Source organism: Saccopteryx bilineata, chromosome 6 (assembly GCF_036850765.1).
Source record: "Saccopteryx bilineata isolate mSacBil1 chromosome 6, mSacBil1_pri_phased_curated, whole genome shotgun sequence".
NCBI lineage: Eukaryota > Metazoa > Chordata > Mammalia > Chiroptera > Emballonuridae > Saccopteryx > Saccopteryx bilineata.
The window spans coordinates 21,075,302-21,139,290 of record NC_089495.1 but is presented as its reverse complement, the minus strand read 5'-3'; the positions used below and the strand labels follow the sequence as shown (position 1 = coordinate 21,139,290).

Below are 63,989 nucleotides of genomic sequence, written 5' to 3'. Positions count from 1 at the left end.
CTCCCCCGCGGAGACCTCAGAGTCCCCGATTTCTCACATGCTGGCTGACGGCTCTCAGGGTGCAGAGCCCCAGAGAAACCGACAGACATCCCATATCCATTTCTACCCGCCTGGAAATCACACAGAATCACTTTGGCCACTTTTAAAGGTCCTTGCAGGTTCAAGGGGAGGGGCTACAGGCAGCCCCTCGATGTGAGTGACAAGGGGTTTGTGGGGATGTTTAGAACCATCACAAAGCCCCTTCCTCTAAGAGCAGCATGTGTGCACGAGCTCCTTTTCTCTTCCTCATCTTCCCTCCATCCTGCTGCCTGGATGGACGATGACTTTGACCACCCTGGGCCCTGAGGTCCAGGCCACGTGCTGGAGCAACCGGACAGAAGCATTCTGCATCACTGTGGGCCACCCACCAGACCTGTACCACCTGCGTGGACTCTTCTATCTTAAGAGAATCTTATTTTATAAGTTTTCCGTTACTCACTGCCAAACCTAATCCATACCAATCAGCAAGGTCAGCAGGAGTAGGCAATGAAAACCCTAGAGGACCAGACAGTGAGAGTAATTCTATCAGAATGCAGGAAAAATAACATCCCACTAGACTGCCAGTCTTGAAAATGTAGTTATTTTTATGATGTAGTAGGAAGAAATCCTATATTCTACTTTCTATAGACAGCCAGGGAGTCAGCCCTAAAGACTGTGGGTACATCTGCTGGATTTGAATTATACTGTGTCTAGTGCATGTACATTGCAGAAGGGAACCTAGGTACCTGGTAAACATGCTTATCTGTCTTATTTCATCAGATTCTTTCATCAAAACTCTCACAAATGCTCAAATCAGAACTCTCCCATCAAAGCCCCAAATCACCTCTTAACCCATAGCAGTGTTGAGCATCATAAATGAGAATTGAGGCAGATTCTAGAGGGACTGCTTTAATGTAAAGAATTATTCAAGCCCTGGCCGGTTGGCTCAGCGGTAGAGCATCGGCCTGGCGTGTGGGGGACCGGGGTTCGATTCCCAGCCAGGGCACATAGGAGAGGCACCCATTTGCTTCTCCACCCCCACCCCCTCCTTCCTCTCTGTCTCTCTTCCCCTCCCACAGCCAAGGCTCCATTGGAGCAAAGATGGCCCGGGCGCTGGGGATGGCTCCTTGGCCTCTGCCCCAGGCACTGGAATGGCTCTGGTCGTGGCAGAGCGACGCCCCAGAGGGGCAGAGCATCGCCCCCTGGTGGGCAGAGCATGGCCCCTCTGGGCGTGCCGGGTGGATCCCGGTCGGGCACATGCGGGAGTCTGTCTGACTGTCTCTCCCCGTTTCCAGCTTCAGAAAAGTATAAAAAAAAAAAAAAAAAGAATTATTCAAGTGAGAGAATTCTATGGTAAGAGGTTACATAGCACACCTATATAAGTAACACAGTGTGGCCCACTCCCGCCAAGACTGACACTTTCCTACATAAAATATTCATGCAGCCACTTCTTTAAAGAAAAACTTGACAAAGCTCCTGTGAAGTTATTTTGCGATTTTGTGATTTGTCTCTCCTTTGTTCGTTTATCATTTGGGGCTTACCTGGTTTATATCCTTCAGTGATTAATTCTAAATTCTAAATTAAGAATTCTAGCAGAATTAAGTCGGATGTATTTTAATGTCATTCTTTACTGTTAGTTGTTCTCAGAAAATTTTCATGTTGCGTATTGCCAAATGTTAGGCATCATGGTTCTACATGAATAATCTTCTGATAATTGCTAGTGAAGCTTCTGGTTTACTGGCTTGCTGGGGTTCGTGGAGATTTATTGACTTAGAGCCAATTAAATTGTTGCCTGCTGCGTTTAAAATTCCACCACAGAAACGCGCCTGTCTCTGGGGCAGCTTTTGTGCCAGAGATCCAAGCTGGACTGAGACACAGATTTCTCCTCCAAGGGCTTGCTGGGGCTGAGGGCGGGGAAATGGGACAGAGGTTAAGGTTGTATGCACATTTGGATTTCTGAGATATTGGCTCTGTATGTTTAAACTTGCTACATTGACCTTCCAGAATCTCTCTCTGAACAAGAAGGCTATGGAGCAGTGATTCTGATTTCTTTTATATATCTACATTGATTTTAGGGAAAATTCTAAAACCATATGTTTTCATGCATGATTGTGAATACATGAATCATTTGGGATTTTCTAAATAGGTTTTAGAGTTCAGAAAATGGCCGAAGAAGCTTGAAGAGTAGAACTACCCATCAGTGGAGGCCACATTAAATCTATAATGTCCCTTCACATCCCTTTTTAAAAATTAGAGCTGACCCAGGAGGCAAGCTGTGGCCTGGAGCTTCCCGCCTTCCGTCCAACCTTCCTCTTCGTCAGTTGTGCCATTTCATGTTCTCTGCCTCAGTTTCTCCCACAGGGTTGTTGTGATGATGAAGAGACCACATAGTCACAGGCTTTAAAATAATAAGAATTGCTTGGTACTGTTTATTTTTACTTCCGTTGTCATAATTCTAGTGATGAGACATGTAGGCTGAGTTTGGAGTATACAAACTTTCCACGTCGGTCATCTCATTTGACCCTAACTGGACATAATGAAGTCGTGCATTGCTTTTATAAATCCATTTTAGAGACGAGAAATCTGAGATTAGAAAGGTTAAGAATTTTTCGCTGTTGGGCAGATAAAATACATTATGCTCACTTCGTTAAAGATGGCGCTGCCCATGAGGAGGCCGTCGCCCAGATGATATTAATGTGTGTTGGGGTGGGCTAAAGGCAGGCAGAATCCTTGTAGCCTGGGGCTTGGTTTTGGGATTAAGCCTTTCTCACCTTTTTTTTTTTTAATTTTTTTTATTTATTCATTTTTAGAGAGGAGAGAGAGACAGAGAGGGAGAGAAAGGAGAGAGAGACAGAAAGAGAGAAGGGGGGAGGAGCTGGAAGCATCAACTCCCATATGTGCCTTGACCAGGCAAGCCAGGGTTTCGAACCGGCGACCTCAGCATTCCAGGTCGACACTTTATCCACTGCGCCACCACAGGTCAGGCCCTTTCCCACCCTTTTTGATGTGGGGTGGTACAATCCCATCTTGACTCAGATAGGTGACTTTGTATTAGAGACTTCCCTATTGTGTATATTAGATTAAAAGTTTGGATTTCTACACTATAAAATAGGGGCAGAATAGGAGCTTGCGCTCTTGGTTCCTGAGATTATCATTAGAAGAGAGAGCAGAGCAGATAGCAGAAGGAGGCCAGGAGAAGCAGCCAAGATGGCGGAGTGCTGAGTGAGATGCCAGTTTGTGTAGAGTTTGTATCTGGGATAAGGAAGGAGATGGGGAACAGAGGTGAATAAGTCTGGTGAGCTAGAAACCTTTGATTCTAGGAAACTCGGATAAGTCAGTAGCTTTGTGAGCACTGAATGTGACTGGGTTTTGGAGCCCAGTGTGTGTTTTTACTTGCCCGCCAGGTACAAGCTAGAATTAAAGACTATGGCCCACCAGTTTTGGGCTCTGTTGTTGCTTTACTGACTGTCCGAATCCAATGCGAACCTGCATGGGCCGGGCTGCTGTGATAGTGGCCCTGGCCTTGGCTTCTGGCTTTACATCAGGGGTCCCCAAACTTTTTACACAGGGGGCCAGTTCACTGTCCCTCAGACCGTTGGAGGGCCAGTCTATAAAAAAAACCTATGAACAAATCCCTATGCACACTGCACATATCTTATTTTAAAGTAAAAAAACAAAATGGGAACAAATACAATATTTAAAATAAAGAACAAGTAAATTTAAATCAACAAACTGACCAGTATTTCAATGGGAACTATGCTCCTCTCACTGACCACCAATGAAAGAGGTGCCCCTTCCGGAAGTGCAGCGGGGGCCGGATAAATGGCCTCAGGGGGCCGCATGTGGCCCGCGGGCCGTAGTTTAGGGACCCCTGCTTTACATTCTCCAAATTAAATAACGGTGAAGTGATCAAGCTGAAACTCAAACCAAGTTCCGCTGAATCCAATCTTCCCTGTTTACTTACTGTTCACACTATGTCCTCTAGAGCAGGGGTCCCCAAACTATGGCCCGTGGGCCACATGCAGCCCCCTGAGGCCATTTATCTGGCCCCTGCTGCACTTCCGGAAGGGGCACCTCTTTCATTGGTGGTCAGTGAGAGGAGCATAGTTCCCATTGAAATACTGGTCAGTTTGTTGATTTAAATTTACTTGTTCTTATCTGGCCCCTGCTGCACTTCCGGAAGGGGCACCTCTTTCATTGGTGGTCAGTGAGAGGAGCATAGTTCCCATTGAAATACTGGTCAGTTTGTTGATTTAAATTTACTTGTTCTTTATTTTAAATATTGTATTTCTTCCCGTTTTGTTTTTTTTCTTTAAAATAAGATATGTGCAGTGTGCATAGGGATTTGTTCATAGTTGTTTTGTTTTGTTTTTATATAGTTCAGCCCTTCAATGGTCTGAGGGACAGTGAACTGGCCCCCTGTGTAAAAAGTTTGGGGACCCCTGCTCTAGAGCGTCACCACGTTCAGAACTGGCGCAGATCACAGAGAAGTCAGTCTGAGTCCTTACTTGTATGGGTGGGAAAACAAGGCCCCCACAGAAGAACATCTCCCTGAGACTGTGTACCACTTTGGAGAAGACCCATATTTCCTGATTACCATCTGAAATCCTTTTGCTACTGTCATTCATCAGATAACAGAAATTCCAGTAAAGCCCTCAGGACGCGGGGATAACATTCCCGACATGAAGAATAAGGTTTCATTTTGGTCATTTGAGAACTTTCATATCATTACTTTTCTGCAAGTCAACTGTGGTGGCATTGTGATAAAAGTTAAATAATATCCTCTGCACCAGTGAGTTATTGTCATAGCCAGGGGTCTCCCTTAATTTCTTCCTTGTAGCCGATTTAGGCTTCTCTGGCTTCGTCTCCTGGTAATTTCCCCCTTTCTCATGGGAAGCAAAGCTTTGCGCAGCAGCTGTCCCGCCCCCTGTGACCTTCCGCAGGTTCAGCGAGGCCAGGAGCCAGGAGGTGCGGCTGCACACAACGGGGTCAGCTTTCACAGCAGCTCCTGGGGGCAAAGAAGCGCGGGTGGGTGCAGCACATTTCTCCTCAGGTGGCCCGGTGGGGTAGGGGCGTGTGTGTTAGTGGCCGCGGTTGTCTTGCACATTTCACAACACAGCCAAAGAAGAGCCTGCTTGATGCAAAGACACACCACCACATTCTGTGTGGCGCCAGCTCTCCAAGCCTGGGCCTGAGTTATGGGAAACCCGAGGAGGAAGTGACGGCAAGATGGGAAGTACATCTATCACCGTGCCTTCAGGAGTGAGCACATTGCTCATCGGAGGAGAAACGTTTCTGGAAAAGTCTTCCTCTCCCAGCTCCACCCCGGACCACCCTCTCCTCCTGGCGCAGGGAAACACAGTTCCCAAAGGCTCCTCCTGGCTCTCAAACACGGCAGGTCTTCCCCACCTCGGAGCCTTTGCATATTGATCTTTTCACCTGTCACGCTCCCTTGACCACTGTCTCTAAAATAGATCACCAGGCCAGTGCTTTCTATCCACATTCTATTTGATTCTCTGACTGCACCAGTCACAATTTTAAATTACTTTTTGGTTGCACAGTAAGTATTCTCTCTCTCCAGCTGGACGTTAGGATCCATGAATCTATACAACGATCGACTCTCGAAATCAGTGCCCAGCATGTGCTCAGTGTGCTGAATACGTGTGCGCACAGTGCTGAATGAACACATTTGGCTTGGCCAATTAGATGGATAATTAAGATCACTACTAAGGAGTTCAATTTGAGTGAAAAATTTGGGGGAGGGGGGATGTAACAAGATGAAATTAAGGTGTGACAATAACAACTCAATGGTTTTAAGCCAGAAAATTCATTTATTAACAGTTTTGTCATTCCTAGGGCAGAAGTAGCCTTTGAAATTAAAGAACTGATTTAAGTCCAGTCCGGGCGCATGCGTGCTCCGAATTGTCACGATTATGGGTGTCTGCATGTGCTCGCTCGTCCTCCCCCCCCCCCCACCAAGTTATGGCCTAGGAATTTTATCATAAATTCTAACCTATTTTTCGAGGTATTTTTTTCTCAGAGAAAAACAGTTCTACCCCTAAGAGAGATTCTGGTGCTGTGAAAACTGCATTATTTCACCTTGCTGCATTTGTTAGGGCTCACTTGGTTATTGTTAGGTCAAAATGTATCCTCAGGGCTCAAAACTGCCCCCTCCCAACCCTTCCTCAGTCAGTAGCGGTGAACTGTACTTAACCTTTAAGTTGACCAAACAGGAGCCCGTTGCCACAGGAGCCCGTTACCAATGGAGACGAGGCGAAACTGCAGAAGGAGCCTGTTACCAAACAGAAGGCCAGAACCGAAACAGAAGAATACCGCAAGCCCAGGCTAGAAGTCTGGTAACCAGCATCAACAGAAAGTTCCAGAAGGAGGCAGCAGAGTATAACACTAACCCTCTCACCCGGCTCGGGGCTGACTCTGACGGGACTCAGCCCATCTGCACCCAGGTGTTTGCAATAAACCCTCTTTTCCACACATGGGCCTCTGCCTAGTTGATGCGACTGCTGCGGGTCCGGACCTTTCAGTTATGAGTAATAGACTCCAAGCAGGGGTCCCCAAACTTTTTACACAGGGAGCCAGTTCACTGTCCCTCAAATCGTTGGAGGGCCGCCACATACAATGCTCCTCTCACTGACCACCAATGAAAGAGGTGCCCCTTCCGGAAGTGTGGCAGGGGGCCGGATAAATGGCCTCAAAGGGCCGCATGCGGCCCGTGGGCCGTAGTTTGGGGACACTTGCTCCAAGAGAAGCTGAGGGAAGCAGGTTAAGGGATGTATTACAGGGACGCTGTTGGTTTCTGATGGAACTCACGAAAAACTGAATAACCGGGCCTCGGGGCAGCCTCTCACAGTGAAAGCACTCACCTCTGAGGGTCGCAGACGGTTTCCACAGGAGGGCCAGCCCACAGGAGCTGGCCAGACCCTCCCAGAAATGTCTATGATGTGACCTGCTGAGTGCACACGATCAGGGCCATTTCCTCAAAGAGATAACAGTTCAAGTGGGTCGTGGACTACTCATAGAACACTTCACATTATGCAGAACACCTCCACATATAACTATTTTCAAACTAAAAAAAAAAAAAGTCATTGCTTCACTTACAAAACCAAACACACTTCTACTCTGTTACTATGCAAGTGAGATATGGATGGGAATGAGAACTCATTAAAATTCACTTTTAAATTAATGATGCCAGAAATTATGTTGACCTTTGAAGTGGTCATCTTAAAAACCTATTTATTCTAATGTTGTCATTCTTATTTTTTGGACATCCATATATGCCCCTGTGAGATATGTAACAAATATTTAACTTCTACAAAATACAAGGTATCGTTATTATCTTTATATTTTATAGATGACAAACTAAGGCCTGGAAAGGTTAAATAACTCATCTAAGATTTCATGTACAGGAAACATTAGTAGAAATATTCACTTATCTCTCGGGCTTCAAAGACTATGGTTTAAAAAAATATTCCACTTTTAATATGGAGGATATTTTCCTATTTTTTAAAAGCTGGTTTAAAAGCACTATGGCCTCTGAAGCCGGAGACTGGTCCTGTTTTATCTTCAGATGTGGCAGCACCATCTAGTGGCGAAAAAGGCCCTATTGCACTCATCGGACAACTAACTCCATTTTTAAGGGTGACAGAGATTAATTTGGGACTTCCAATTAAAAATAAAATGATTAAATATAGATAATTTCTTTCCATGGAAAAATTGCACTAAAACAGAGCTAATGAAAGGAAAATGTCATTAATCACAGAGGCTGAGAACTGGAGACGAATCCATAGGGGACAAAAGACTTCTGCAAATATTTAGAAGACAGAAGACAGATGGTAGTGACTTAGGACAGAGGAAGTTCATGGTTTTATTCTCAACATGTTCACTAACATTCATCAATAGCAGACTAATATTCAGTCCCCAACAATGAAGTTTGAAGCAGAGATGAACTTATGTACTTCTCTGCCTGTATGAGATAAAGCAAACACTGTTTGCTTACCGATGCGGTGACATTGATGAAATTTCAGACAGTGTTTGAATCATTGCTGATAGGAGTTCGGCAGCACCACCACAGGCTCGTTGCTGCCCAAAATGAAGAAGGGTACCTGTCTTCCTTGGTAGTTATTATAGTTTATACAGAAGAACTCTGGGCTTTTTGTTCATGCTGTTCCCTCTATCTGAAGCTTATATCCTCTCCTTTTCACCTGATTAAACACTACATATCTTTTTTTTTTTTTTCTTTTTTTTTTTTTTTTTGTACTTTTCGGAAGTTAGAAGCAGGGAGGCAGTCAGACAGACTCCCGCATGCGCCCGACTGGGATCCACCTGGCATGCCCACCAGGGGGCGATGCTCTGCCCATCTGGGGCGTTGCTCTGCCGTGACCAGAGCCATTCTAGCGCCTGAGGCAGAGACCATAGGGCCATCCTCAGCGCCCGGGCCAACTTTGCTCCAATGGAGCCTTGGCCGCGGGAGGGGAAGAGAGAGATAGAGAGAAGGGAGAGGGGGAAGGGTGGAGAAGCAGATGGGTGCTTCTCCTGTGTGCCCTGACCAGGAATCAAAACCTAGGACTTCCAAACTCCGGGCTGATGCTCTACCTCTGAGCCAACCCACCAGGGCCTTAAACACTACGTATCTTTAATATAGCTTAGAGTCTCTCCCTTCAGGAACCTAGTATAACTCTCCATCACTACTTATCCAATCACTGCACATGGCCCTGGTTTTTAATTATCTGTTGCTGCATTCATCTTCTTCACTATAATGAGAATTCCCGGAGGGCAGGGACTTGGTGTTATTTATTTTTGTTGCCAAGCATCTGGTGGGCATAGTAGATGTATATTTCATGAATGAACACTGAGAAATAACTGCGGGCGGCTTCACAACAGGCCTAGAAGGAACATTTACACTCGCAACTGTAGTGGGAGCTCTCCATCCCCTGCGATTTCTCAGGCTGCAGGGCCGAGGACAGGGTTGAATTTAAGATGTAACAGTCAGGGTGGAGCACAGGAATGTCGGTGACCTACGCTCACAGTTGTTAAGAAACATAAAGAAAAATAACATGGTGATGAGTTGCTGAGGGAGTATCCTCTGGTTATCTTCCTCAGCCAAAACCAACAGTATCAGTGTAACAAAAGAATTGTGTAGCCTGACTTACAGAGATGCATACGTCTTTAGGACCAGAGAACTGCTACAAAGCTCTATGTGACAACCCACTTGCTCTTTTTCTACTTGAACATTAACTTATCTTCAGATGTGGCAGCGCCATCTATTGGCAAAAAAAGACATAGACCTTTTGAATGATTTTCTTCATTAGACAACTAACCAACCCCATTTATTAGAGTGACATTAATTTGGGGCTTAGACAGTCTCAACCAAATGGGGGATGAACTAGAAAACAATTGTTGTGAGGGTGAAAATGTGTTACACAGAGCCTTTAAATGGTACTGCTTTACTAGCATGAAGTTTGAAATGTGATATTTATTCATGTGTCAATGTTACAAATTTTGAATCCTTGAAAGCTCACCGAGGGAGTTTTTAGATTTATTGAGACTTATTTCTGCAACTAAGGAAATGTGGCAGATGGTGCTTCCTACAGTATTGGTTTTTCCAATTTTCTACCAATTTAGTATGAAGAAACTTTCTGCAAGCCTCTTCTGTCTAAAAACATGTGCAAACTGTGAATAGACGGCTTACGTGGCTAGATTATAGGAATAGTGAGAAAATTTCATATTTTGCTTTTTATATGTCTGTGTTATTTAATTTTATTTTAAAATGTGTAATTATAATTTTATGTTTTTTAAAAACCCACCAAATCAATCATCTAAATCAGTGTGTGATAACCTCACATTTTAGCCTTTGGGCAGTATTCTTCACGGCATTTTCAAGCCTTACTGTTACCTACCAGAAGGAAATCTGAGCCTAGATACTTACAAGGGAGTACTCCTGTTTCCTCCATTCACACCCCCCCCCCCTCCCCAGGGCTGTGCAGGAAAATAGGCTAGAATGAAACAATTCTAAAAGCTTGACATTTCAGCCTGCAGTTGACCTTCCTGGCCACCAGGTGATGCTTGTGTACCTTTACTGGGAAAGAATTGAGTAACAATTATCTAGAAAGAAATTTTTAGAAATTTGGGACATTTGACAAATCATCAGATGAACTCATGGAGAAATTAAATGTAGGTGTTTATGGACACATTTTTATGAACAGATCAAAAACTGGAAGTTTTGAGAGAGCTGATATGAGTATTTCAAATACCTGTCCCAGGGTTGGCTTCAAGATAAATGTTAATATTTTTGGAACCAAAGATCTAACTGTGGAAAATAGTACTGTCTTACTTAAAGAGATTTAAAGTTTCTCCATTTAGCATTCTTACTCATCATATACTATCAGTAGTATGGTGCAGAAGTAGCATACAAATCTGTTGTTAAAAATAAAAATAGCTTAAGGACGGACTGCATTGTCCCAGTAAATATGTGGATACCTTCCACTTTATGAAATTTGTTTCTCTGCAGAACCCATTGAGCTCTTAATTTTGAAACGTGAACCAAGTTAGTAGTAACATGAAGTCATTTGTTCATATTCATCTCCAGGTAGGAAATCATTCTATAGGTGTTTATTGAGAAACTACTATAGAAGCGAGGTTCTAGAATCATTCAGATGTTCTAACTTGGGATGGGAGGATGGTTTTTTATTTATGTCTTACATTTACCAGCTAGTCCGAATGGATTTATAAATAGATGTTCCTGGAGCCAAAGGCATGATTATTTTGAGTCTGATCTGCTGATTTGTTCCTAAGTCCCTTCCTTCTTCATTTTTGCCAACTTTATCTCTACTTACAAATTCTCCAGCTCTAGAATCATAACAGATTATTTACTAGAATCAACTTTAATCTAAAAAAGAAAGTTTGGCCCTGGCCGGTTGGCTCAGCGGTAGAGCGTCGGCCTGGCGTGTGGGGGACCCAGGTTCGATTCCCGACCAGGGCACATAGTAGAAGCGCCCATTTGCTTCTCCACCCCCCCTTCCTCTCTGTCTCTCTCTTCCCCTCCCACAGCCAAGGCTCCATTGGAGCAAAGATGGCCCGGGCGCTGGGGATGGCTCCTTGGCCTCTGCCCCAGGCGCTAGAGTGGCTCTGGTCGTGGCAGAGCGACGCCCCGGAGGGGCAGAGCATCGCCCCCTGGTGGGCAGAGCGTCGCCCCTGGTGGGCGTGCCGGGTGGATCCAGGTCGGGCACATGTGGGAGTCTGTCTGACTGTCTCTCCCCATTTCCAGCTTCAGAAAAAAATACAAAAAAAAAAATTAAAAAAAATAAATAAAAAAGAAAGTTTGAGCCAATTTCAGTCCCACTTCCACATGGCCTATGCATCATGATCCTCATGTCAACCTAAAATGAATGCTACCCTCATTTTCCAAGGTTGCCGTACCATCAGCTGGGTAGCTTCAAACAATGTAAATTTATCCTTTCACAGTTCCAGAGACTAGAATCCAGAATCAGGACGTTACAAAGGTCATGCTCCCTCTGCCTCCTTTAAGGGAGGATTCTTTCTGATCTCTTCCTGCTTCTGGTACCCTCAGACATTCCTTGGCTTATAGATGCGTCAGTAACATCCGCCTCCATTTCTACATGGAGTCTTCTTTGTGTCCGTTTCACATGGCATTCTCCTTTCTGTGTGTCCCTCTCCTCCCATTCTTATAAAAATACCAGTCAAAAATTAAAAAAAATAGCATCACATCAGATGAAGTCAGATTGGATTAAGGGCTCATTCTAATATGTCCTCATCTTAGCTAATGACATCTGTACAATCGGCCCTATTCCCAAATACGGTCACATTCTGAGATTCCAGAAGTTTAGGACTTTGACATGTTTTGGGAGGACACAATTGAACCCACAAATTACTTAACTATTTAGTGTTTCAGTTTCCTCATCTGTACAAAAATACTTAGTTTATAGAATTTTTATGAGAATTAAATATGGTGCTTACTACATATTGAAATTAAACATGGTCTTTTTCAATTATCAAATTGTGACAAAAAAATTCTTTAAAGCTACATTTAATATTAGTGAACAACCAAATGTTATTTGGAGGCAGGTCTGTAAGAGAGCTCATTTATTATTAAGCTGGGTCATAAATGTCTTCTCTAGTTAAAAATATTAAACTTTATTTTTAATGTTGGCATTTAAACATTGGTTTAGAAAGAGAAGTCCTATGTTGAGCCGGTCACCTCATTGCAGAGCAGTGCCAACCAGCTTTCTGCTAGTCGTTGGTCCATCTGCGTACGTCTGTCTCATTGTTTCCCTTTAAAATAGTTCCCCAAGAAAGAAAGTAGATTCTTTTGTTAGTCTTGAGCTCTGGGAGAACTGTATTATTTCTATTTGTTTTGTCTCTTCGACTCTCAAACTTCTATGACATCGACATTAAAAATTTATCTTCTTCATCTCAATTTTCCTCCTCCTATTCTGGCAGCATTGATTCCTGGACTGTGGTCTGTGACATGCCCCCACTCAACCCTCCACCTCATTCATGCATCCTCCTGTTTAGCTCATCTACTTGTTTATGACTCATTCTTTGATTCCGCCAACTTTTCTTGAATGCGTCTGTGGTGTCAGGAACCATTTCAAGAGTATTTCTTAGATTCCCAGAGTGGTTTTGGAATTGCACATTTGTTGTCTTGTTTAGTGTTTTACCTCAAATCCCTAGGATTTGACCCTTGACGCGTGTTGTCATTTGGGACCCCTGTGTGTCAAGCCCTCACTGATGGTGGGGCTACACAGAAACCCACAGCCACGTGAGCAAGGTCGGAGCTCACTGTGCAGCAGGCTCTCCATCCGCCCGGGACCTGGAGCTAGTTAAGGTTCCATGGGTCTTCCTTGGCGCAATGCCCACATCCGGTGCCTTGGCCGGAGAACAATTGCTGCTGCCCAGCCCAAGCGGAGGAATGGGCCGAGCGATCCAGCTGTCAAGGGTGCCTCCCTGTGGAATCTCCCAGGGTTCCAAGCCACTCTCCAAGTCTGGGGCTTCCCTGCAGTCCTCCATTTCCGCAGAGCCTCGCTCTCCCCGGGATCTAGCAGATGTTTCTGTACCTCAGATGTTCCTCAACAGCGCTGGTCAGCTGATGGACTTTCGGTTTCACAATGCCACGGCATTTCATTTTCACGACTGCCACTTTTTTCAGATTTGGGGAGGAAAAGAAGGCTAACCTTTGCAATCTAGCCATCTTATCCAATTTTCCCTCCTAACTGGCATTTATTTCAATTCTGTTCAGCGGTCAGTCTAGGTCTTGGAGCTTAAATCTGTCTAAATTGCTAGATACCGGCCATAATACTCAGGAGAAGGGTTTGTATTTAATTGCTATCTCCCGTGAGTGCCAGAAGTAGACGGAAAATGCTCTGGAGTTCATCCAGCTGAGGGAAGGCGTCCGGGTTGGACCTTGAAGAACAGGAAGAACTGGACATGTAGAGGCAGGTGTATCAGACAAGAGTGGCAACTAGCTACTTTGACTTTAAGTGTTGAATTCATGCCAGAATTTAGCTACTTAAAGTGATAAGGGGAACAAGTCTGTCTTTTTTGTTGTTTTGTTTTGCTTTTCTTTCTTTCTTTTTTTTCTGAAGCTGGAAACGGGGAGGCAGTCAGACAGACTCCCGCATGCGCCCGACAGGGATCCACCCGGCACGCCCACCAGGGGGCGATGCTCTGCCCCTCCAGGGCATCGCTCTGTTGCGACCAGAGCCACTCTAGCGCCTGGGGCAGAGGCCACGGAGCCATCCCCAGCGCCCAGGCCATCCTTTGCTCCAACGGAGCCTCAGCTGTGGGAGAGGAAGAGAGAGACAGAGAGGAAGGAGAGGGGGAGGGGTGGAGAAGCAGATGGGCGCTTCTCCTGTGTGCCCTGGCCGGGAATCGAACCCAGGACTTCCGCACACCAAGCCAGTGCTCTAACACTGAGCCAACTGGCCAGGGCCTGCTTTTCTTTTTAAAATAAACTCTATGGAAAGTTCAAAATTCCCAGAAATTTAAAAAAAAAAAATCTCTAGACAAAGCAACTATCAGAGATCATCTACCACAAAATTAAGGTTAAATGATAAATAAAATCCATGAATTCTTTTTAGTACATGTGTACCTAGAGACCCTTAATGCCCATTTGTGTATGTGCGTGTGCGCACATACATGTGAACACATGCACACATACTGAACATAAATCCAATACTAGGTAACTCCTAATGCCTCCTACATTTGAGAATTATCAAATAAACTCTTCATTTCTACTACCCAAACACCATTTAACAGGTATTGAATAGTTTTGTATTACAAGAAAGTCTAACCTAATACTTCAGAAACTATTGATAAAGTACTTTTGGGCAATGGCCCATTCTTTATAAAATATTTTCTGCAGAACTAATGAACAGATTCTCAATTAGTATAATTGATGGGGCAAAGGGTGGTTCTCTAGGCAATCATTTCTGCATATACCTTTTTATAAAAATATTCAATATTAAAAGATGATTTATATATATTTGGAAAATCCTAGCTGGGAAACTGGAGACTGAAATGGTCAAGTCCCAAATGGATGACACGTATTTATCCTAATCCTAAAGGGACATGGATTTTTACAAGGCTGAAAAGCAATGCTTTAGAGCAGTGGCTTTCAGCCTGTTTACACCTAGGACTGGCGAACACAGGAGAATTATTTTAGTGGACCGCTAAGACAGAATTCACCCTGAGCATAAGCAAATTCAACTAAGATCACTGGGTCCATAATCTTCATAGAACATTAGGGTGGTTCACTCTTTCATGGAGAAGCACAAAATTCTTGGCTGCCTTAGAGGATGGTTGTAGGGCCTCCGGCCTTCTTAAGACACTGCAGCACTGTGGTAAAAATGTGACCAAAAAAATAGTTTGAAAGATAGTGTTAATGTCTCCTAGCATAAAACAGTACGCAACGCTGTCCTGTCACTATGCAGTTTGATTCCTCCACTGACTTTTTACGTTGACCTAAAATTTAAGAAAAAAAATTATTATGAATTTAGCTTTTATTCAAAATTAAATAAGCAAAAGCAAATTTTTCAAAAACTTTTACAAATTACTTACGTAAAAGAAAGTTAATAGGGACAGTCATAAGTCTGCAACAAATAATTACAAAAGTATCTAGGGCAGCATGAGTATAACCATGTCACAGCATGGCCCTCTAACTGTGATATGAATAAGGCATAACTAACATCTGCACCAAGACCAGAATTAAAAAATAAAACATACTGGAAAAGCTTAGGTCTACGTTAAGCTTCTTCTCTTCTCTCAGATCATTAATGGGTTTATACTATGTAATTTTTTTAAACAAACACATCATGTCAAACTATAAATTACATAGATGGGCAGTTAATGTGGGCGCCCCCTAAAATGTACAAACTAACTGGTACTGGACTGAGTTCTCCACTTGCCTTTATGTACAATGAAATGTAAACCATATTTTCACAGTTTTAAGTGTTTTATGAATAGATGCACAGTACCATATCAGGTTTGCAACTGTTCCTGAAAACTGGCTCTAGGTTCTGCACCCCATGCCTGCTGGCCACTGGGATGCAGGTATTTACATAAATAAGAAAGTATCATAGACAATGGTCAAGACAGTTCAGCAAGAGCAGGATTTCCAACAGAGTGATACTCAATACCATAGTTTACGTATTTGTGCAAATATAAGCATTAGGACAGAGAGATCTGAGGCAAATTCCATCTGCAAACACTTGTATCGCTACTGTTGTAAACTTGGGCACTAACTGACCCTCGGGAGCTCTGCTCTCTATGGCTTTTTCTTTGAAGATCTTAAAGCCAGAGAAAATGCACACGTACTACCCACACGCTCACACACGCACACACACACTCCACATTCACACACAGTTCTCATTTCATTTTAGAATGTGGTACATAGTGCAACTTCATCACAATGTAGAGGTTTAACACACATTCGCTGCGTGTTTTTCTGTGCAAGTTCTTAGTGGTCTAACTCCTAGTTGAGGGTATTCATTTGCAGAACCACATGATTCTGGAGGTTAAGGAAAAAAAAAAACCTCGAGTTTCATTACAATTCTCGAACCAGCACTGGATGTGCAAAGGCCGCGGACAACCTGGCCGACAACACAGCCGGGTTAGGGTAACTTGAAAGGGAGATCTGAGCAGTCAGTTACTTAGATTGGTCTCTAGAAAAATACGTCAGTATGTGCTGTATCTTTGTCAAGCGTTCTTTCAAAGACTTCATTGACAGGACTGACAGCTGGTATCGGGGATCCACAGGAAGAACTGCAAGAAGCCACCAACACCAGGCTGGTCCATTAGGAGTCACCTGAAAGTAATCAACATTTTATAGTATTAGTGAAACAAATATTACGTAACAATGACAATAACAAGCCACCACCAAGCTAGCCTTTGCTGAGCACTGTCCCTTATCAGGTCCCATCTCAAATTCTTGTAACAACCATGCAGGGAAGGCTATTATTATAATCATGTAAAATGGGGAACTCAGAAATGTACTGCATTTCCCCATGTTTAAGATGCACGCTTTTCCAAAAACTTTGGGCTCTAAAAACGGGGTGCTTCTTATACAGTGGTTGTAACATTTCAAACACCATAGATGGAACTGAGGAAGAGGCAATATATGAAGACAGTGATTCGTCATCAGACACAGAGGAGGACAAGCAAATGGATAGGAGTTTTGACAGTGATGAGGAGTTGTATGAATTTTATGATGAATAAAACTTAAGTTCACCTGACCAGGCAGTGGCACAGTGGATAGAGTATCGGACTGGGATGCAGAGGACCCAGGTTCGAGACTCCAAGGTCGCCAGCTTGAGCGTGGGCTCATCTCCTTTGAGCAAAGCTCACCAGCTTGGACCCAAGGTTGCCGGCTTGAAAAAGGGGTTACTCGGTCTGCTTAGCTCCACGGTCAAGGCACATATGAGAAAGCAATCAATGAACAACTAAGGTGTCGCAATGAAAAACTAATGATTGATGCTTCTCATCTCTCTCTGTTCCTGTCTGTCTGTCCCTATCTATCCCTCTCTCTAACTCTCTCAGTCTCTGTAAAACAAAACAAAACAAAAAATTGAGTTCAATAACTTTATGCGATACATTTTTTTTTCAAATTTCAGGACCCAAAATTAAGGTATGTTTTACACATGGGAGTGTCTTACACATGGGGAAATACGGTTGTACATTGTCTGAGACTTCTCAGCTCTCCTCGGCAGAGCCGAGGGTCAAATACAGCCTGACTGCACCTCCCAGCCACGCTCTCTCCTCTGCACTGAACTGCCTGGAGGAGACTTCTCTCCGTGTCCGGCTCCTGGCATTCGGGGCCAGGTGACTGTCGTGATGAGAACTGTCCTGTGCACTGTGGCCTCCTTAGCAGCACCTCCCCACTGTGACAATCAAAAAGGTCTCTAGCTATTGCCAAATGTCCCATGGGGACAAAACTGTCCCAGAACTGCTTTCTTAAAATATGTATTTAAAACGTTTTTTAAAAGTTAGTTGGTATTTTAAAATTTCTTCAAAGAATTGTGAAATCCTAGGAAAGCTATTAGAAAAACATCTTAGCTTCTAGTTTCTTTTGGGACATAAACATATCTCCAAAGAAGCCCCTCTGAGGTTGCAAGGATTGACTACTGGCTACTGCAAGAAATAAGAATTTATATAAAAGAAATTTTAATCTACCTTTACTAGCACATTAAATTGCTTCCTACTAAACCCAAACATAAAATTTCAGAATGACAAAAGGAGTTATGACATCAGTATTGATCTCAATATGCCCCTAGAATCAAAGTAGGTTTCTATATTTATGTACTGCCTGTGCAGCCACGACTACCTCTTTCTGCCTATCAGAGACAACAGGAAACTACATTTCCCAGAACACCCTTCCTCATACGGTTCCAGGTTAGACTCAACCAATGAGAGGCGCTCCTGTGAGACGTGAAAGTTGGAAGAGAAGAAGCCACTATTCTTTGGAGACTGTTGCCACATGTGGGGACAGGTGAGATTTACAGAAGCTTCTAGAGAACTCCTGAAAACCACCTGCTCTGCTGCTGCAGAGGAGACACTGGAGGGGGCTTCCCTGGGATTCCTAAAGGTGAAGCAGCTACCGCAGGGTCCTGTGCAACAGCGAGCTTCTCTGTGGCAGCAGAGGGGTGCCGGGCACACTGACCATTGACTGCCCCCGGGTCTTCTCTGGCCGGGAGTCGGCGCTACATCCTGCAATGAACCCTGCATTCCCAGAACGCACGGAGCGGCTGCTCGTTTTCCGGACTGAATCCCGACATACCCAAACTAACAGAAAGGAGGTGGAGGACGGGATAGTAAAGGCGAGGGTGGTGAGGGCAATGGAAAGATAATGTTGAATTTTTCTACAAGTTTGTTTTTTGTTTTTTTCTGAAGTTAGAAGCGGGGAGGCAGAGAAACAGACTTCCTCATGAGCCGACCACCATCCACCCGGCATGGCCACCAGGGGGTGATCCTCTGCCCATCTGGGCCATTGCTCCGCTGCAACCAGAGCCATTCCAGCACCTGAGGTAGAGGCCACAGAAGCCATCCTCAGCGCCCAGGCCAACTTTGCTCCAATGGAGCCTTGGTTGCAGGAGGGGAAGAGAGAGACAGAGAGGAAGGAGAGGGGGAAGGGTGGAGAAGCAGATGGACACTTCTCCTATGTGCCCTGGCCAGGAATCAAACCCGGGACTTCCACACACTGGGCTGATGCTCTACTACTGAGCCAACTGGCCAGGGCACAAGTTGGTTTGTTAACATTTAAAATTTCCTTATGTAATTCTGTGCTCATCAAAAGCTATTTCCACCAAGTTTAATCAGATTCAGGTAGACAGGATAAAACAAACATGCTATACACAAAATGAGTACTCAGTGGTCTGATACTGAAATTTCAAGTCCAGATTAAGATTCGGGTGAGATTCAGCCTTAGACTAACGTTAGAAAACAAATCAGAGGCAGTGTGTATCATGGCGGGATGTACTATCTATCTTCATATATTTATAATCATTCCTACATGAAATCTATACCCTCTGACCACAAAGGTTTTATTCAATTCAAAATGCTTATGCCTAAGTTAACGCTCTGATGAGTCTAATAAGCTCAGATTTCCAGGATGAGGGCCCTTCTTTTATGCCTCTTGCAGTGCCTGCTTCACAGATCCATCACTCGCCCAGGAAGTGCGTGCTACACATTAATTAAACTTAAATGCGAACCCTGAGCACCTGAGCTAGACCCTAAGAATATCAGTTTCCTCGGGAGTAAAACATTAAACATAAAGAAACAAAAATGAATGTAATTGCCAGGGTGAAATTTGGGAATAAAAGGAGAGGTGAGAAAAAATTTTTGAAAGCACAGGAAATGCCACATCTCTCAACTGTCAGAGGAACAGCTGACCGGCTCAAAAACAGTTGTCCCGTAGTCACAATGTACTCCATAATACCACGTCCCATTTCTAATTGCTTCCTTCTCCTCTGTACCATGGCTTCCTTAGTTAAGGGGTTCTCCTTCCTTGCTTCCCCCCCCCCACACAGGCATCACAGCGGACACCTTCCCCTCTGTCCTGGTGTCCACTGCACTGGAGAATGTGGTCAGGATTCTCAAGATCAGAAATGCTGTGTGAAAAGGACAATAACAAAAAAAACATCTACTCATTTGGTTTATTTAAAAAGTGAGACTTTCAGAAACAACATCAAAGCCATCATACCTGAAGGTTTTCCTCCCTCCTGGGCATTGATCCAAAGTGCTGAAGAATTTGGCTTCGAAATCTGTCTCTTAAATTCTGAAACCAGCTGCAGGCTTGAGAGTACACCAAGTCATGAAGCTGTCTGAGATTCTCTATCTCATCTTCATTCTCCACCTAGAAATACAGCAGTTAGTGAGACTTCCGTGTGTAATCGTCCCTGTCTAATATCACCAATGCTACAGAAGTGGAGGAACAAGTCGAAAACCAGGGAGTACTTACTTCAGTGCTGGATCAGAAAGGACTACTCTTATGCAATATATATCATATGTTTCTGTGTCACATAGCGCCAGTGGGCCACACTAACGGGCAACAGAAGGCCTGACCGCTGCCCAGCCTTGCTGAGTAGCAATGTTCTGTCACAGAACCCCACTGACAACGCACTGTAACAGCCCCAGTAGGAGGAGGCATTGGATTGAGAGTGAGTTCTTGGACTAAGGTCTACTCCAATTTGCAATTCCTTTTGTCTTTATGGATCAGTGGCTTTTGAAAGGAGTGGGACTAAAAGTGGAAGAACAAAGCTGCTACAAGGGAAGCCTGAGGGAGGGGGTTTAGGTGCCCGTGAGGTGGCAAAAAGGCTAACAGAATGGAAGACAAGCAGAATTATCTTTTACCAGGGAACTGGGTTAAAAAACAAAACACAAAAAATGCAGCAAGTAACTTAGCATGTAAAGATAGAGGATAAATAATTCAATGATGAACTTCTCCTGCGGTCAAGGCCCAAGGCTGTGGCCATCTCCCTCATCCTCCACGCACCCTTCAGACTAGGGATCAGGAAACTGAGCGTAGAATGAAATGCACCAGCCTTCCAGCCTGAGCACAGAGTAGTCTCACAGGACGCCGGTGGGAAGATGGAACACTAACGCACCCATCTCGCATTGATTTCTTCAACACACATTTACATCCCACTCACTGCCTGCCAGGGTGCTCTGCTCCACATACATTAGCACAGCCTAGCGAAATACCAGGCTTGCCTCAGCCTTTACACTTCGGGGATGACTCACTATGAAAACAACACAAGGGACTCTAGAAACATTCTGAAATATAAAAGGTGAGTCTATAGCACATAAGAGACCAAAAAAATACTTTTCATTTTTGAAAGATTGTAAACGAATCACAAAACTTGAAAAGGTAACTTTAAAAGGTACCTTTGCACAATAATGTGAATGTACTTAATGCCACTAAACTGTACACTTAAAAATGGTCCAAATCCAATCAACTGCTCCAGTGAAGAACCTATGGTGCAAACACACTACACCGTAGGCACCGTACTGGTGGCTGAGCCTGCAGAAATGAAGAGGATGTGGTTCTACCGAGTTCTCCTGGAACTCACAATGAGGAGCAAGGTGAGAAAGAGGTGAATCGGAACTGATCTGCATCAGACTTGCTGAGGCTCTGATAGAAAGAAGTGCTTCATCTGCCTAGACAACCGCCCCGACGCCTGCACAGAGCCTCAGACCGAGTGCACCAGGGCGCTGGAAAGCAGTGCCCGTAATACCTTCACATCTTCCAGATACTCGATGTCTGCAGTGCAGTATCCATCTTTCATTCCTCTTTTCAAAACCCGAAACCGCTTTCCTCCAACTGTATCCACCACAGACCTTCCATCAGGTAAGAAGTGCACATTTCTAATTTGTAACATACACCCATAATCTGCAAAACTAAAAGAAAAATGAATTAATATCAAAGTTCAAGCAACAAGAACACAAATTCTCAACAATATTCAAGGAAAGTTTCAATATAAATAAAAATATTTAAACACACAAAAAGCATACCTATTCTGTGTATCACTGACACACATCCCAAACTGCTTAGTTCCAGTTTGTATACTTCTTCGAATCATCAGTCTGTATCTTGGCTCAAACACGTGAAGAGGGCAAGGCACAGTGGGGTAGGCCATAGTGCAAACGAATATTGGAACATTCTTGGTCAGGCTGAAGAAGAGAGAAGTTTTATTATTATATATCAGAACATACAACCAAAATGAGTCAAGCTTGCAATAGAAATAAATTAGTATAAAACAAAAGGAAATTAGGCCTAAAGTGATTTTATTCTTGGCAAGAACAAGACTCAGCATCACCTTTATTGCGCTCACATAGATACAATATTAACACTGAAAACCCTGTCTGTGATCCTCATATGTATACAGGCTGATTAGAATTCGAGATGCCAGGTTATCATATAGAGCTAAGTACCTTTATGAATCAAAAGCAGTTGATTATAATTACTATTTTATATTAAAAATCTGTAACATGACAGTATTTTTTATCTGTAAAACACTAAGTTACTCTTAGATAACAATAAGAAAATATGAACTCCCACAAAAGACAAAAATCAAATCATCAAAAATTCTTAGGCATTAAAAATATTTTCAAACTTACTATCAAAAATAGGTATTTCAGCCCTGGCTAGTTGGCTCAATAGTAGAGTGCTGGCCTGGTGTATGGATGTCCTCAGTTTGATTCCCAGTCACGGCACACAGGAGAAGCAATCGTTCACTTCTCCACCCCTCCCCTCCCCCTTCTCTCCCTTTCTCTCCCTTTCTCTCTCTCTCTCTCTCTCTCTCTCTCTCTCTCTCTTTCTCTCTCTGTCTCTCTGTCTTCCCTTTCCACAGCCATGGCTCAATTGATTTGAGTGCTTTGGCCCCAGGTGCTGAGGATAGCTCCACGGAGCCTCTGCCTCAGGTGCTAAAAATAGTTCCTTTGTGAGCATGGCCACAGATTGGCAGAGCATCAGCCCCAAACAGGGGCTGCTGGGTGGATCACGGTTGGGGTGCATGTGGGAGTCTGCCTCTCTATCTCCCCTCCTCTTACTTGTAACAGAATGGAAAGAGATAATTCAATAACATTTTTCCAGATAATTAAAATGATACGTTCTCCATTGCCAGATTGACAGAAAATAAGGAGGACACAGGCAACACCCAGCTTTGCAAAGTGTAGGGAAGCTGGCAGAGCAGGGGCGGATAGCAACAGTGCAACCACGGTGAACAAGAATTTGGCTATATACATCAAGAATTTTTTTAAATGTTTGTATCCTTTGAACCAACAGGCTCCCTCCCCCGCTCCCAGTACTAAAAGAATGTTCAATGTAACACTATGTATAGTAGCCAAAACTTAGCAGCAAAAGGAGAGGACTAGTGAAATAAATTATGACATAGTCATAAAAAGAGATACATTTAAATGTCTATATTAAGGAGAAGAAGAGGTTATGGAATAATATGAATAAAATGATCCCATCTGTGTTTAAAATGTATTTATATATATTAAAATCTAAAAAATATATACACCAAATGCCAAAAGAAACTTTTCCCCTGCTCATTTATATCTTCTAATATTTCTTCAAAAAGACCTCGTTACATATGTAAAAATATTTAACAAAAACATATTTAATACACAATGGATAATTCCTTTACTTTTAAAACTGGATTCAACCATCACTGAGCACTCTCCTTAACATAAGAACTGAACAACAGCAAAAGCAACCTGCAGACCTAGTATCGAAACCTGTAAGGACCTAAGCGTGGAGGAGGAACCTCCCTTCACAAGGCCAGTCTCATGGTCAGCAGCCAGATCCCCACTCAGCACCCCCACCCATTGCTCCACCTGTCATTCGTGCAGTGCACTTCTCTGTGGGTGGTCTGGTTGTGTCACTGTTTAAGATTTTAAAAGTATATCTGTAGCTTTTTTATTGCCAGCTTTTTGCAGTGTTGATCAAAAAAACTTCATCAGAATATTTACTACCATAAAACACCACAATAAAATATCAGTTTCATGAGAAGACAGCTCAATATCGATTTCCATAAAGAAAAGATCAGATGTCTTTCTTCCAGTGAAGGCCACTGGCCCAATGGGACACTGGGGGGACACTGGCTGAAAGAACAGTCTGCCAGCACAATTACATTTTTCTTAGAAAGTGAGGATAAAATCTTCAATTTATAATACGAAAAATAATGGAAACCAAAAGTTCAATAAAAACAGTATACCAAAATTGCAATTTTGTTCTTTAGCATGCTAGTTAAAAGAAAATAAAAGAAAAAGAGTTAAGAAATTAAAAACCAATGGAAGATATTTAGAGACTCAAGTGACTGGTCAAAGAAGGGAAGATATTGGAGAAAAATAGTACAAGAAAGAAAGGTGTCCAGAGGAACAAAACCAGGTTCAACCTACCCAGCCCAACCAGCCATGATGTGCTCTTAATAGTAGTCTGTTCCACCAATCCCAGCGTTACCTCCAGGTTCCTCACATTCCTGTTACTAACTCTATTCTGCTTCAAGGCAGTATTTTCATTAACTAAGAATTTGGCCCCTAAATCATTCTTCCCCCACCCTTTGCCCTTTTCCATTTCAGTCTCAGGCCTCAAATTCCCACCTTCCAAACCTCTAACTGGCTAAACCTTCCACCAATCCCGACAATTATCCCCCCCCTTCCTCCTGCCGGCCTTGATACCTGAGGGCTGCTGTTCCCAGCAACCTCGGTTGCTAGCTCCACCTTCAGTCCGGGTGCCAATGCCTCCTGTCACTAAGAGACCCTCCCCCACCTAAAACACTGCTTCAAAGCAACGGGCTGAGTCAATAATTCCCAGCAGAACATAGGGAAGTTACCAAATGAACTTTTAAATAATTCTGTTTTAGGACAGGGGAAGGTGAATGATATTTGTTTAACATAAGCCTTTGACTATATGGGTTGAACTAAATAAAGACAGGATCCAGCTTGCACTTAGAAGGTTTCTCCTTCTATTTTAAAGGGTAGTAGTTTGCAATTTGATTGTGTTTTTATGAGAAGAAACTTACTGTGAGAGTTCAGCAGTTTCTTCATCATATATTTTTTTTCTCTCAGACAGCTCATCAGGCAGATACTTCACTATTAATTCTTCCAACAGCTGTGTGACACAGTACCTCCTATCTGCTAGATACTAAAAGACAATATTATTTTACATTCCAGTACTTCTTTCCTATAGTATAAAACAGGCAAAACAGTTCAGCAGATAGAGTAAAGCCTTTATTACATATTCACACAGTCAATCCTGAATGAATTCGTGAGGGAACTTCACAATGGGTGGTGCTAGGCAGGCACACTGAGGCTTGCTCAAGAGCAGAGAGACTCGGTGCAGCCCGAACCAAGCCCTCCAGTAAGGCCTGTGCCTGGCTCTGACCACAGACCCTTCATTAGGGGCTGCCAGCCCTGCCCCACCTTCCCACACCAAAGGCCAATTTCCATCTGACAGCTCACGGGCACCTGAAACTAGCATTTTCACTGAGAAACCAAAATAAGGAATTAAGAAATTGGTATGTGTGCTTTACTTTAAAAAAGCAAAATTAGCCCACCCCCTTTTTGTTCCCCATTTCAGTGGCAGTTTCCAGATAGTTTTGTTTTCTTTCAGATTCTCCTTCCCCTGCCACCTGACTACCACTCAGACCCTTACCAAGAGGTAGCTTTTCATGTAAGAGTCCCTGGACTCTATAAAATGGTACATTTACACTCCCTTCATACCCTGAAAAACTGCCGCTCTCATGCATTTTTGTGTGGTTATTCCAACTGCTAAAAGCCATCTCTTCCACACCTGCTGACAAAAAAGCCCCTTTCCAGGTCTGGCTCCAATTTTACCTTTTCATAAAGTCTTCCTTAATTGTTTTTCTGTCTCCCAAGAACCCCTCTTTTACTGCTTTTACCACATGAAAGGCAGTTACCATGCTCTGCACTGTTACACAGATGGGGACAAATACATCAGTTCTCTGTAACGGACTAACAGCTGCACAGGGGCGGGACCAGTCCGAGTGTGTGCCCCGAACTCCGGACAGAGAAACTGCCCAGTACAAATTGATTTAATAAAGGCGGTGAGGAGAAATTCTTGGGAGATGACGATGAGACAAGAAAAGCCATGCTTTCATCTGAACATGCACAGAAACTAGGGTTTTGTCCCCATCCAGTGAAAAACGGAGTGGGGAAGATGAGAGGTTAGGAGATGGGTAACAGCAGAGGTTTTCAGAGGGCAGCATGAGCCAGGGCTCATTACAATGCAGACTGCTGTGCCCACCCGGAGTTTCTGCAGTAGAGGCTCCAGGGTGGGGTCTGACCCCTCCCACAGGCTCCTGGTGACCAGCGCTGCCGCGCAGGAAAGCACTCTGAGAACCACCGATAAGTGGTACTCCTGAGCAGATAATGCAGCTACAGTCAACTGACAACTGTTTTATAAAATTAATCAAATTACAGACATTATAAAAGCAATTTTATTAGTATTTTTCTATTAAATTAATAAAGATGTTTTAAAATGTAATGCTCATGTATTAAATTTAAGGAAATATGGCCTCTCTTACATTACTGATAGAAATCTAAATTTTTACACTTCTAGGGACCTAGCCAATTTGGCAATTTGTTTTAAGTCTTATAAACATAAGACCTTTAAGCTAGTAGCTTACTTCCCAGGAACTTATCCTAAGGAAATGATCAAAGACATAAAATATGGTAGATATAAAAAAAGAGAAACAAAATAATTTACAAACCCAATAATAGGAAAATATTAAATCATTATATTATTATACTGCCATGAAAATTCTATCTTTAAAATATGTTGAAAAAATGAGCAAAATAAACTCACAGTAGGAAAAATGTTACACTGTAGACCATATCAATTTTTACTTCTTAAAATATATATTTAGATTGGACAAATTATATTATACAGGGTATTTTCAAAGCCAGGACACAGGATAAAGTTATTTTTAAATAGTATGTTAGTTGTATTTTTAAATAATATGCTTATTTTCTTTCAAACTCCAAACATTTTTTTAAGATGCAGTACCTCTAAATTTAAAGCAATATATCTAATTGTTAATCTAAAAAAAAAGCATAATAAATATAGATGAGAGTATCTAAAAACTCTGGAAACACAGGAAAAATAGCATATTTAGAGTACTTCACCTAAAAACACTGAGTATACTAGTTGAACCTGTAATTAACAAACTCTTCAATAATAAGTTTATCTTGTTTCCTGATTTTGTGAACATTCTGCATAAGATTGTATGTTTTTCGTATCGGTTTGTTATATAGACACATATATCAAACATAACAATACATATATATTATACTTATAGAGTCATGTTTTGTACATAGAAAATAGTTATTATGTTCAATAGTAAAATGGTTTTATCAACTTTTTATTCATATTTGGAAGACACTTTATGTTTCAACAATCCTGTCAACCACCCGGGACAGGATCACTGTCCCTGACCAATGCCACCGGCACAGCTGGAGCTGAGTGAAGGCTGTGGCCTCCCCGCAGAGAGGTCCAGTGCCCTTGCACACTGAGGGGTGCTGTCCTCCCATCCGCTGCAGTGGACACCCACCTGGGATCTAGCCGTCCTAACACCGGCTATGAGCGCTGACCACTACTCTGTGAGAAGGGGTGTGGGCAGCCGTGTCTCCCTCTCCTCTCTAGAGCTGTCCAGTAGGGTGGTAGTCACAATCAATCATATGTGCCTACTTACATGGAAACTGATAAAAATTAAACAAACTTCTTGGTTGCCTTAACCATATTTCAAGTGCTTCACAGCCACATGTGGCTAGTGACTACCAGGACGGACAGCACAGAAAAAGCGCATTTCCATCAATGCAGAAAGTCTACTGGACAAAGTTGGTTCGGATGTTAAGGGGACTGAACTAGGTCACAAATCTGACCTATTATTGGGGGTGGGAGGCAGGGCAGTTGGGTTTCCCCAAATTGTCATTAAAACTGAACCTACTCCTGACCTGGTCCTCGACCTGTCCCCTTTGTTGAAGCATTAAGTACAGGGAGCTTGGTCTCCAGGGGCTCTCTGCACTCCCCTACCTTCTCTCACCTCACGGTCTTCAACCCTAACATGCAGATGAAACATTATCTTTTTCAGTCACTCAGCATATATGATGTAGTTCATTCTGAACCCGATAATCACTGTGTCTATAGCTGAGCAGAAATAAAACCATGCTGCCAAACTTAGGACCAACAGATAAAATGTTTACCTCTTTTAAGCTTTCTTTGCAAAGGGGACAATATGGTGTATGATCTAAACAGCGTTCAAGACAGTTCTTACAGAATGAGTGTCCACAAGGGGTTGTTACTGGCTCGAAAAACAACCTGAAATCAACCAAAGTGCATGTTAGTCTTCACAGGAAACTAGCGTTGGAAGAAGTGGGCAAACTAATAATAGAACCATAGCACTGATCTCTATTTAGAGGAGGAGGAAGGAGGGTCTGGTGGGCAGAAGGGGAAAGGGGCAGTGATCAATGCAATTACACTCTCCTGAGAAACGTCTTAAATGTCCTCTATCAATGGAGGAGCCCTGCCAAGTCCCCAGAGCTGTACTAACATCGCCACCACTCGCCGCATGCGGCACTATGCACATGAAATGCGGCTGCTCCAAACTGAGACATGCAGTAAACATAAAATACATGCCAGAGTTCAAAGACTAAATGCAAAATAAATAATGTAAAATAGATCATTAATAATTTCAAAGTAGCTTTCTTATTTTCTCATCTCTTTAAAGCTGGTTTTCTTAATAAGCTTATAAAAGGCTCACTATATGAAATTCATTAAAAGGAATAATCCAATAAATATTACAGTTAAGTCCTAAAGAAATATAGGCTTAATACCAAATGCAATACTCAAATAACATGGGAAAAATTAATTTTACTTACATTATAACTATTTCCTGAAAGACCTCTGAATTTCCTATAAGGATTGTAAGTGTACAGGTACTTCAGAAATGGTCCAATCTAATCCCCTCAGCTCATAAACGAAGACCTAGGCTCCGAGTTAGAGACTCGCTGAGGAACACCGCTAGTTACTGTCGGCCTCGCGGGGCCGGCCCAGGTCTCGGCACTCTGCGTGCACTGCTCCTTCGACTCCACACAACTTGTGTGAGCAGAAAGCATTCCCTCCAAACTGTCAGTCTTTTAGAATTCTAAGCATTACATAATGAAAATCCTTATCCAATGATACTTTTAACGGGATTTTATGGTTAAGATATATAAACAAGAGTCACATGTATACAATACATAATTAGAATTCTTGCTCAGATCTAAAATCATGGATATATCTAAGTTTTAATAATAATATGTACAGTTTTTATAGTGCTTTACAATTTTCCAGGTACTTTTTATATAAGTCACTATGATAGAGGCTATGCAAATAATGACCCCACTTTCTAAATAAGGAAAACGAGGTTCATACATTAAAGTTACTTGTCCAAGGTATCAACAGTTAACCTAGGAGTAAAATTTCTATCTTTTGATTTTCAGTACAGTACTCTCTGTTCATTACATTGTCTATTATTAGAGTAGATTACCTTCATCTACCCTGTATTTTATTTACATTAGTATAAAATATTCATCTTTTATAAAGTTTTACATACTTACCTCATGCAGAGAGAGCACTCAAAATCCGAAACATCTATTAATTCTTCTGGGATGTCGCCATAAGTTACTGAAAACGTACAGACTTCACTGGAAGTTTCTATTTAAACAAAGAGTGTTATTTTGGGAAAAAAGTTTAAAAGTTATTCTAAATAAATAAATATTTTATATGAGAGTCATTAAATGTTTACCTCCTTGTTTTTTAAGCTTATTTCTTCCATCTTCGTCGACAATCACGTCCTGTTCTAAAAGAGACAACTTTCTCTTCAGAAGAGCACCTTTTTCTTGAACAGAGAGTAAAGGTTCCGAGGACACTCTTTTTAAGCAATCCTCTCTGGCAGGCATTTCTGTGGAATTTATAGCCTGTGCTGACTGAGCACGGTTTAAGCTTCCTTTGACAGGCTCTGACGGGACCTCTGGTATTTCTGCGTTCTATAAAAATACAATAACAGGGCATCTGTATTTCTTTACTATCTTTTCTCGCTCTCACCAAAAATCAAACCGAAACGAAATTTCAACATCTTGTAATGTTTATTTTACTGTTCATTTAACAGCATCAACTTTTAATTCTAAAACCTTGGCAAGTAAATGATTTTTGCCAGTACTTACATAGCCCTAGACACCCAGCAACTTACATTAAAATGAGGTTTAAGCAGTTATATTAATATAGTTGTTTCTACCCCAAAGAAACAAAAATAAGCATAATGTTCTCTATTTTCCAAGAGACTAAAAGTTCTCTAACATTTGGGTGACCTAGAATGTGATTAATGAACAAGTCTTTTACATAAAAGTTTTTAGTCTAAAATAAAAGGTTAAAGACAAAAATCCTATTAAGACAAAATTAAATATAATAGCTTAAAAGTACCTAACGAGATTCTAGTAGTTGAAATTAGGGAAGTGAAGATCTTAACTTGTACAGACACAGACACACTGAACCCGTGATAATCTTTTGTCAGCCCTTACCTCCTCCGGGCTGAGCTCACTGGCACAGTGGGACTCGGCCGTCACTGACGGAAAACCAAAAGGTTTGTTTTTAGTACATGGTAATGAACTCCAGGAAGAATCCTTCAGGCCTTCTTTTAAGTTTTCAGGTGATAATAAATCAAATAAAATCTGTAATAGAAGTATGATAAAGATAATTAAAACTATAAATATAATTTAATATAGAGGTACCTGATATTTAAAAACTTTTAGAAAACTGGTAGCAGACATTATGTAAAATGAGCAGAGGAGGAACAGATTAATAAGCAGAATTGCCAAATAGACTTAAAAGTCTTATAAAACCAACATGTGCCTCAATGTGGTCAAAGCATCTCAAAGAAATGATTCAAAAGGCAGGCATGGGAGTGGTTCAACTGACAGCCTGAGCAGGAATTTTCTAGGGTTATGAAGATAGTCTAGATCTTGATTAGGGTGCTGTCAAATTAATTTATAATTTCTCAAATCTCACTGAACTATAAAATCCATACATTTCATTATATGTAAATTACCAGGCTGATATTTTAATGAAAAAACTGTAAAAAGAGGAGATCTTCAGAGAACTAGAAAATATTTACCTCTGAAGATTGGCAAGTCCTATCCTGTCAAATAGTTCATACTCACCCCCAATGTATATTCGAAGGCTGGACTTAGGGTGTTTATGTGAACTAAAGAACTTGGACCCCTAACTATGGAACTCTAAAATTCCATGTCTTCACAGTGAATTTTAGTTTTTACACTGTACTCAGCTTCTCACTGAACAACTTAACTGCTGAGCAGTCACCATGCCAGCTCTGGTTGGGAGCACCAAATGCCAGCTGCCCCGTAACAGCTGGGAGGTAACCTGGGAGGCTGCTGCCTGTCAGAATTCCTAGGGACTTCTATTAGGAATACATCTAAAACTCTCAAACAGGGTAGGTTAAGGGAAGAATCTGGCTAGAAGGAAAGGAGAGAGATTCAAATTCTGTTGGTTGTCAAATAAGCTCTATTTGGAAGTATAGCAGCGCATCTCTTACAGTCTAAATTTGGAGGTTCAGTTTCTTAGCTGTTCTATCAAAGACACAAAAATCAGAATTATTCATGATCACTACAGTGTACATAAAAGAAAATATATACAATGTAAATAAAAGTGTGCATCTCTGGTAGTTGATCAAGCAATACCCCGCTTAATGAACAAACATTAAAAATCTGTGTATGTTTTCACATTTCCCTTGATCTGAAAAAATGTATTAAACACACACCTACCCTAGAACCCAGCCACTACCCTCCCAGGTGTTTGCCAGAGATATAAAAACAGAACCCCACAGAGTGACTTCTACAAGAATGTTTATAGCAACAACTAGAAACAATCCAGATGAAAATCACTAACCATGAATATCACTAACTGTGGTATGTTCATACAATGGAATACTTAGTGAATGATAAAGTTTTTAAATCACTGGATGTCGCTCAAAAATATTATGTTGAGGGAAAGAAGCCAGACACACAGAAGTACACATGGTATGAACCCATGTTTATGAAGTTCTAGAACAGGCAAAACTACTCTGTGGTGATAGAAATCTGAACAGCAGTCGCCTCTGGGTGCAGAGAGATAGGGAATTTTCTGGAAAGGAGATGAGGGAATTTTCTAGGGTTATGGAGATAGTCTATATCTTGATTAGGGTGCTGTTAAATTAATTTATAATTTCTCAAACCTCACTGAACTATAAAATCCATACATTTCATTTTATGTAAATTACCACAGTTTACAAGAAGCATATTAGGGAAAAACAAGTATTTCAATGCATCAGTTATTTTGCATTCACATGACCTTCTTAACCAACAAATATTTACAGATATATAAAAATATCCAACAGCATGGAAAATGCAAAATTATAAGCCCTTAAAAACTCTGCAACCTTACCAGGAAGTACCACTAACAAATACAGAATAGTCAAAAAAACACACAACAGTAAATGAATTTTTGTTCATTGTATATGCATATAGAATGTATATGCAAACGAACCTCACAGAGGATATACCATTGTTACCCTGATTCATAGGTATCTGGGACATGAGAAAAATTAAAAATTCTCATACTTCAGGGTGCTTCTTAAACTCGGTCCTAACTCCAGAGATTCTAATTCCAGAGGTCTGTGGAGGGCCCAGGAATTTTCGTTGACCATGCACCCAAGCTGATTCTGACAGAAAGCCACAGTTTATGAAACAGGGCAAAGGGGATTCAATCATGTGGTGCATTTTGAGGACACTAAGGAGAGAATCATGACAGGGCATTAAAACTGAATTTAGGGTAGGTTTTACCCCCAAATTTTCAAAGACACTAGTCTTTCCAGATGTTTTCTGAATAAGTTTGACAAAAGCTGAATGCTGTCATGCTAGTTTAGCAAAACTCTGAGAAGTTTTGAAGAAATCTGCTTAACTTGGTTTAACCCAATGTTTCCCAAAGTCATCTGATCAGAGAACCCCCCTTTTTCTTTTAATTAACACCTACTACACACTACAGAACAAACTTTGAAAAGTGTTATAAAGACTATTGGGAAAAATCAGAAAAAAAATTTGATTGGGCAATACTACTGGCACCCACAGAAAGTACACGAGGGTTAGACCCGAAATGAAAGGCCAACTTTAGCAGGCCAATAAAAATTCCTGAGCAGAAACATCATTACAACAATGTTTAATTAAGGATAATTAGTCTGGCTTGGATTAAGCAGACTATTAGGGAACACCTAAATTTAACAATGCAAAAATAATGCATTTAAATATCTGTGAATGAAATGTTTTGATTTTAGTAAGAACTCAATACACTAAGCATACGAACCTAAAAACCACTTGTCAAATTGCTACTAAATTTGATTTTTACAGATTCCTTATGCTCTTACTCCAGTTTTCTAATTGGCATTTTTTCAAAAGAACTGAGTGTTAGCCCTGCTTTAAACTATTCAAGTTGGTAAACTGATTACCTTTTCCACTTCTAGCTTTGCGGGTGCAAAATCTTCATCCAGGGCTAAGCACTGCAGGAATAGTTGTAAGGCATCGCCTAAAAACCCAGCATCATGGAGTACTTTTCCTTTCCTGAAGTAGACCTGCAATGGAAGCACACACACACACACACACACAACTTTGACTGATAGGATTGTTTTTTTAAAAAAATCAATGTCAAGTGAAGGAGAAAAAAAAAGGTTGCTCAGAAGTGCTCATTTTGAAACTCTGAATGACTGAGGAGCTCAGAGCATTTTACAGAATGCTCACACACTGCCCTGGAGAGGCACTTACTTACACAGGAACTGAGGACGAGAAAATGACTTCAAAACCACTTTTCTAATTATAGAACTTCAGTGCTAAATCCAGAGGGTTCTTTCTTTCTTTTCTTTTCCCTTCCTTCCTTCCTTCCTTCCTTCCTTCCTTCCTTCCTTCCTTCCTTCCTTCCTTCCTCCCTCCCTCCCTCCCTCCCTCCCTTCTTTCCTCCCTTCCCCTTCCTTCCTCCCTTCCCCTTCCTTCCTTTCTTTTCTTTCTCTTTTTCTTCCTTCCTTCCTTTCTTTTTTTCTTCCTTTCTTCCCTTCCCTCTTTCTTTCTTCCTTTCCCTTTCCCTTCCTTCCTCCCTCCCTCCTTCCCTCCCTCCCTCCCTTCCTTCTTTCCTTTTCTCTCTCTCGCTTTCTTTCTTTTTAACAGTTTTAAAGTTGTCCATACAGATCATTTTTCCTTTTATTCTTAATAGATATGTGCCCTGAACTAACCAGTCATATCAGCATGGGCTTCTGCATAATTTTTGCTATTAATTTATAATTTTTGGACCATCCTTATTATACTGTCTTTCTGAATGGAGGGAAATGCCACAACAAAGAGAAACTTCTAGCTTAAAGAACATATGGAGATGGACTATTGCCTTGGCAATTTGATCAAAAGGAAAAATTAGTTAACTTATTATATACATGCCTCAAGTCTTTCTAAACTATGTGGCAAGGCAACCTCCTTCGCCCCATCTGCTATATTAAATTATCCCTAATCATTTGCTTCCCATCATAATGCCACACTCATTCTCCAGCCTCCGGGACTGTGCACTATGACCAGTTTGTATCCATCTTCACAATACGGCCAATTGTATCTCTTTGAGGAAATACTGTATATTAAAATATCTATCTTTTTTCCTTTGCCTTGAATTCAGGTTGTTCTTTAGTTAGGAAACAACGATTTCTTATAATTTAAAAAACTGTCAGATGATATTTATCCAAAGTACTGACCTTAGATTTTGAGAACTCTATTTTTCCTTAAAGAGTCAACCAAACCATCCTGTTAAAACTCATAACCATAATTGAATGCATGTTCCCTACATTGAAACTTTAAAATGTATGCAAAATGTAAAACAGCAATTTTACCTCAGGCCAACTTGGCAGTTGAAAGAGAACTGCATTCAAATCTTCTATGGCTGCTTTAAACTCCTGGAGACCAGCATATGATTCAGCTCTGTAAATCTTTAGAGTCAAGTTGCTGGGCTCTGAAATAAATATAAAGGTTGATTGTTTGTAAAAGATCATTGTACAATCCACAAAACACATCCTACTAGATTTAACAACTGACCTAGTAATGCCAGTCAATAACCACCATACCAAAGGTTGTAAACCAAACACAGCATGGTGCAATCTACTCGCATGTTAAATTTTATCTAGAAGTTGTATGAAATCATTACAAGTAGACTATTTTAGTGGAGGAAATTATGGTTCTTAAGAACACTGGAAATATTTTTATAATATAAATAATCACCTCTAAGATAATGTTTTCTTAAAATATGGCGTTCTATACAGATTTAAAAGACATGTCTTAGATGTTTAGAAGATTTATTTTTATAGCAAAACTTAATTTTTTTATACCCTAGTTTCTAAATCCTTATTTATAAACAACGATTTGTATCCCGACTGCATATGGAATTTCTATAATAACAAAGACTGACCAGGGCTCAATCTTATGAGGTATATAATAATCCAGATTTGGGAGAAAATGATCTGAAAGATTCAGCTTTCTAAAGAGGTCAATATTTTAATCCCTGCCATTAGCAAAAATGGTATTGCGCCATGCCAATACTGTTAATTTCAAATATTCCTGAGGGAAAAAACTTTGATATTAATTTCACTATCCTCTATGTCTCCTGCTAATTTCACCATCCTCTATGTCTCTACCTGAGAAACCAAATTAGCATCCAATGGCAATCAGGATTGCAGACAGCTAGCTGATTCACCCAATATATTAATCAATTACTACAGGTACATACATTCTAAAATGGAAATCTAAGCAAAATACTAATTTTCAGTACATACAGATTACACTAACTTGACTCTTTTAAGGCTATTAATCTTTGAAGCTTTCAAAAATGTATGCATATAAAATAAAGCATTTGTTTTAAGAAGGGCATACAGATCTATAATGCTACAATAAAAATAAATTATAAAACTCCTCACTAGTTCCATGGTTTACTCTAGTTTTTAAAGGAATGTTTTTCTACAGATAACTCTCCACTGAACAATTACAGTACACAAGACTTCTTCAATCGCTGGTGCTTGAGACTGGAATAATATTGTTCCTTCAAATTTAAACCAATGAAAAACTTCAAGGAAGAATGAAATTACTATTTCATAAAAATATTTCTTACTTCCTAAGTAAAAAACATGTCTAGAATATTTTCTTTAGTTTCTTAAAGCAGTATAATTGGAAATCATTATCTCTGAACAAAAACACATAGAAACTGAAAGCTCAATATAATTAATCAATCAAGAATGAAAAGTCCTAGCACAAAGCTAGATCCGGTAGGTAGTCAAAGGATTGTACTTTATCCTTGTCTTTGAGGAGCTTATTATCTAATTAGAAAATTTTATTGTGAAACAGCATCATGTAATCCTGATTTGACGAGCACAACTGGAGTTCAGAAAGTGGAGAGCAGCATGTGACAAAATAGTTCAAGAGTTAGTAGTAAATGAATCAGCATCCAAACCCAGGAGCTGTAAGACAGGGCTGCGGCCCAGGACGTGCAGTGTTCCGCCCACAGCTGGGGTGCCTCCAAGAGCACCCTTGAGACCAGCCTCCACTCCAGCAAGCCAGAGCGCAGGATTTCTCTGTTGCAGCAAGCAGCCCACTCCACTCCTGGATCCCTACTGGGCTTTTTAAAAACCTCCCATTTGTTTCTGGTACAGCGAGTCCCCATCGCCTCATACTTGATGCAGTGCACATTCAGAGCTATTAAATATCACACCCTTTTCACCAATGCCTCACTGCTCAGTGGTCACCTTTACACGGCTTCTTGAGGACAGCACTGAAGGAAGTGACTGAGACCTGTCTTGGAGAACACCCAGCCAATCTATCAAACTGCTCTACTGTGACCGAAGCCAAAATAAGACTGTGTCCCCTCTCCCCTCAACACAAAAACACTGACTGTTGAGACTCCCTAAGAGATGACAAGAGAGTCAGCTCTTGCTCCCCAATTCTTCATAGGTAGTTTTTACTGAGAACTTCAAATATTAGTGGAACAACTACACTGGATGGACCCTGTTAGGAAAAAATATATATCTAGTGAGTTCAAACTCTCAGTGCTTTTTTAAAAAATTAGGGACATCCCTTCTTAACTCTAAAAAAAAAGAGGCAAATGCACACATTGGGGCCCTTTGAATAGGCAAAGCATGGCTTAGAACAGGGACACTGTAGCACAGCAGTGTTTGCTATTATGATTGCATCCCTTCACTGTGTGTACAGAGCCTTAATTTTAAAATCTATTTTTGTGCTTCCTCCATTATTTCCTGTCTTTGTATCCTCAAGACCCAGCTTTCCTAAGTGTTTACTAAACTAGGGGAAATTTATTAAAATTAGTCATCTTAAGCTCAATTCATGCTCTCATGTTCTCTTCTCTTGGACCCAGTAATACTGCATCATTAGGCAAATTAAAAATTTGAAATAAATTTCTGCTGTACATGAGGATACTACTCCTAAGCCGCCCGAGGCATCTCTCTCCGGGGCTGAGGCTAGAGACCCCTCCAGTTGTGACTCGTCCCTTCTCTAACCCTCAGGAACATGTGGGATTAGTAATAGGTTGTTTCCTTAGTCCATTTTTAAAAAACCTTCTTTCTCCAGTTATTTATAGAAGTTATTGTTTACTTATAAAATTTGAAAAATATAGAAAATTAAAAATATTTTTCCCACCCCAAAAAAATAACATGTACTTTCTTTGTGTATAGATAACATTTTATGTAGTTTTATGAAATATATAGTTTATAACCTTTTTTGTCAATGTAATTAAGTCCACATGGTTTTTTATGGTTGCCAAGTATTCTATTATATACACAATCTTAAAAATTTCCTACTCTGCAAGTTTTACTTCCAATTTTGTTAATATTTGTATAATGAGCATCTATCTACATGCCTTTACATATCTGATAACTATTTTATAAAGCTGAGTGGCTGTGTAGAAAGTTTTATATATATACATATATATGTATATATTTATATATAAATTTTCAATACATTTTAACTCTCCTTTTATAAAAAAAAAAAACTAAAAATCTTTATTTTAGTTGGGCTGTGTTTTCTGTTTCCTAGAAAAATACAAATGAAAAACAGCACCATTACTTTAATGTGCATTTCTTCAGTAAGTTTGGCCTTTAAAACTACTATATATTTATTGTCTCTTTAGATTGTACACAAATTCTGTTCATATCCTTTTTCTCATTCTCCTGAGTGTCCTTTAATTTATTTGTTGAGCTATTCTGCAAATTTCAATGGCTAACCAAAATACTAAATTTCTTTGCTTCTTTTACTTTATTAAGTTCAGTATAAAGGACAATTATCACAGTTAAACTAAAAGCTGCCAATTGACAAGTTATTAGTTATTGATTAATAAGATCTAAGAATAGTAGTTTGGATACTAATTAAGATTATAACTACTGGATTCAGCAAATTTGGGTTCAGATTCACTTAGGAAATTTACCTCACACTAATCCTCAGTCTCCTCACCTATAAAATGCTAGTGATACCTACAACTTAAGACTGTTGTGAGGACTAAATTAGAGAATGCATGTAAACAGTTATGACACTGGGTAATTCACAAATGCTCAATGAACGGTTGTTAACATTACAAAATATTTCAAAAATTGATAGAAAAATATTAGCTCTTGATATAATGTTTCAAGTCCTTTGTAAAGTAAGTTATAACATGCCTAAGTTTACTAATTAAATTTAAATCTCTTCACATTAACCTCATTGATTAAAAATATCAAAAACCCTTCACATTTTTTAAACACATTTTTAAATTTTTATGTTTATTTTAGAGAGAGAGAGAGAATAAATCAGTTTGTTATTCTACTTATCCATACATTCACTGGTTGATTCTTGTGTGAGCCCTGACTGGGGATGGAACCCACAACCTTGGCGTATCGGGTCAGCATTCCAACTGACCTACCTGGCCAGGGCCCTTGACATTTTCTTTAAGTGTATTTAGTATTTACCCATAATTTGACTAGTCTTTGTATAACTGAAGTCTTGCAGTATCTATATTTTATTGATGTAGGCTAAAATATAAAATATTTCCACTAACATATACAAGCCAGAATCAGGATTTAACTCTCACTCTGGTATTATTATTAACGTGGTAGAGGAAAAAAAAAACCAGGACTTGACATCACAAGATTTAGATTTCAGTTTTAGCTAAATTATCTTGGAGCGATAGCACAACTTTTACATTTGTAAAAAATACTGTATTTTTTTTTTTTTTTGTATTTTTCTGAAGCTGGAAACGGGGAGAGACAGTCAGACAGACTCCCGCATGCGCCCGACCGGGATCCGCCAGGCACGCCCACCAGGGGGCGATGCTCTGCCCCTCCGGGGCGTTGCTTTGTCGCGACCAGAGCCACTCTAGCGCCTGGGGCAGAGGCCAAGGAGCCATACCCAGCGCCCGGGCCATCTTTGCTCCAATGGAGCCTTGGCTGCGGGAGGGGAAGAAAGAGACAGAGAGGAAGGAGAGGGGGAGGGGTGGAGAAGCAAATGGGCGCTTCTCCTATGTGCCCTAGCCGGGAATCGAACCCAGGACTTCCGCACGCCAGGCCGACGCTCTACCACTGTGCCAACCGGCCAGGGCCAAAAATACTGTATTTTAATTACTATTTACTGGGTATTTACTCTGTCAGGCATCATTCAAAGAACTTTACAGGTTTTGACTCAATTCTCACAACAGACCTAAGTAACTGGTCTTATTGGTTCCTGCCTGTGAGGCAGGCACTATTCTCACTTTTCTGACAGGGAAACCAAACAGGGGCGTCGGAACACTGGCCGTGGTCAGGCAGGAAGTGGAGGGCCGCACTGTGGATTCAAACCTAAGCATTCAGCTCCCACCATGTGGAGCTTTAACCACTAGGCCATACTGACAGGGAAACCAAACAGGGCGTCGGAACACTGGCCGCGGTCAGGCAGGAAGTGGAGGGCTGCGCTGTGGATTCAAACCTAAGCAGTCAGCTCCCGCCATGTGGAGCTTTAACCACTAGGCCATACTGTATCTCTAGCTTGAGATGCCTTGATTTCCTTCTGAGGACACTACTACTCCACAGGATTCTTTAAGATCAAATGCTGTAAGAAATTTAAAAATACTTGGTAATAGTCAAGGACTCTGTAAAGACAAAAATCTCCCTCTTCAAGTATTTTAGATAAAATGTTCTCCCCATTATGACCTTTATTTATTTTTTAAGTTCAAACTATAAATGATATTGTTCTGTTTCCTTCTTTGGGAAGAGAGGGGTATACAAAGGGAAGAGGCAAGGCTGTAAAAATTGATTAAAACTAAATGGGAAACAGCAGAGCAAAGTAGCATCATTTCAGTAGACTCAAGTAAAGAGTCACTGCAGACAGGACTTTTACATAATATCCTTGAATACTAAAAAGACAGAAAGTTATGAAACATCTGAGAGTTAATATCAAAAGATCAATGGATTGTTATCTAAATATACTTCAATTCAACAGAAACTTATGTAATATCAATGGGAAACTTCTAATTCTGGCAAAGGTTTTCAAGCTCTCCTTTCTGTAGACATAAATTTGAATGTGTGTGGGCTAACTGGACTAATTATTTTTCCAGTTAATAGTATTTACTTGTTTCATTATAAGAGTTACATGAAGAAATTATAGTGAAGTTCTTTTTTCATTGTCAGCAACGACAGTATCATTAGTAATTACAACAGTACAATTACATAAATACATTCCAAATGCCTATCTAGCTAACCAGCCAACTCCCAGAAAAGTTGAAGTCTAACAATACAAGTAGATTTATAACTCTACTATTTTTATTTACGCCCATAAACTGTAAACACAAATCTGTATTTTACCACTAAAGATTCAAAGGATAAAAAGTTATCCTCATTAGTGTCGTTCAGACATATTTTTAAGTATAAAATTATTAATTTTTGAAAGATCTAAAGCCTCACCAGGAGGTGGCACAGTGGTAGAGCACTGGCCTGAGACGCTGAGGACTCAGGTTTGAAACCCCAAGATTGCTGGCTTGAGCATGGGCTCACCAGCTTGAGTGCGGGGTCACAAGCTTGAGAGTGGGATCATGGACATGACCCCATGGTCACTGGCTTGAGCCCAAAGGTCGCTAACTTGAAGCCCAAGGTTGCTGCACTATGAACTCATGCTTCTCATCTCTCCCCTTTCCTGTCTGTCTGTCTGTCTCTCTCTCTCTCTCTGAGTCTCTCTTTAAAAAAAGATCTAGAAATGAGATGAGTCAAGAGACTTGGGTTTTAGTCATGCAAAAGTGGGATTAAATAGTTAAATGAACAAAATTCCCATGTACAGTCTCTGTAAATTGAAAACAAGTAAAAGTAGGTCTTTCATTCCTTTTCTGTTAAAAAATACCTTCAATCTAAGGTCCATGATCTTCCTTAATTAAAAGAGTATTAGTTACAGAAAATTGAGCTAGACCTTAGTAAATGTGATCACTGTTCTTCCATGGATTAGGACCTGATTTTAAGAGGTCAAATCACAAAATCATAATACTGCTTGCTGTCAGTAAGTTATATCCTTTATTTTATGCTAGTGACAAAAAGAAAAAAAAATCTTCCTTGGAATTTATGTTACACGTTTTCATTGGATGAGCTAAAAAGGCAGGATGAGCTGTGGTCCAGCATTTAGAACTGCAGGATACAGTGTTATTGTCTCCACAATCAGCTAGCGGTTTGACTGTGGACAAGGCATTTCACTACCCTAGCTTCTGCTTCTTTGTTTTTAAAATCAGGATCGTCTAGGTGGTCTGTACTTCCTCGCTCACTCTCCATTCATCCAGAGGTGGCATTAGCTGTATCAGAATTTAATAGTTCTCTTTTGTTCTGGATCTGCCATTCTATTCTATTTTATAACTGCCTACTCCCAATTTAAAAATATAGTGAAAGTATATGAAAATGTAGCAGATTTGTGCTTTGAACGCTAAAGGTATTAAATAACTTGATGTATTGTTACTATGTAGTTCAAAATGACAAGCACTTAGGGTAAAAAAAAGTAACAAAATACTTTAAGTTTCATAGTTTATAAACTTATCTAATATCTAACATCAGTTTATATCTTAGATGTCTTTTCTTTGGGAATTATTCTCCCAAGTATTATTTCATGCAAATGTAGATGCCAAGCTTGAAATAGGCTAATTTAACACAAGGTTTTAACAGTGACACTCTTGACATTTTGGGCCCAACAATTGTGTGGGAGGCTGTCCTGTGCAATATAGGGTGTTTCAGCAGCACCCCTAGCTAGATGTACCAGCACTAATCCCATAAGGGGTGGCAACCAAAAATGTCTCCAGATATTGCTCCAGATAGATATGATGTCCCCTTGGGGTGAGGTGAGGGTCGTGTAAAACCTCCCTAGTATAGAACCATCGACTTACAAAACAACTCGACATTTTACATAGATAAACCAGGCAACGTCCCTTTCTTTCCACAGCCCACAACCACCTTAAGAAAAGTGCTAATCTAGGTTAGGAGGCCTAAACTGCTCTTGAAGAAGAAAAAGACAAAAGATCTAAAGGCCATTCCCCACAGCTCGATCAAGAGTGGAAAAGCAAACTGAAGCGTGGCAAAGGACTCTGAGACTACCTCTGTATCTTGACAATGAACTAGGTATATTCAAAAGTAAGCACAGATGTTTGTGAAATAAGTCTGACTTGAAACAGACAGGTTGAAACCATCCAGAGGAACCAATCCCGCAGGCATTTTCAGGTAACACTCGAACACCCAGGGCAGCCCGGGCACCCGCTCGGCGCCCTGTGGCCGGCGGGGCCCCCAGATGCAGGGTGCGGGCGCCGAGCTCCCGCCACGCCCACCGGACGTCACCCGTTACACAACGCCCCCTCCCCCAGCTTATGCAATTCTGCCCTCCCGCGGCTTCCAATTGCCCCGGTAACTTTTGTGGGAGACCACGGTAAACGCTGCCCGCCTAGCCTCAGCTGGGGATCCTTTCCCCGCCCCGGCGGTCGCTTCCCCGCAGCGGACCCGGCCGGGCCGGGCGGCCAATTACCGGAAAGAGCGCGGCAGGAAAAGAGCCGCCGCTCCGGCTCGCCCAACTGCCCCCGATCCCGGGCGGCCTGGCCGGGCCCCCGCTTCTCTCGGGACGCGCACGCCCGGCCGCCAGGCCGCAGCCGAGGGAACCCCGCGCCCGCGGGCCCCTCCCCACGCCGCGTCACAAGCGGCTCCGAGGGCGATCCCCATTGTGACCGAAGCACCCCAGGGCGCCGCCCCCTCCCACACCCTCCAGGACCCCGAGACCCTACACGCGGGAGTCAGGGGCCCCCGGGAGGCACGGGCGCCTCCCGGGGGCGCAGCCACGCTCCGGGTCGCCAGCCCGTCGGGGCCGGGAGGGTGGGGTCGGCCGGGCCGCGCCGCATCCCGCGCCGTCACCTGCTCGCAGCGCCTCGCAGGCGGCGGCCAGGGCCTCCCCGTAGCGCCCCTGGTGCAGCAGCTCCCCGAGCCGGCCGGCCGCACGGGCTCGCTCCAGCTGGCCCGGGAACCACTTCTCGGCCAGGTGGTTGAGGACGACGCTGGTTCTGAATTCCGAGGCGGCGATGGCGGCGGCCAGAGGCGGCGGCGTGCCCTCAGCATCAGTGGCAGCGGCGGCGGGCGGCAGCCGGTCCCGGCAGAGGCGGCAGCGGGCGCGGAGTTCTCTCCGCAGGCAGCGGCGGCAGTAGCTGTGGCCACAGGGGACGGTCACCGGCTCGCTCAGGAAGCCCCGGCAGCCCAGGCAGCTGAGCAGCCCGCCGGCGCCGGGGTCCGCGCCCGCCGCCCGGGCGGCGCCCCAGCCCAGCCCGTGGCGGAGCCGGTAGTTGAGCACCAGGCAGTCCACCAGGGTGCCCAGGCACTCGGGCCTGACCGGGGCGCCGCGGCGCAGTGCCGTCGCGTACGCCTCCAGCGCTCCCTTCAGGTGGCCGCCCAGCGCCAGCAGCTCGCCGCGGCGGAGCAGCAACTCCCAGCGCTCCGACTCGGCGGCAGCGCACTCCAGCCGGTCCCTGCTGCCGCCGCCCACTTCCCAGAATCGGCCCCGGCTCCGCGGCCTGGGGGCCATCTCCCGGTTCCCCCTCGAGGAGCTCCTCGCCACAGCCGGAAAAGACATGCCCCGCGGAGGGCTGCTCCGCCGCCGCCAACCGCCGCCACGGTCCCGGAGCCTCCGGGGCGCGCGGCTCCGCACGCGGCCCGCGAGCAGGGGGGCGTGGCGCGCGGACACGGCGGGGCGGCGCGCGCCCGGGAAGCCCCGGGGGCGGGGCCTGGGGAGCGCGGGGCGGGGCCCAGCCTCGCTCTTGCTCCCGGGACTCCCCCGCACCGCCCGGGGCCGCGTCCCCCAGGAGCACTGGCTGGCCCCGCCCTTCCCGAAGCCCCTCCTGGCGAGGGACGCGAGGTCAGATGACCCCCCAACGGGGATCTAATTGGCTTCTCCTTGAAAAAGGGCCTGGCTTGTAACTGAACAAAGCTCCAGGAACCCCGGACCTCCGAACCCTTCGCCTCCCCGCCGGGTGCCCCCAGCAGCCAAGGCTGGCCTCCTCCTAATGCGTGCTTCCTGGGTCCTTTTCTGGCGGGCGGTAGGCCTCGTGGGACTGAGCCCCAAATCGCCATCCCTCCCCTGACAAACACGCGCATCCGAGTGGGGACCGGCGCCCTATTCCTGGCCCTTGGAGCCTCTCAGTGTGATGTCCCGGTGATCAGGTGCAAGGCTGCATTTTGATTTGTTTATGCCCAAGTTACAGATGAACATGTAGCGGCAGAGGGCCAAGGAATGAGCATGGGCAGGCTGATGACTTTGTGACTCCTAAAGTCTAGAAATAAGGTAACTTAGTCACCACGTTCTTGAGGTGACTCCTTGAGGAGACTCCTTGAGGAGGGCACTTTTCCCTGGTGCCGAGTTACTTCTGCCTTTCTTATTTAAAACTCACCACCACTTCCAGAGAGGAAACCCACAAGTTCTCGAAGTGTACTCTCCGTCTCATTCGCTGCTCCGCAGCCAGCTGAGGCCTGCCTATATTTGGGGTTTTTAAAGAGAGAACACCAGGATGAATGCCTTTCACATGGCTGTCACCATGTCACTACAATCCCACCAGGGTCGGTGGTTTTGTTGACAGAAAAAATTTTTTTATAATAGGTTATATATATTTTTAAACTTATATGGCAGCAAATCTAAAGATCTAGGCCAGGGGTTGGGAGCCAGATGTGGCTCTTTTGATGGCTGCATCTGGCTCGCAGACAAATCTTTAATAAAAATAATAATAACAAAAATATAAAACATTCTCATGTATTACAATCCATTCATTTCCTACCGCTTATGTTCATGGTTGCGGGTGGCTGGAGCCAATCACAGCTGTCCTCCGGGAGAAACCAAATTTTTATTGGATAATGCGTAAAGTACATGCATCGTTATATGGCTCTCACGGAATTACATTTTAAAATATGTGACGTTCATGGCTCTCTCAGCCAAAAAGGTTCCCGACCCCTGATCTAGGCTGAAATATTTATAGAGTTGATTATAGGGTACTAGATTGTAAATGCTGGAAGTGACTTAGAACTTTTCTTTTTCAAATGGTAAGAAACAATGGCCTAGAGAGGGACAGTTATTTGCTCAAAATCACACAGTTAATATTATAAAGAAGTGTTAAGATCACCTAACTCTGATTATGTTACTATGTTAGATCTTAGAAATATTTTACATGAGATTTTCAAAATAAGCTAAGATGGAATGTTAACCTGAGCATATTATGTCTGAAACTGGCTAATGTTTAACATTCCTCTTTATACAGAACAGGCAGTTGGGCTCAAAATTGCTTTGAATTATATGTGTTTTTACTACACAATGAGAAATCATGTAACTTCAGAGAAGATGTAGATGTTTCCCCAAAAGGAACAAGTGAAAAGCTAAATGAGGAAAAGCTGAGACTCTTTTCCAACAGGATGCAGAGGCAAACAAGTTTATCATTCACGTCAAACACAAAGCATTAGAGCTAAGACCCAAGGAGCAACTCCTAATCATTTGAGGTGGGGAATATTGGGATTAATTCATGAACATAACCTTGAATCTAATTCTAACTCCCTAAATGACTACCTTCAATAAGCAGAAGAATGACTTTAGTCAGATGCCTACATACTCATTTGAGACTTGAAGTCATAGTGGTACAGCAAGTATCCGTCTACACAAGGACACTGACTTTTGCAATGCATTCCTGTCCTTCATAGCAATTTGCTAAATGTGCAATAGTAAATACTCAGTGTGTTCAATGGTAAATTGTACCACAAGTATAAACTGATGAACATGTATATATTTCTTATCAAATATAGTTTAAGTCAGGGTTTACTGTGGAATTTCCCAATGTAGGGTTCAAAAAATTATGTGAACTATTGTCCTTTGGAGTTTCTTTTCCTAATGTGACAACTCCATCTGATTCTGGTGTGAAATAAAATGCTACAATTATGATAATGGGACAGGGGGAAAAATGGGACTGTAGGAGGAATCTTGCCCTGTTCTCGTTGGTGTTTGTGAATGGTTATAATTCATGTTTGCTGGTTTATACATTTACATAACTGGTTCTCATTTATGTAACTTATTTATGTAAGAGGCTGTACTGCCTCTGTGGCCTTTGTGAGCTGCACAGTTTCCCTCTGAATCCGGAAGTCTGGGGCAGAACAATCACTGGTTTGATGGCAGCTCACTCTCCTGTCATTATGTGCCGCCAAAAGAGGACATGCACTCTGATGCAATTGCTTTTTAAAGTCAGAGGGGAGAAAAATGAGTATATCTCTGGGATCCTTTTCTAAAATCCAGACTTTGGTCTCTGACTCACCTAGCAGGCTGCCCTGAAGAAGGGAGAAGCCGGTGGAACAACCCCCAGGAGGGAGGAAGAGGATGGGGTGAAGCACTCTCCACTGTTTTCCTCTGAGCATTACTTGCTTGTGTCTTTTCTAACAAAGTAGTAAAATCATGAGGTTTGTATTTCACTCCACGTTTAATTTTAGTGTTGTCTTCGAAAATAGATCAGTTATGTAAGAGAGTAAGAGAAAAGCGTATCTGTTTCCTAATTTGGAAAATGCTTATCACCATCCTTGCCTGCGTAGTCCTGTCCCCCCTTCGCCCCTCCCCCAGCCGCAGCCCAAGGAGACTTTTCCCGCGTTAGGTAAACTCCTACGGAAGAGCTACGTAGCAGAGTGCTTTCCGTGAACACCAACAAGCTGAAGATGTGTGTTTGAACTATTTTTTCCCCTGTGGGTGAATTTACTGCTTGTTTCTTCACATCCCTATCATTTAAAAAGACATAAAAATGAGACTCAGAGACACGGACAAGAATGTGATGGTAACGAGGGGGGGGGGGGGGAAGGAGAGAGGGGGGGGAGGGGCACAAAGAAAACCAGATAGAAGGTGACAGGAAGACAATTTGACTTTGGGTGAGGGGTATGCAACGTAATCAAATGTCAAAATAATCTGGAGATGTTTTCTCTGAACATATGTACCCTGATTGATCAATGTCACCACATTAAAATTAATAAATTAAAATTTAAAAAAAGACTGAATTGAAGCTTTAAAGAGCCAAGCAAAATTATGTCCTCTTCCATATTCATTTCAGTTGGTAAGAGTCTAGTCTGCTTTGAAAACAGTAAGCTCTAGTCTAAAGTATAATACAATCAGTGCATACTGAGTAGCATATCTACACATAATGCACAGATGGAAGGGGCTTTTGAGACCACCTCTCACCCCCTTTATGTTATCTGCATGAGAACAATGAGATCAGAGCAGCTGCTGGGTTAGTAATAGAAGTTCTCCTGCAGAGACCTGGGGCCGATTGGGTCGGTGCCCCTCTTCCTGCGAGGAAGCCACTTGGCCTCGCTGAGCGACCTTTGTCATCTGTAAAATGAGGGAACTGGAACTATCAGCTGCTTCTGCCCTTGGAGCCAAGCCCTGGGGGTTTGTTTGAACACAAAGAGAGGAGGCAGAGAGTCTCCCAGACTCCAGCACACAGCAACATGACACCTGATGAGAGTGTAACAGCAGAAGGTGTAGGCTGGGAATGGAAGAGCAGGGTATCAGGACACACACTTTGTTGTGCGCACCCAGGGCTGTTCAATCTCTGGGACGTGATCGTTTTCAGTCACTGGACAGGGACTCCCCTCCTATATACCTCCTCACCCCTACTATAAACCTTTGAGAAGCTGGAGGAAAGCTGTGGGGGGCTGAGGGCAGGTTATATAACCTGGGCATTTGTGGGGAAGTTTATATAAGATGCTAAAAATACAGTATATGATTGCTATAATGGTGTTCTAAGTGAAAAGCCCTAATGAGGACAACCTGAGTAGGTTAAATAGAGGTGATGCTGAGTAGATGTCTAAACCCAATGGCCTGCAATGACTGCTGTCTAGCCAAGTACAGTTTACTCCTCATTATTAAAACATTTTCTCTTATTCCTGTGGGGAACATTGTCAAAATGATCAAGGGGTACTCCCCTGACCAAGGGCACCATTCTTAATTCTTCTTTTTCTAACATTGAAGAATCTAGAAGCTCTAAGTATATAACTCATTTTGTATTTTATTAGTAATCAAATTGATAAAACAAATGCATTTCTCAGTGTCAAGCTGTTAAAAAGAAATAGACTTAGGAACAAATCCCTTAGACTAAAGAATTTTGAGAATTAACTATATATGCATTCCTCTGACATTCTCTATCCTCCTACCTTGTGTCCCCACCCTTAGTACTTATTGTTGTCTGACATTATATATTTATTTATGTGTGTGTGTATACATTCTCTGCCCTCTAGAGTGTAAGCCTGTCCTGTTCACTGATGTGTCTCTAGCACCTAGGACACTGAGAAGACACCAGATAATCATTGTTCAATGAGTCACACACAAATTAACAATATCACCTAATATTCTTCATTTTTATTAGTGGCTAAATATATTACCATTAACACTCTAGGGTGATTTTTTTTCTTCCCTCTTTTTCTCATACTTCCCATCTGGTCTACCAGAAAATCCTTCAGATTCTGCCTTCAAAATATATCTGACCCCTTCTCACTCTTTTCTCCACACCCCCCTACCTCCTGTCGCCCCCACCATCACCCTGGCCCAAGCCATCTGCATCTCTCCTCATGAAATAAGGTTTCGACATGCTTTAGGTAAGAGAAGTCATTTTGTAATTGGCAACAGATGGAAAGATAGTTGTAGTCAGTAAAATATACTTATAAGCATATATAAATCAAGAAAACAAAGAAATATAACAGTCTAACAGCAAATGAAGCTTTAATAATTTTAAAATTATAAAGCAATAATAATTTGGATAGAATCTACATTCTTATTACTATTGTTCTTTAGAAATGCTTGCTAAATCAGAAAATCTTTAAAGATTTGAGATTTGGGTCAAAAAATCTTAGAGTCACCCTCGACTCCTCTTTTTCTCTTACACTTTCCATATTCTGAAGAGAGCTTGGTTGGTCCGAGCATCAGCCCCAGAGAGGGCTTGCCAAGTGGATCCCACCCAGGGCATATGCAGGAGTCTATCTCACTATCTCCCCTCCTCTCACTTAAAAAAAAATTATACAAGTATTCACTTTATCCACGTCACTCATTAGTTTATGAATTACGATCTTGAATCCTTATAACTTAACTCTTTATAATTTAACTAATAATTCAGGAGCTGCAAATGAGCCAAGTAATTGCATTGCTTTATCCTTTAAACCAGGTACAGCCCAATCAAGTGTATAATCTTGGGAATATACAAAGGAAACAAAACCATGTGCAAAGGGCACAGTGGTGGGTCCTACTCTATACAGTATTTGGTGCACAAGGGGAGGTTACCAGATTGCAATGCATACAGAAACTTCGCAAAGGAATAAATTCAGTCGGTGCTGTCCTCTAGGGCTAGTGATTCCTTTTCAAGTAAGCTGATATTACAACTTTACTTCTACTTATCTTTCTTAAATATAATTATTTTGTTAGATCCTATTGAAGGAAGCCATGTTAGAAATTTTATTCCACATCCACAATTCCACAGACTTCCCCTCTAGCTGTGGCCCAAGTGACCATGACCATCACAAGCAGAAACTGAACATCAAAACACACGTTTCTATGTATATCACCAAAGCCCCTTATACTTTCATTCAACAATTTTTTTAAATTGAGGACCTATTATGTATTCTAGGCACTAAAAATCCAACAGTGAATAAAGTGCTTTATTACCTAAAGTTTCCCTTGTTGAATTTATATTCTCTAGGAGAGGCAAACAATAAGATAAATAAAACATACAGTATATTTGGGACGAGTGCTAAAAATAAATAACAGGAAAGAGAGATAGGGAGAACAGACAAGTCAACACAGAGGGGATGTCCTCTTCACAAAAGTCAAAAGAAAGAGAGGAAGGTGGCCTTGAGGATATCTGAAGAAGAGCAGAAGAGCATCCCAGGCCAGGAGAACAGAAAGGACCAAGGACCCAGTGGGGCCGTTGTGCCTGGAGAGGAGTAAGAATGGGGAGAACAGCAGCAGATTCGATCAGAAAGGCTGCAAAGCGAGCTAGATCAAGTACTGACTTCTGGGCACGGTCAAGACTTCAGATTTTTTTCTGAGTTAAAATCAGAAGTAAATTCTGTGTTTCACAGAACATACTGTGTGTATGTGTTAAAGTGATTACTCTGGTCATTTTGCTTACAACAGAATGAAGGGATGTGATGACAAAAGCAGAGGTGAGTTGGGAGGCTGTTGAATAGCGCAGGTGGCTTGGACCAGGGTGGTGGCAGGCGAGAATTTAGTTGGGGTCAAATTTTAGAGAATCAAATGGATTTTCTTTTCTTTCTTTCTTTCTTTCTTTCTTTCTTTCTTTCTTTCTTTCTTTCTTTCTTTCTTTCTTTCTTTTTTAAGAAAGAGGAGGGAAGATAGACAGATTCCTGCATACACCCCGACCGGGATCCACCCAGCAACCCCTGTCTTGGGCTGATGTTTGAATCAATCAAGCTACCCCTTAGCACTTGGGGCCTAAGCTAGAACCCATGGAGCCACTGGCTGTGGGAGGGGAAGAGGGAGAGAACGGAGAGGAGGAGGAGGAGAGAAGCAGATGGTTGCTTCTCCTGTGTGCCTTGACCAGAAATCGAACCTGGACGTCTACCTACTGGGCCAACATTCTATCCATTGAGTCAACTGACCAGGGCCACTTGTATAATTTCACTTGAAAACCTGGAGTAAGTTAGTTTGGTGGTGAGGGCTTTTGAGCTGGTAAAGCACATCAGGCATGTTAGGTAGAAAGACACCTGTGACTAGCTTATGCCAGATAATGTGTCCCAAGAGTCCCAAGATGGTCCTCATGTTCATTGCCAGAAAGGAAAGATAATAATTGTGGGAGGTGGAAGAGTTCATAACCAAGAGATAAAATTGTATAGATTGTAGAGTCAGGACAAGGAAATAATGGTAGCATAAGCAACCAGATGCATGGTTGAGAAAGTTAAGATAACACATAGGAGTAAGAAAGTATGGAACACATCAGGCTGACATGTATCACAGACCATCTTATTCGGTACCCAGAGCACACTTCCAACTGGAATGGTTTAGAGCCTGGGACCAGTGAGAAAAATCGCTTTTCCAGTTCTGAAATAGCTAGATGAAGGGATATTTTCTCAAACGTAAATGAAATAAATTAAGTAAACAACATGAAGGACTCATCTAGCGTGGAACGCTAATTATCACAAAAGTTAATAAAATACTTTGAACAAGTTCAAAAATGATGGCTACCTTAAAATACTAGTAAGGAAAGGCAGACTCTACTGAACTTAGTCAAGAAAAACAGGGACTATTTCTCATGATCCAGCCTTTGATATTTCTGTCAATAAGAGAACATGGAGTTGGGTGGGTCAGGGATCTAACCCAGTAAGATAGCTCCCATATTCTTCTGTCTCTACTTAATTAATCTCATCAACTTCCCTATGAAACCAAATTGCAAACACAGAACAGACAAGGGGCTAGGTTCATAAATATAACCAAATAATCACTCAAATGTAACCAGCAATAGCTGAGTTTACTAAACTTTCATCTATATTAGTTTATATAAACAACTTGCTTCAAAGAATGTTTTGGAATTGTTTATAGGATAAACCACACTTGTTTTGTGTGTATCTGAAAAAACAGAGCCACTTGTATGCATAGAAAGTTTGTAACTGCAGAGAAGGTGTGAGCTGAAGGACACTAGGTATAGCTTACAAGGAGTCCCAAAACCATCTTACCCAACGGTGGCCGCCTGGGTTCTGCAAACTCCGGGCGAAGGATCTCCAGCTCTGTGTATGATGAGGGGCTTGGTTGTACCTTCCGGCTCACGGAGGCTGTAATTTCTGAACACACACTTTTGATAATTTTCTAGTGGAAAACCAAGCAGTTAGGGCCCACATATGCAGTCTTTAATTTTGTAATGAACCGCAGCGGCAGGCCCACCGCCCGCCACTCCTGCCCAGAGGTGGGCCGTTCCCCAAGGTGGCAGGGTCTATGTATGCTCTCCTTCCTTTCCCGGGTCTGGGCGGGGTGGCCCTGTAGGGGAGTCGGGCCTGAACGATGGCCTTACCTTGAGGGGGCGGGTGCCAGGTGACAAGGACAAAGGGCAGAGTGACGCGCTAGGTCACAAAGGGCGGTAGAGCCGCGGGGTGGTTTGGGTGCCGGCTCAGGAGGAAGGCAGGCGCTTGAGGACCGGGACTCCTGAGGAGGCGGTGGTGAGCAGCGAGGCTGGCCAGGGAGGCCCCTATCGAGCGCATCGCCGGGTCTTGGTGCCCTCGGAGGGGCGTGGTATGGACCCACACGCCAGGCTCATCGCCAGACGGCAGCAATGGGCTTGGGTGGTGGGCCATGAGCCCTTGGCCCCATCCTAGCTGTCCCTGCCCAGATACTCCACAGCACAGAGGGGCCTGCGCAGTCCTCAGCTCAGCCACCTGCCAGCCAGGCCTGGGGAGGGGGCAGCCTGCCAGGCGTGATGAGGGAGGTGTGGAGGAGCCACACAGAGCTGTCTTGATAGAAGGGCAGCCATGAGCGGTGACTGTATGTTACCTTGTCACAGGGCGGAAAGCAGCGGGCAGTGAGCAGGTTTACCACCTGCAGGGGAAACTGCAGCAACAGCACAAAAGAAGTGATTGGTGTACATACATCGTGTGTGAATAGTGACCTTGAGCTTCCTATCCACCAGCCCCAGCCTCACAATACCTGATACTCTGCTGCTGGCCCAGACAGCTGCATGCTCTGAGGAGTACGCCAGATGTGTGGCTAGGACACCCAGGAATAAACCACAGGCCCGCAAAAACGTTGGAGCTAACCAAGCAGCCTCCCTAGAAGTATACAAAGACAGCCATTTGTAGTCATGAGAAACAGCAGCCCCGCCCGGAGCTTCCCACTAGAGAAGCTTTTCCCTCAGCTGTGTCCCCTTCAGATGCAAGAAAACTTTTTGCTCATGGGAAATCTTGTTTACTCCCCAGGAGCACCAGGACATCCCAGCTGAGGACACACAGACATACCTGTGCGCGAGGCACAGCCCAGTGGTCATGGGCTCCAAGGAGAAGGGGATCGCCATCAAGTCAGCATTCAGGCCCGGGTCATGGTCCCTGGGGTGTTTGTGACAACACACACTCTCAATCACAACACCGCAGTGCCTGATAAAGGGCAGCAGTGGTAATGACAGGCACAGCAGCAGGTGCCACTGACACAGAGGGACCGAGTCTACAGACTTGGCGCATAAACACAGCACTGGCAGGAGTAGCCCTCATGCGTCCAGCAGGAAATGGAGCCAGCATGTCTGTGGCAGGGACTTCTACGGCGCCCTCAGGGGTCTTCACGGAGTCCTCAGGGGTCTTGATGACGTTGGGGCCGGTGCTGGCTTCCAGAGCATGCTTGCAGCACGTCAGCAGGAGGATGGCACACGTGTGGATTGCAGGAGCAGAAACAACCAGCCAGCCTGTTGTGGAAACAGTTACAGGTCCTATCGCAGGACCCCTCGGCCCAGCCTTGCAGAGTGAGGGCTACACAGTGAACAGGACAGAAGCTGCAGAGTGTCCCAACCCAAGGCTGCTGTTAAGAGGGAGAGACAGGGAAAAAAAGCAGAATTTCCACCAGAAATTATTTCCAACACTGTAGGACTGGGGAGGACAGATCCGCCTCCTTCTGCTCCACAAGGCGTGGAAAAAAGGAGGAAGCTCCAGCAGCCCAGGGGACTGAGGGCCCCACTCCTCCCCCATGAAATCACGCTCTCAGCCCCACCACCAAGGAGTCTGGGTTTTCTCAAAAACTGGGAGGAGCTGAACTACAACTAGTTCAGAGTCTTCAAGCAGAATGGCTCTTCATGAACTTCAAAACGTGCCTCGCTGCACATAGTGGAGAGATGGACATCACTCCCACGACGGTGGAGGAGAGCGTCATGCTAACCGGAGGCCCCCATGCAGTCAGCAGGTTGGGACTGTATCTGAGGCCAAGGAGGCAGTAAGTTGGAAGTCCACAGAAAATGGAGTTAGAACACGGAGACTTAGGTGTTTCCATTTAGTATGCCTCAGATTTAAGTAAGTAAATAAAAATAAGTGAATAAAATCCCTTTTGACAGTAAAAAATCCATAAAGTACAATCAAAGGCGCATCTCCTTTCATCATGAAATTCCTGTACGTGTGTTGGTGAGAAGAGGGTGATGGGTGGAGGAAGAATGGAAACATCTGCTCTCACACCTAGAATGAAATGGTGATTCAATGGCCCGTGCTGGCAAGAGGAGGAGTCCTTTACCTTCTGTCATAATCTGTTCGGGCTGGTACAACAAATACCATAAACTAGGTGGTTTGTAAACAACTAACAGTTATTCCTGACAGTTCTGGAGTCCGGGAAGTCCAAGTTCATGCTGCTGGAAGATGGTGTGTCTGGTAAAGGCCTGCTTCCTCACTGATAGCTGTCTGCTCATCATAACCTCACACGGCCAAAGGGGCAAGCAAGCTCACCGGGGCCTCTTGTATAAAGGCACCAACCAATTCATGAGGGCTCCCACCTTCTGACCTAATGACCTCTCCCAGAGACCCCACCTAATACTACTGCCTACCACCTTGGGGGTTGGGATTTCAGCATATGAATTTTAGGGAAACACAAACATTCAAACCATAGCACCCTCCTTTTCTTCAAAATGCACGTATTTCATTATTTAGCCTAGTGATTCACCAACTGCAGCAGATTTGAGAATCAATGAGCTGCTTTCTGAAATATTGATTCTTGGCCCTAAACTGAACCTGGATCTCTTAGATTGGACCAATGTGAGTGATTCTGATGATGATGATCCAAGATCTGCTCCCAGAAGAACGCTGGTACATGGTTCAATTTAAGAAATGACCAGTGGCCTGACCAGGCGGTGGCTCAGTGGATAGAGCGTCAGACGGGGATGCAGAGGACCCAGGTGCAAGACCCCGAAGTCGCCAGCTTGAGCGCGGGCTCATATGGTTTGAGCAAAGCTCACCAGCTTGGTCCCAAGGTTGCTGGCTCGAGCAAGGGGTCACTCGGTTTGCTGAAGGCCCACGGCCAAGGCATATATGAGAAAGCAATCAGTGAACAACTAAGGTGTCACAACGAAAAACTAATGATTGAAGCTTCTCATCTCTCACTGTTCCTGTCTGTCTGTCCCTATCTATCCCTCTCTCTGACTCTCTCTCTGTCTCTGTAAAAAAAAAAAAGAAATGACCAGTGGTGGGAGTCAAATAATTTAACAACCAGTTCTCTGTCCTAATGACCATTTGAAGTATAAAGAAATGATATACCGAAAGGTAGTTTATTATTTCATGCATTTAATACTTAAATAAGAACAATGGAAGAGGTACACAAAACTAGATTATGTCGTAAGAGTTTTAAAATATTAATGAAAAAATATTAATACCTGATAAAAAAAATAGAACTACTATTTAAGATATTTCCATATTGCTTCTTGATTGGCGTCCCCACTTGCAATTTTTTTTCACCTATGGACGGAATGAACATTACTATGGGCACTTAGAATATGCTGTTGCACAGATGAACATTAAAAAAGAGTAAGGAATACAAATTTGTGATTTCCGCATTGGGTGGCTGCTCAGGCGCCCACCTTAGAGAGAACCCTGATTACAAGTGCCATTTTAACAACTGGTTCTCCAAGCTCAACAAAAAATTAGGCATCGGTTCTACCGAACCAGTGTGAACCGGCTTAATCTCACTGCTGGAAATGGCTTTGAGTGTCAGCAAGTAGGCCCTGCAAGTTTTCATGTAAACGTCCTCACCTTTTTGAACTATGTACTAGTTTATTTGAATCATACCTACTACAGATATTCACTCACTAACAAATATTGGAATAAGAGCTTACTCTTTCCTAAACACTGTCGCAATTGCTATACTAGTTTAGCCTTTTGATTTTCTTGATGTTTTTTATAATGTTGCATACAGCCTGACCAGGCGGTGGTGCAGTGAATAGAGCATCGGACTGGGATGCAGAAGGATCCAGGTTCGAGACCCCAAGGTCGCCAGCTTGAGCGCGGGCTCATCTGGTTTGAGCAAAAAGCTCACCAGCTTGGACCCAAGGTCGCTGGCTCCAGCAAGGGGTTACTCGGTCTGCTGAAGGCCCGCGGTCAAGGCACATATGAGAAAGCAATCAATGAACAATTAAGAAGTCGCAACGCGCAACGAGAAACTAATGATTGATGCTTCTCATCTCTCTCCGTTCCTGTCTGTCTGTCCGTGTCTATCTCTGCCAGTGTAAAAAAAAAAAAAAAAAAAAAAAAGACTATAAAAAAAAAATGTTGCATACAGATCTACCTTTTTTTCCCAGCTGCTGCCTAGTACGCCATTGTATGGGTGAGTGCTATGTAACCATTCTCCTAAGGGAGAAGGGAGGAGTTGGAGAAGAGAGAAAATGACCCTCTTTATTCTTATTTTTTAGATAATTACTTTTGCAAAGTATAGGGCAACTAAGGTTTTATAATGTTTCCAAAAACATAAATATAAATAATATAAATATGCCATGAAATAGGTAAGAAAAAATTGTTTTTTAACAATTAATGGGAAAGAGGTTGTGAAACATTGGCACATAGCACCTAAGAAAATTACAAACTTTCTTTTGTTTTGAGAGAGTATCTAAATTGGGAAATAGGTAAACTTATCTTCCCTCTTAATGACTGAAAATGAGCTCGAAGGACTATGTCAAGAAAGGAAATAAGGTGTCTTATTGCCTTAAGACACTAAATAATTGCTGCTGCTTCACAATACAGGGTGGGACAAAAATTGGTTTACAGTTGTTCATATGGAAAATAATATAATAATACTAATAATACTAGAAGAAACTCTGTGTTTCACATACAACGGTAAACCTACTTTTGTCAAACCTATGTATTACCATGACCAGCCTTGTATAGATTATAGGGCAAAAAAGTCTTTATAGCAAATGATAGTCACCTTTGGAAAGTTCATTTGCTCTGGTTTCATACACCAAGAGAAGAAGAGGTTCACGATGTTGGTGTGTCTGGTGGAAGGCCTAAAATTGAGGCCCAATATTATGTGCTGCCTTGACACGTGGTGAAATTGGGAGGCCCCTGAATGTCCTAAGGGCAATTTCCCCTCCCCATCTGCACCTGTGGATAAAGTTCCGAGCCAAATAAGCCCCCATATTCAGGAAACCACAGGCAGGTCCTACTTATCCTGGAGCAGTGAGTTTCAGTTCCCCGCTGGCCAGTGGAATTATTCAACGAAGCCATTCACTGTCCTCTGGGGAAACCAGATGTCCCTTCGCTCTCCTGATAGTACAGAGCCTGCCTCCCACAGCCTCTCGTCACTCCCTTCCCATGTGGCCCTGCATGGCACGCATGTTCTCCCCTGGGTTGTGAGTGTGTATGACGAACTGCTGGGAAGCTCATCTGCCCAGTGTCGGATGTCATGTGTGCCATCCCCATAACTCTAGGACAAGATCCTTCCCTCGCCAATGGGATGAAAATGGAAATGATTAAAATGTGTTTTACCCACCAAAATATATAGAATCATTGTTAAACAAAATATATTTCTATATGTTGAAATAAAACAAACTTGTATAATTTTAGAACACATGAAAAATCAAGTATTTTTCACCAATACCAAGGCAGTCAGAAAACATGACCTACTTGGATATTTTCTTTTTATTATAGCCTGTTCTTGTGATAGAATGGCAATAAAAATAGAAGTGGTTGGCCGATTGCTCAGTATCTGCGACGGCCACAGCAAGTCCAGAAATTAGTCAATACTGGGAGGAGAGTGAGTCATCATTTCTCAGGAAGCAGATGAGTTAAATACCAGAAACAAGGCCTTCCACAAATTTATGTATGTGTGGGTTAAGAGTGTGACCAACACCTGTAGTTTACTTGACCAAAAATAAGAGCTAAGCTCCCAAGGTTCATGCAGAACATCAGACATTATGGCTGCAGAAGAAAGACATGAGTGGAAAAGAAGGGAAGAGAGGGGGAGTATCATCAAGTCACTGTTCTGACCCAACTGCGCATGCCAGACAGGGGCAAAAGAACTCTATACGATGTCTCCCCAGGAATGATTTCTGCCTCCTAGTGTTGTGTGGCAGGCAGTGAAGTCCCTGCAGGCTGTGTAAAGATTATGCCAGGGGTCCCCAAACTACGGCCCGTGGGCCACATGCGGCCCCCTGAGGCCATTTATCCGGCCCCCACCGCACTTCCGGAAGGGGCACCTCTTTCATTGGTGGTCAGTGAGAGGAGCACATTGACCATTTCATTAGTCAAAAGCAGGCCCGTAGTTCCCATTGAAATACTGGTCAGTTTGTTGATTTAAATTTACTTGTTCTTTATTTTAAATATTGTATTTGTTCCCATTTTGTTTTTTTACTTTAAAATAAGATATGTGCAGTGTGCATAGGGATTTGTTCATAGTTTTTTTGTTTTTGTTTTTTTTTTTTGGGGGGGGGGGGTTTGTATTTTTCCGAAGCTGGAAACGGGGAGAGACAGTCAGACAGACTCCCGCATGCGCCCGACTGGGATCCACCCGGCACGCCCACCAGGGGGCGATGCTCTGCCCACCAGGGGGCGATGCTCTGCCCCTTTGGGGCATCGCTCTGTCGCGACCAGAGCCACTCTAGCGTCTGGGGCAGAGGCCAAGGAGCCATCCCCAGCGCCGGGGCCATCTTTGCTCCAATGGAGCCTCGCTGCGGGAGGGGAAGAGAGAGACAGAGAGGAAGGAGAGGGGGAGGGGTGGAGAAGCAGATGGGCACTTCTCCTGTGTGCTCTGGCCGGGAATCGAACCCCGGACCCCTTGCACGCCAGGCCAATGCTCTACCATTGAGCCAACCGGCCAGGGATGTTCATAGTTTTTTTATAGTCCGGCCCTCCAATGGTCTGAGGGACAGTGAACTGGCCCCCTGTGTAAAAAGTTTGGGGACCCCTGGATTATGCTATGTTATGTGGCCTGACCAGATGGTAACATAATGAATAGAGCGTCAGCTTGGGACACAGAGGACCCAGGATCAAAACCCCTACATCGCTGGCTTGAGCCCAAGGTTCCTGTCTTGAGCAAAGAGTCTCTGGCTCAGCTGGAGCCCCCCCACCCCATCCCCACCTCCCGTCAAGGCACATATGAGAAAGCAATCAATGAACAACTAAGGTGCTGCAACTACGAGTTGAGGCTTCTCATCATTCTCCCTTCTCGTCTATCCCTGTCTGTCTGTCTGTCTCTCTCTCTCTAAAAAAGAAAAAAAAAAGATTATGTTATGTGAAGGATTATCTAAGAAGTGAGGCCAGCAAGTAACAGGGAAGAGGCCTTTGACCGGCTGAAGGCAGCGATGTGGTGGCGGCTGCCTCTGCTGGCATGTGTGACAGCACTTCCCAAGGGCTCCTCCGAAGACCATGCACCCTTGTCTGCACAACATTGTCACTTGCAGTTGGGCGCTCTATCACACAACTAGCTACTATGTTCCACACACTAGTATAAATCTCCTTTAATTGGCTTAATACATTTTTGAGATAGGTACTATTATCCACATTTTACTAATGAGGAAATGCATTTAGCATCTTATTCGAAGCTGTGCAGCTAAATAAGAGATGGAGCCTAAATTCAAACCAAGAGCCAAGTTTCTTAACAACGATCAAGATGTGCCCGGGTATTTTAGGGAGAAGGAGTTAGAAGAGGGGGCTACGCCAGACAATCAACACCAAGTGCAATGCGAGGAAAGAAATAGGTCCTGGCTTTCAGACAAACACAGTATTTCAGAGAGAGAAATAAAAGTCAAGCCAGTGTCCCATAAGCATATACCATTAGAGCCTCGTCAGAACACAGACGAATCCCTTTGGTGGGAAGGGACAGCCCAGCTAACCAAGATGAAAAACTGCACTGCCACACTGCATACTTCCATGACACTTTCCAAACAGCTTGCAGTTCATCACACAAACTAATTGGAGTAGGACTTTGTGTTGTATATAAGACACAGTCCCAAACATGCATGCTCTGAAGGGCATTGATCAGCAGCCAGCACTGCATTGGTTGTGGGTTTCTCCTTTCCTTACATAAGTATGTTTACGTAACATCAATACCGGGAGCCGGAGCCAAAGGATGTTATGTTAACTGATGGGAGCAGAGAAGGACTGCGAGCTCAGCACTTCAGGACAGCGCTGCCTTCTGATGTTGTCTACTAGCATGGCAGACGACGCTCACCTTGAGAACACGCCTCCTGGAGACGCCTACTGGCTCCATTTACTTTTACTGCTTCTTTGGGGTTGATTGTAGCCTGCCTTTCATTTACATTTATTAGTTAGGTTTTGATTTCAGGAACTTTAAAACCCTTCAAAGTTTAAGCAACTGACCTGGTTGAATACATAGTCACCTTCTCAAAGGTCTTATGTAAAAATTCATTGTTATGAAGTATTATAGACATAAGGACATTAATAGAGCTTAGCATTAGGTCCGAAGGATTCACTTGTCAAGTAGGGCAGATTTACTAATTGTGTTACTTCAGAAAAGTGTTTATATATATTGACATGAAGTCACCATGTTTTAAAGACACTTTCTTCCACTCCACCTCCCCATGGTTATACCAGATTCCTTTAGGCTCCCTTACCATTTCAACACTTACTTTAGTTAGTGTTTATGTCATTGTATATACACATAATTATCTGTTCATATCTGCTGTATGACTTTTAATTTGCTTTGACTTCTTTTTATTACATTGAAAGCTGTTGTTTTTAAAGGATGGATATATGTCTTGCTCATCAGCCTCAAAACTTCTAGCAGAATACTCTGAACATTGTGAACACACACACACACACACACACACACACACTACCACCACCACCACCACCACCACCACCAGAATTTTGTATGAAAGGAAGTTTCAAGTCAATTTGCAATCTTGTACCTATGCAAGTATCTCATAGGAATCAAACATAAATAACTCCTCCCAGATACAAGTCACCTCTTGGGTAGTTTCTTGTCTTAGAGTAAAACACTTTCAACTACTTGTTTATATAATCAAATAGTTACCCACTCGTCTGAGAATCCATGTCAGAAAGAAATTCAACATTTAAACCAGCATTCATTTGTAAAAGATCTTACCGTATCTTAGAGGCTAAAGATAGTTTAAGTTGATAAACTAAAAATAAAAACCCAAAGTGAGCCCTGGCTGGTTGGCTCAGCGGTAGAGCGTCGGCCTAGCGTGCGGAGGACCTGGGTTCGATTCCCGGCCAGGGCACACAGGAGAAGCGCCCATTTGCTTCTCCACCCCTCCCTCTCTCCTTCCTCTCTGCCTCTCTCTTCCCCTCCCGCAGCCAAGGCTCCATTGGAGCAAAGATGGCCCGGGCACTGGGGATGGCTCTGTGGCCTCTGCCTCAGGCGCTAGAGTGGCTCTGGTCGCAACATGGCAACGCCCAGGATGGGCAGAGCATCGCCCCCTGGTGGGCAGAGCGTCGCCCCTGGTGGGCGTGCCGGGTGGATCTCGGTCGGGCGCATGCGGGAGTCTGTCTGACTGTCTCTCCCTGTTTCCAGCTTCAGAAAAATGAAAAAAAAAAAAAAAAAAAAAAAACCCAAAGTGAGAGGCAACAAACATCTCTTTGGGATAAAAAGGAATAGCTATTTGGAAAGTGCTGATTCAGGCAAAAACCCAAATAATGTTCTGATTAGGAGACAAAAGCAGGGTTATTTATGAGAAAGGGAAGGAAGATAATTACATCAACAAAAGGAAGGCTTTTCATTTTTTTTTTTTTGTATTGGTGCAGATAAGTTAACACAGTGATGCTAATTCTAAACAATGTTTTTAATGTTCATAACATCTACTTTGTGCTTTTCCTCAGAAACTTTTTGGAACACAATGTTGCTTTAGACCCAGTCTAAGACTTGGTTTCAGTACTCCAAAGGTTTGAGGCATAAAACATGCAAGGCAGTTCCTCTGGGCGGCAGCTCCTACTCCATTTTAAAGTGGCTCTGTTTATACACTGCTCACAAAAATTAGTGGATATTTTGTCGCTTCATATTAATTTGAAATATCCCTTAATTTTTGTGAGCAGTATATTATTATTATTATTATTATTTACATGTCTTCCTTTTTGATTAAGATTATTTTTAGAAACATCATGGATCAGTTATCAGAACGTAGCCTGATTAGTTATTAAAAGCATAGTTCATCCTCTACTGTCAACATGGCTCATTGCCGGTATGTCATGGCCCACATGGCTGGGAAAGTAATTCTCTTTTTTCTTGAGAGCCGTAGGCCATGTTTGAGCAAGAGTGCCTGAGCAGAGGAACGTGATACCATCATGTTTCTGTGGGGGCAAACATCTAGAGTTTCTTTTTTTTTAACTCTTTTTCTTTATTTTTATTTATTTATTCATTCATTTTTAGAGAGACAGGAGAGAAAGTGTGTGTATGCGAGAAACAGAGAGAGAGAGAGAGAAATTGGAGAGGAGCAGGAAGCATCAACTCCCATATGTGCCTTGACCAGGCAAGCCCAGGGTTTCAAACCAGCGACCTCAGCGTTCTAGGTGGATGCTTTATCCCAGATCAGGCTTATAGTTTCTTGAGATTGCTCATATGGAGTCTTAGCGATCATCTCAAAAATGTTGAACAACCATTACCAGAGTGGTGTTTTTATAACATGGAACTCTGCAAATATACAAAGAAGGAGAGGAGTGGATGGAGGGAGGGCAACTCCGAAATTCGTAGCTGAAAATGTGTGGTGGGATTACTAGTGATCCTCACTTTTCTCCTTGTGTTAAAATGAACTTACTATTTTATATAAACCATAAATACTCTATTTTTAAAAATACTGCTTTCAGCCTGAACTATGGTGGCACAGTGAATAAAGTATCGACCTGGAATGCTGAGGTCGCCAGTTTGAAATCCTGGGTTTGCCTAGACAAGGCATATATGAGAGTTGATGCTTCTTGCTCCTTTCACCTTTTCTTTCTTTCTTTCTTTCTTTCTTTCTTTCTTTCTTTCTTTCTTTCTTTCTTTCTCTCTCTCCTCTCTCTAAAAATGAATAAATAAAAATCTAAAAACAATACTTTCATCAGTATTGTATAAGACAGAGTGATGCCGCAACTAATCTTTAATTTATTTAAGAAATATTTATAGTGTGTGTAGTAAATGTCAGGCAGTATTCTATACACTGGAAATACAGCAGTATTGAAACAAAATGAAGTCCTGCCTCTTTGGAGCTTGTGAGAGATAGAGAAAAAGAGAGAGAGAGATTATAAGCAAATAAATATATACGATATCATTTGGTCATGAGAGAAAGCAGCAGAAGCGATCAGGAGTGCTGGAAGTGAGAGGTGCTATTTTATAGGGTGGCATTGCTTTGCTTTTTATTTCCCTGCAAAGAAGAGCATCTAAACAGAACATTTGGAGCTCCCATGGCCTTTTGACACTTTACAGGAATTGGCAATAATCTAAGATCTACAGATTCAAAGTAGATTTTTAGTTATTGACGTTTTTTGGACACCTATAATTTAATTTTAATACCATGACCGAAATGAGGCTGACCAGGCACAACTCCCATGTGGAGCAGATGCAACTTGAGTGTTAAAAACATTTTATTTTTAATAAAAACCTCTGATTCTTTTGGATTTTTCTGTAATGATTTAAACCACTTTTATTTATGCTGCACCTTCCGGGAGCAGAAAGCCCAGACCTACGAAATCAGAGATCTTGTCTTAAGAAGCCCCCTAGGTGGTTCTGATGAATGTGAACATCTGAGAACCACTGTCACAGAAACCGGCAGAGCGAGCGTCCTCGGAGCACTGGTACAGCATTACTTTCCTATTGTCACAATAGGATTGACTCTGACACTTGAGAATCTTCTGATTGAATAGCTTTATATTAACTGCCAATATTAAAAATTGTAC

The 63,989-nt window shown here is 42.7% G+C and overlaps 1 protein-coding gene across 1 annotated transcript; it reads right to left on the bottom strand.

Moving 5' to 3' along the window:
• Positions 1-15,486: 15,486 nt before the first annotated feature.
• Positions 15,487-43,849, bottom strand: LONRF1 (LON peptidase N-terminal domain and ring finger 1). The gene is made up of 12 exons (XM_066236240.1): positions 43,050-43,849; positions 34,518-34,636; positions 33,105-33,227; positions 30,130-30,279; positions 29,358-29,598; positions 29,170-29,266; positions 27,775-27,889; positions 24,573-24,694; positions 21,559-21,717; positions 21,282-21,444; positions 19,748-19,900; positions 15,487-16,357 (listed from the first exon to the last, which is right to left on the bottom strand). The coding sequence occupies exons 1-12, from the start codon at positions 43,756-43,758 to the stop codon at positions 16,199-16,201; spliced, it is 2,310 nt and encodes a 769-aa protein (XP_066092337.1). The 5' UTR covers positions 43,759-43,849; the 3' UTR covers positions 15,487-16,198.
• Positions 43,850-63,989: the final 20,140 nt, after the last annotated feature.

Coding starts and splice junctions, on each gene's coding strand:
- LONRF1 (XM_066236240.1), bottom strand. CDS start 43,758: ATGTCTTTTCCGGCTGTGGCGAGGAGCTCCTCGAGGGGGAACCGGGAG. Junction 33,228..34,517: donor AACTGCCAAGTTGGCCTGAG/GTAAAATTGCTG, acceptor CTTCCATTGCAG/GTCTACTTCAGGAAAGGAAA. Junction 29,267..29,357: donor TAAGCTTAAAAAACAAGGAG/GTAAACATTTAA, acceptor TTGTTTAAATAG/AAACTTCCAGTGAAGTCTGT.